This window comes from Castanea sativa, chromosome 6, assembly GCF_040712315.1.
Source record: "Castanea sativa cultivar Marrone di Chiusa Pesio chromosome 6, ASM4071231v1".
In the NCBI taxonomy this organism is placed as follows: domain Eukaryota; kingdom Viridiplantae; phylum Streptophyta; class Magnoliopsida; order Fagales; family Fagaceae; genus Castanea; species Castanea sativa.
Window position 1 is genome coordinate 20,471,725 of NC_134018.1, and position 60,948 is coordinate 20,532,672.

Sequence of the window (60,948 nt, forward strand, 5' to 3'; positions counted from 1 at the left end):
TTGGTTCGTCTAGCTGGTCCTGTAACGGCCGAGGCTTTATTGGCAGCATTTAGTGACATTAACTCTTCCTCCGATGACGCCGATGACTGGTTATGTTCGTCTGTAAGGTCGCCTCGTCTATGTATAATTTCGTCAGTCCCATCAGATGCCCCCCCCAGGTTTCACGGTCGTCAGTGACGATCGTGGAAACCGAACAGTTTTTTTTTTTTTTTTGGATTTCGTGCCGCATTGAATGCGTGGTGGTGGCGTTACGTGGGTCGTGGCCACGTGGCATGATGTGGTTGGCGGAGAATTATGTCCCTTGGGTTTCCCGCCGATTTTCAGTTTCACCTTCATTTGGTTTTTAAACTTCTTCTCCCTTACTTTATCTTGCATTTTTTTTTTCTACTTCTCAGTTTGTCCTTCCTAGCTTTTTCTCTCTCACCTATTTCTCCATTTTCCTCTGAGCTGGTGCGTGTTGGACTTCTTGTTTCTTCTCCTCGAGGTATGTTTCCCATTCCATTTTTCTTTCTTCCCTCTTTTTTTTCTTTTGCAAACGTTTGATTTTCTCTTCGTTTTCTGCTTTTTTGTTTGTTTGTTTTTCAGTACTTTCCTATTTACCTGTGTTTTATCTGGGTGTCCATGGTCGGTAGTTTAGAAGTTAGAGAAACTTGCCCTTCGATTTCCTTTCTTTTTGCTCGTTTAGGAGGGTCCTTAGGCGTTTTTCCCAATTTGGAGGGTTTCGTTTTTGCGGGTAATAGCTTAGGCATTGTTTTGGGCGATTTGTTTCCCCTGCTTCGCCGGTCAGTTGATTGGTTTGAGGGTTTAGTGAGGGAACAACGGCAGATGTCTGAGGTTAGGTCTAGTGATCTAGAGATGGGGTTATCGTCTAGTGGTGACCATATGGAGGGGGATACTGCCGCGTCGTCCTTTAGGGAAATTAAGGCTTTCCATGCCCTCGTGGAGGCGTGTGGCCTAGATTCCGAGGCTGTGGGTAGGTTTAGAGATAGGTTTCAGTTTCCGGAGCGAGTTCGGGTTCGTCGGCCTACTGACGAGGAGAGGGCTTGTCAGTTTTTTCCAGGTGAAGTGTGCTTCTATGAGGCCGCTTTCACTTGTGGGTTAACGCTTCCCATCCACCCTTTTGTAATGGAGCTTTTAGCATATTTGGGCATTGCTCCTGGGCAGCTCATGCCCAATTCGTGGAGGATTGTAGTCAACTGTATGGAGATATGGTTGGCTGCTAATGGGGATATGATCAAGGTAAACGAGCTTGTTTATTTGTACCGTTTGAAAGAGTCGAAGGAGTATGGGTATTATGAGCTAGTACCTTGGGAGAGAAGAACCAGAATCGTCAAGGGCTTACCCTCGTCCTTCAGATACTGGAAGTCCAGATTTGTGTTTGTGTCAGGGGACGACTTTGAGACCCCCTCTAACCAGGATTGGGGAGATATCCCCCGATTGCTTCGTCGGTGGGGAACCTCGACTTTAGGTGCGTCAGTATCCTTTCCTTTCCTTTCCTTGTTGAGTCCGGTGTTATCGTTGCTAAATTCTCCCTTTTTTTTATTTTTTTTTTATTTTTACAGTCAAAAGGAGACCGAAGCTAAAAAGCAGGTACAAGGAGCGTGTCGAGGCAGCCATTGTGTATGCTCAGTCTATCGAAAACTGGGACGACTTGGTAGATCCTCGGACTCTTGCTTTTTACAATTTAGGCCCCGATCCATCTCCCTTCGTCCTCCGGAGTCTCGATATTGAAGGGAAGAAGAGTAAGTGTTTGGGTTCGTCAGATCTACATTCGTATTTACTTGCTCTGGTTTTGTTTTTTGTTTTTTGTTTTTTGTTTTTTTTGTTTTTTTTTTTTTTTTTTAACGCTTTCTTCTCTTGCAGAGATGACGACTAAATTCAATAAGGGTATGTACGAGAGGATGCGATCCAAGAAGGACGAACCTCTGTCCGCCATCGGGAAGAAAGTGGTTCGGGTGAAGGGGAAAGTTTCCTCCGTCACACCGATTACTTCGTCTGCTCTTGTGATTTCTGGAGCCGATACTACGAGGACGGCCTCGCCGGCTACGTCGATAGAGGAGATCCCGACCCCCGCTTCGAAGAGGCCACGTACCGCGGAGAGGGGGAAGGAAGCTACTTCTTCGTCGACAATTTGGGATGACGAAAAGCTGGCGATGGACCGGGCTCGTGGAGTCGTGACTGCAGAAGACCTAAAGGTGTTCTCGGGCATGCCCACAAGTGAACTGATGGGTCGTCATCTCCAGAAGCTCGTCCAGGTAACATACATGTCTTTTACGCTGGTTCGATTTGAGTTAAATGTCGCCGTGTATAAACTAACATGTACATTTTTAGGTGCTGGGGGAGACTGTTCACCTCTCGTCTGAGTATCTTGCTCAGGAGGTTAAGGTTGAGTCTTCGCTAGCCCGGATCAAGGTCTTGGAGATGGAGAATTCAAAGCTGAAGAGGGAACTAATTGCTTCAATGGAGAGCGCCCAACAAGCCAGGGAGGAAGCTAGGAAGCTAGATGACGAACTGAAGGTAGAGCAGCAGCTCGTGCTTGAGAAAGACGGGGAGCTGGTAGCTGCGAAGGAAAAGATCAAGGTCGTCTCCTCCAGAGCGATTGAAGGTTTCCAGCAGACGGAGGAGTACAACTCTGTACTCTTCAGCTGGTACTTCAAAGGTTTCGAGCTTCTAAGGAGGTACTGCCTCAAGCATCCTTCTGGGATCGACCTGGAGACATTGGATATGGAGGAGGTAGACAGGGAAATCTCAACTGACGAGGCTGCTCAAGCCGCGGCTGCTGACGCTCCTGAAGACCTTCCTACTGTTGAGGTTCCAGTCGTTGAAGCTACTGCTCCTGAAGTCCCCGCTGAAGATGATGTTGACCCGGACACTTGAACTTGTTTTTTGTCTCGCAAAAAATTATCTTCCTCTCTTTTTTTTTTCTTTTTTTTTTTTTTTGTGCCCTGTGTTGTAAGGCTTGCTTTCCAGAACATTTTAAAGGTATATTTTTAGCCCAGTGTTTATGGGTTTCTCTTTTGTTTTTCGTACAAACAATGGCCTTTGGTTTTTAGGCTTTTATAATATCATATCTACTTTCACATGTTCTGCTATATAAAAAATTTTTCTTTATATCCATCAGTAACGTTCGTCCACTTGATGGGAACATTATTACTGTACTTAGGCGTTTTTTTTTTTTTTTTGCTTTGGTCTTCGTCAGTAATGTACATCCGTCTACGCAGAATCTCATTACTTAGACAAAAGTTCTTTGCTTTTGTATTCGTCAGTAATATACTTCCGTCTACGCGGAATCTTATTACTTAGACAAAAGTTCTTTGCTTTTGTCTTCGTCAGTAATGTACATCCGTCTAAGCGGAATCTTATTACTTAGACAAAAGTTCTTTGCTTTTGTCTTCGTCAGTAATGTACATCCGTCTATGCGGAATCTTATTACTTAGACAAAAGTTCTTTGCTTTTGTCTTCGTCAGTAATGTACATCCGTCTACGCGAAATCTTATTACTTAGGAAAATATTTTTTATTGCCTTCGTCAGTAATGTACATCCGTCGATGCGGAATCTTATTACTTAGGCATTTTTTATTTCTAATTCTCCGATACTTGGTACCTGTATGAGCACATCATTTGAACCATCATTTCATTAATTTTGAGGAATTGGTACATTCTTGATCTATATCTATTGGTGGTACTTCTTCAAATGTTCTATGTTCCAGGGTCGTGGGAGTCTTTGTCCGTCTAGGGTCTCCAAATGATAGCTACCTTGTCGGGAGTAGTGCACGACCCTATAAGGTCCTTCCCACGTGGGACCGAGCTTCCCGTGGACGGAGTTTTTAGTTGCAGTAGTCACCTTGCGTAGGACGAGGTCGCCAATTTCTAGTCTTCTGAGCTTGACCCATTTGTTATAGTATTCATTCATCTTCTGTTGGTACTTCTTCGTCACGTCCGAGGCCTTATCCCTAACTTCATCTAAGCAATCCAGATTGATTCGAAGTTGGTCGTCGTTGTCCTCCTCATGGAACACATCTCGCCTAATGCTGGCCATCCCTACCTCGACGGGAATTACAGCTTCGGTGCCATAGGTGAGCCTGAAAGGTGTCTCTCCCGTTGGGGTTCTTGCCGTCGTTCTGTAGGCCCACAAGACATTGGGCAATTCTTCCGGCCATGCGCCTTTAGCTTCGTCTAGCCGGGCTTTGAGGATCCTGAGCAGGGTTCGATTAGTTACTTCTGTTTGTCCGTTTGATTGCGGGTGTCCAGGTGACGAGAATTTGTTCTTGATGCCTAGCCCCGAGCAGAAGTCCCTAAATCCCTGGCTGTCGAATTGTCAGCCATTATCCGAAATAATTGTTCTTGGAATCCCGAACCTGCAGACTATATTTCTCCACACGAAGCTACGGATTCTTGCTTCTGTGATCGTTGCCATTGCCTCGGCTTCGACCCATTTAGTAAAGTAATCAATAGCGACGAGCAAGAACCTTACCTGTCCTCTTCCTTGGGGTAATGGGCCGACGATATCAATCTCCCATTGTGCGAATGGCCACGGGGAGGTAATCGTCGTCATCTTTTCTGCTGGCAGCCTCTGGACATTCCCGAACCTCTGGCACTTATCGCACCTCTTGACGAGCTCCATGGCGTCTTCCTGCATGGTTGGCCAGAAATATCCTGTTCTAACAACTTTGCTTACCAGGGATCTAGGCCAGGCGTGGTCTCCGCAAATCCCTTCGTGGATTTCGTGGAGGACGTACTTGGCTTCTTCCTCGTCGAGACACTTCAGATAAGGCAAGGAAAACCCTCTTTTGTATAAGGTATCATTCAAAATTGTAAACCTAGCCGCCCTTGCTTTAACCTTCCTGGCTTCCGCTGAGTCACGAGGGAGATGCCCGTCCTGGAGATACGAGACGATCGGTTCCATCCATCCACCTATGTTCTGGATGGAGAATACTGGGACTTCTTCGATGCTGGGGTGTTTCTGAATCTCCATGAGAATTTCACTGTTCGTTGGTTCTTCTTCGAACGAGGCCATTTTGGCGACCTCGTCTACCGCGGCATTCTGGCTTCTTGGGATCCTAACGAAATCCAACTTATTGAACCCACAGGCCAAATGTTTAATCAGCTTGAGGTACTTCTGCATCCTCTCTTCTTTCGCCTCATGCTCTTCCCGGATCTGCCCTATTGCCAGCTTCGAGTCACTCTGAATAAGCAGGTTCTTAATCCCGAGGGCTTTGCCAAGTCTCAGTCCCGTCAGTATGCCTTCGTACTCAGCCTCGTTGTTGGTTGCCGGGAATTTTAATTGGACTCCATATTGGAGTTTTTCTCCATCGGGGGTGTTTATAATGATCCTTACTCCTCCCCTCTTTTGGGTTGACGATCCGTCAGTTTGGATCGTCCACCGTTCCACCTCTTTTTGGTCGTCGTCATCTTCTGGAAGGGTGAATTCGGCTATGAAGTCTGCCAGAGCTTGCGCCTTGATTGCTGTTCTGGGATGGTATTCGATGTCGAACTGGCTGAGTTCAATTGCCCATTGGACCATTCTCCCCGCTGCTTCAGGCTTGTTCATGGATTTTCGGATAGGTTGGTCCGTCATTACAAGGATAGGATGTGCTTCGAAGTATGGTCGCAGCTTTCGTGAAGCCACTATTAGGGCGAAGACGATCCTGGGGTATCTGGCCTCTGCCCCTTGGAAGGCTTGACTGACATAGTATACTGGGAGCTGCTTCTTATCTTCCTCTCTAATTAAGGCTGCACTGACGGCCGTGGCTGATGCTGCCAGGTATAAATAAAGGTTTTCCCCTGCTTTTGAGGGACTCAAGATGGGCGGGCTGCCTAGGTAGCGCTTGAGTTCTTGAAAAGCTGCCTCACACTCGTCAGTCCAGGCGAACGCTTGCTTCAATGTTTTAAAAAATGGGAGACATTTGTCCGTCGCTTTAGAGACGAACCTATTCAGTGCAGCTATCCTTCCCGTGAGCTTTTGGACTTCTTTGATGGTTTTGGGTGATGCCATGTCGAGTATTGCTTGCACCTTCTCTGGGTTTGCTTCTATTCCTCTTTGGGACACCATGAACCCTAAGAACTTTCCTGAAGCTACCCCAAACACACACTTACTAGGATTGAGCTTCATCTGATACCTCCGGAGGGTGTTAAATGTCTCTCCCAGGTCGTCCAGGTGAGTCAACTCTTCTTTGCTCTTGACGAGCATATCGTCCACATATACCTCCATATTCCTCCCAATTTGCTTGCTGAACATCTTGTTTACCAGTCTTTGGTACGTTGCTCCTGCTTTTTTTAGTCCGAAGGGCATTACTTTATAGCAGTAGAGTCCTTGGCTTGTGATGAAAACAGTTTTTTCCTGATCTTCCTCAGCCATCTTTATCTGGTTGTAGCCTGAGAATGCATCCATGAATGTTAGTAATTTATGTCCAGCCGTAGAGTCTACCAATTGATCTATCCTTGGCAGAGGAAAGCTATCTTTCGGGCAGGCCTTGTTCAGGTCCGTGAAGTCTACACACATTCTCCACTTTCCATTTGCTTTCTTCACTAGCACGACATTGGCCAACCATTCGGGATAGTAAACTTCTCGGATGAAATCTGCCTGCAGCAATCTATTAACTTCTTCCTTGATTGCGTGGTTTCGTTCGGGGGCAAAGACCCGTCGTTTCTGCTGGACGGGTTTCTTCTCGGGATCTATCTTCAACTCGTGCTGGATTACCTGGCATGGTATGCCCGGCATATCTTCGTGACTCCATGCAAATACGTCCAAATTTCCTTTAAGGAAACGGACGAGCTCATTCCTCATCTCGGGACTTATGGTTGTACCTATCCTCGTCACCTTTGAGCTTTCCCCCTCAACGAGTTCCACCGTTTCCAGGGCTTCCATTCTGTCTTCTTTTTCTCTCTCGATCGTCCATGTGTGGTTTTCTCCTGCAGCCAACACGGCCTGGTAGCATTCTCTGGCCAAGACTTGGTCTCCTTTTACCTCACCGACTCCGTCTTCAGTTGGGAATTTTATCTTTAGGCAGTAGGTGGACGTTGCTGCCTTCCACCGGTTGAGCGTGGGCCTACCAATGATCACATTGTACGAAGAAAGGCAGTCCACAACCAGGAAGTCCAGATGACGGGTCTGCTGCTTCGGGTAGGCGCCTATCGTGACTTTTAGTGTCACAATGCCCTTGGGGTATACCCTGTCACCGCTAAAGCTGACGAGGGGGGACTCAAACGGACGCAGTCTACCAGGACCTAGCTTCAATTGTTGGAAGGCCGATAGGTACATAATGTCTGCAGAGCTACCGTTGTCGACGAGGATCCTTTTAGTATTGAATCCTTCAATCGTGAGTGTTATCACCAGAGGGTCGTTATGGGGCTGCCTGACCCCCCTTGCGTCCTCTTCGCTGAAGAATATATCTTGGTTCGTCCGTCTTTGTTTCAATGGGGGTTCCGTATGGACATTGTTTAATTGTCTCTGGTATGCTTTCTTGAGGGACTTGCACGATCCCCCCACGAAAGGTCCTCCTGCTATCGTGCTTATCTCTCCGATCACTTCTTGTGGTTGAGATTGGCGACTCTCGTTTTTGGACGAGGGCTCTCGTTGGCTCGTGTCGCCCTCTCTGAACCTGTTGGAGTCCCCCTTCCTTACGTACTTCTGAAATTTTCCTTTCTGTATCAATTCTTCTATCTGTCCCTTCAGATCTCGGCAATCTTCTGTGAAATGGTCGAGATCCTTGTGGAATCGGCAGTATTTGCTTTTGTCCCGCACACTTGGTGACGAGTGCAGGGGCCTCGGCCACTTTAGGTGGTGTTGATCCTAGATCTGTGTCAAAATTTTGTCAACAGGCATAATTAGAGGCGTGAATTTTACCGGTCGTGGAGCTTTCTCGTCTTTTTGTCTGTCGATGTCACCTCCCCGGCGGCTCGGACGCTCCCTCTTTTGGCCCCTGCGTTCGTCTTCCTTTCTTCCTTCCGTCTTTAGCTTCCCCTCGTCTACGATGGCCGCCAGTGCGTCCTCAGCATTCATGTACTTTTGAGCTTTCAACAACATCTCTGCCATCGTCCGGGGCGGATTCTTTGCTAACGAGACGACGAATTCTCTGGACTTAAGCCCTGCCTTAAATGTCGTCAGCTGGACCTTATTGTCTGCATCGTCCACCTCTAGAGTCTCCCGAGTAAAGCGTTTTACATACGATCGCAAGGTCTCCCTCTCTCCTTGCTTAATAGTGAGTAGGTGATCCGCTGGTCTTTTGGGACGTTGCCCCCCGACGAAATGGCTCAAGAAAGCGCTACTTAACTGCTCAAAGTTGTCGATGGACGAAGTGGGCAATCTTGTGAACCATTCTCGTCCAGCTCCCTTCAGCGTAGTGGGGAATGAACGACACGTGATCTCGTCAGGGGGCTGTTGAAGGCCTAAGGTCGTCTTGAAGGTGTTAAGGTGATCTTGGGGGTCTTTGAGCCCGTCAAAAGGCTCAAGCTGAGGTAGCCGAAATTTCGCTGGTACTGGTCGTTCCAGGACTGCCATGGTAAAAGGGGAGTCCGTCGCTCTGACCATTTTATCCAGGCTTCGATCGGTCTTTTCTTTGATAGCGTTTCTTAATTCATCCATCTCCTTCCTCATCTCTTGGAGGATGTCAGAATGCTGTTCCTCTGGGGTTACCGTTCTCCGTCGGTCACTCCTTCCATGGCTATCCCCCTCGTCCTCTTGGACAGCTCTTGACCGGTTCTCCTCTTGCTGTAACCTCTGTCACATCTCTTGATTCTGCCTGGTGAGTTCTTCGACGGTGGCTGCGAGGTTTCGCACTTGCTGCGCCAAGGCCGCTGAGTCCTGGTTAGATTCCATCTGGAGCTGGTAGGAACCACGTTATGGTTGTATAAGAAAGTCGTTCCCACAGACGGCGCCAAACTGATGAAGCAGTATCTCGTCGGTTTGCTGGGATTCGTCCAGATGGCTCCTTGTAGTGCTCTGACGACCCTACGGGAGCAAGAACTTGTTCAAGTGGTCACCAGTGTGGTGCCTACCACAACGCCTCCGATGATAAAGTCAGTACCAAAGAAGATAATAATTGAAATATCAAGAATATATTCAGGTTGTGATGCTGTTTTCTGTACCTTGTTTTGGTGTTTGTGAGGGCTTTTATATACCCTTGGGGATTATACCCGTTGGGGTATTAATGATTCTTCTTGTAACGTCTTTAGGGGAGTAATGGGTGTTAATGCCTTCCCGTTGGTTCGTCTAGCTGGTCCTGTAACGGCCGAGGCTTTATTGGCAGCATTTAGTGACATTAACTCTTCCTCCGATGACGCCGATGACTGGTCATGTTCGTCTGTAAGGTCGCCTCGTCTATGTATAACTTCGTCAGTCCCATCAAATTGCATATTCCAAATTCAACTCTCGAATCAGGTATCAACTCTCGAATTAGGCAAGAGAATCTCTTATTTTGATATTTGGAGTGCAAGACATTATTTAGTTTGGAGTGTAAAACACGCTCACAAAACACACATTCAATTAATATCCAACCAACTTAGAGCATCACACATGGTCTAACAAAAAATGGGGAAGGCAGAACATTAAGGAAATAAATATAGGGCCGTAGCTAATGTGGAACCTTGTTTAGTAAAGCTCTTGTCAAACACCTCCCTGTTATAGCCTCTAGACCATGCGGGGATAAGGTTAAAATCGTCAAAACATTTTTCTCTTTTTATCAAAACAATAACATCTTTCAAATTCTTAAATGCAAAATCATGTAAAAAAAATAAAGGCAAAAGCCTCTGAACATGCACTTTTCTCGTGTAAGAGAATTCCAACATCTATCCTCATCTTGCAAGAGAATTCCACCATCTATCAATATTGTGTCTCGCTCTCCTCTCTGACTTTTGAAAAAATAACCAAAAATATTAAAGTTCTATGATTTCAACTACATGGTTCTTAAAATAGTTAGGCATCAAATCATTTGTAACATTAAGAAATGATGAGAAACCTTTAAGGTTCTCTAAAATCTATTTTCCAAGAGACCAGATTCTGGATTGATTGGGTAGAGATCAGCAGCTGATGAAGAAGTAGCAGTCCACGGGCCGTCCGTTGACATTGTTCGCCTCGAGCTCTCACTCATATTGATTTCCTCATTGATTTGATAATACTTTTGCAGTTCCTTCGCTTTCATTTCATCATGTAATAAACTCATATCTGAAACCAAATCCGGAACAATAATGTTGCCTTCGAGCATGCTCACAACTGAAGACATGGTGGGTCTAGCCGCTGAAGAAACATTAGTGCAAAGGAGAGCCACATGGATCACGACCATCACCTCTTCTTTGTTATAGTCTGAGCCCAACCTTGGATCAACTAGCTTAATTAAATTCCCTTCCTCTTTCAAAAGGTGTGCCTAGATATTTATGTTGGAAACGCAAAGAGATATTAATTGAGTTATAAGCCTCTTGGTAGAGGCACATCTAAACTTGCTACTAGTCAATAATCTTTGCCCATATTGAGAATAAAGACATATTAACATATGCTTAGCCAGTATATAAATAAGAAAGAAGAATTTAGGAGTAAGGGAATAAAATAAAGAGTTAAATTTCTTAATGTTGATTATAAAACTTTTTATCAATATGGAATTAGCCTTAAATGAAAATGTGACCATCAAAATTTTAGATTGTAAATTGAGCCCTTAGAGTATGGGATCATTTAGATTTTGCCCCCTAATATTTAAAAATTTAGATTTGAACCTCTAATGTTATTTAGTATTTTGACATAAGCCCTTTCATCCATGCTCGTTGATAATGTGGCTGTTAAATACCACTCATGCTTGTCACGTGCTAATTAGTCCAAAAAAATATGATATGTCATTTTAATTATTTCACATAAATTAAATAGTCTAACAAAAAAGTTTTAAATTAAAAAAAAAAATACATAAAAACTAAATGATTCAAAAATAAAATAAAAGAATTCAAATCCTAACGTTTCTAGGCATCTAAATAGAGTGAAATTCAAATAGCTAAAGGCTATTGTGTTTTTTGAATTTGACTTCAAGGCTCTTAGTTTAGGGAGTGCAAAGAGATTTGGGTCGATCATGTAGAGACTTGGGGATTTTGAGATTTGGTGGTTTGATTGGCTAAGTGGTAATTGTGGTCATCATGATCAGTGATGTCACTTTGACTCAGTTAACCCAAATTGAGAGCTAGAGGGGATTTGAACTAAATAATAAATTTAAAAACTAGAACAAAGAAAGAACTAAAAAGGGGACTAGTTCCTGATTCTCTAGTCCAACAAAGGTTGAACTGATGGTTGAACCGGTAATATCATAAATAATTATTAAATTAAACAAATAAATTATACATTTATAATAACTAATAATATTAACTAGAAAATATTTTAGATAATTAAAATAATTTGTGAGTGACTTTTTCCATCTTATTATACTAAAAAAATGGAAGCAATAATATGTTCTAAACGTTTTAACAAAGAAAATCTAAAAATAAAAGACCTTTTAGGAGTATTTGAACCAAAAGAAAATAAAAAACAATAAAATTATTGGCACAATTATGGGATAATAATATATCAGATGGGAGAAGAACCAAATAGTTTATATTTTCTTTTTCTTTTTTATTATTATATTTTAGGGGTAAATTCTAATAACATACTCTCAAGTTTGGGCTAATGCCAAACAGGTCAAAACATTTCAAAACTGACCAATTTGGTCCCTAATCCAATTTGTTCCGTAAGAGAGAATAGAAAAAATTACTAACAAGCCTAACGGTGTTTTGGGACTAAGTTAAGTTTAGAGACCAAATTAATCAATTTTGAAATATTTTGGTCCTAGTTAATATTATTATTATTATTATTAGTATTATTATTATAACTTGTATTGTGTGTTGTAACTTGTAACTTGTAAGTTGAAAGAGAACAGTACAAATGATGAAAAAAATAATAATAAAAGAGCCACACAATAATAATATTTTATAGAGCCATCTAAAGTTTGAAGTCTAGAATCTAACAAATAAGTTGCAAAGAATAATACTAGCAAGTGTACCATCTGCATTGCAAACTTCAAATCCAAGTTTTGAGATTCCTTTCTAGTGAAATTGTTTACAGTTTTTGTTCGTTTAGATCCAAGATCGAGCTTCTCCTATTCTTTGCGTTTTCCTTAACCACTTCAACCATTCAAATCGTCGACCAAATATCTAATTAGATCTGAAAAATCTCTCTTCACTCAAAACCAGTTCAATCATCCCGATTGCCAATTCAGGACAATTAAATCACCGGTTTTCTAGTTTTGAGCAGACTTTTTATGCATTACTAGTTTTTGTGAATATCTTGACTGGTATTAGCATCGGTTCACTATCGAATTGGTTGAACCAACTAGTCTAGTCTTTTTTTAAAATCATGCTAGAAGTGTCTTGGTTAAAAACACTTAAGAACTGCTTTTAGAGCTACAAGCCTCTTAGCAAGAAAAAAAGATTTTAATTGGGTATGGACTTTTTTCTTGACCTAGACAAAATGACATAGTTTTGATGCATTAAAATTTTGTCTTTTTGAGCTTGAGTAACATTTAACGGCCGTCTCAAAAATGAATATAGGCAGACGGGCTTGAATTTAACCAATATCTAATAGTAGGGTTTCAAATCCAAAATTTTAAACAGATTTGGCATAAATCAAAATTGACCTTAACTTGCGTGTATATATACCTAACTTGTGTTTTCCCAAAAACTTAAAGAGCCCAAATAAAAATTAAACAAGAACAATAAAAAGCAATAAAATGAAAAGTGTAAAAGATCAAACTTACCCAATCAAGAAGGTTAAAAGGTTCCTCCTTTGGTCGGTGACTAGTGTTGCTCCTCCCACTAACAATTTCCAAGGTAACAACCCCAAAACTATAAACATCTGCTTTGTCAGTCAAATAACCCCGCATTGCGTACTCAGGTGCCATATATCCACTGCAATAACACAAAATTATGCACAACTTTTCCACCAAGCATATTTCAATGTTTTACCCTTTTTTTTTAATAGGTAGAAGAATGCTTATTATAGCAATATTCAACAAAGATGAATTGAAGGATACTCAAAACATTTTCCTTGCATTAAGCTCAATATTAAAATTTTCCTATAAACATTTGTTTTTTCCCCCCTTTTGTTTCCTCACCCATTTCCTTCAAACCAAATTGAGTGTAAAAATTCCCTTGATTTTTCTCTCGTTTTCTTGCCTAATTAATAAATAGTTTCCCCGAATGTCTTCTATTCTAGATGTGTTTCCTTAGTACTTTCCTTCAAAAAATCAAAATTCTTGTGAGTTTGATGTCATTTAATGAAGCATTTACGAATTCATCAATGAAGTTCCTAAATGAAAACCTATGTAAAAGTAAGATGAAAATGGTCTCAACAGGTTGAAGATCAAGAAGAAATGCTTTTAAAAGCCAACAAAACCTTCATGGACCAAACTCATGGTGCCATAAGCCATAGTCCAGCCACCTCTAGAGTTGCAACCTTTACAAATATTAAATTAAGATTTCCTAGATAAAGATTATAATGAGATGTTGACACTTGACATCGATAGCAGCATGCTGTTGGTTTTGTTGATGTAGTAGCAAACTAGCAATGGAACAAATTCTTATATAAGTCTTGAGATTATGCGAAAAGATATGAAGGATTTTCTTCTAGATTGTTTTTAGCTATAATGATACATGACAATGTGGGATTTATTAGACTGGCTTGAGTGCTTACTTGTTGACCAAAACATACAACATAAATTCAACCTTATCCATATTCATGTAAATGGCATTGTCCGTATCATTTTGGTATAAAGATAAGTTAAGCTGATAAGTAACCCAAAATTGTGACCTATATGATCTTTAGAAGTTTAATTGTTACTCTCTAGCACGCTAAGAAAACAATCTAAAGGGAATTTTTTCATATATATAAGGCAATCTAAAGGTAATTTGTAAAAAACAACTAGAACAAAATTAAATAGCATGAGGCAGATTGAAAGACAACTTGCATTCATGATGTAGGATTTTTTGGAATTCAACACTAAATTGGATTTCTTGATAAGATTTTGAAAGGTTCTTGAATTAGGATTGATGTTGATGGATGTTTGGCATTAAAATTGTCAATAAAACAAGATTTAAAGAAAGGTAAACCCTAAGCCAATCACACTTAAGTAGGGGAAAGGCAATCACACTCTCAAAGGTTAAAATAAGTTGCAGGAAATATATTAGAATCAATTTCATTATGAATATTATTGACTACAATAAAACCTTAATATAAGCTATTGTTAAAACCTTTTCTAGAAGGAATAGGACTCCTAAATAACCTAATTCTATAAAGACTAGGATTATTAATAACAAAGAATGCTTAAGAACTTCTAAACCTAATAGGAAAAGGACTCAAAACACAAAATAAGACTCATGGGCCTTTCCAACAGCCAATGACAACACGTTCTAGGAAATCTAGAAATTACCATGTTGCCCTTATCCAACCATACTTTTAATTAAAATTGAACCAACTAATTTCTAACCAAAAAACTTCAAAGACTCGGTAATAATTAAAGTAACCAATGAAATGTGGCAAGAAGGCCCTGCATCAAAACTAGACCAACTCTTATTGTCTGTCTGCATCAATGGACCATTTTTAATGCAAGAAAATGAATACTTGCATTTTCTAGGGAGAGAGGGGCAAGTTGAGAAAGATACCATGTGTATGGGTGCGCCATCATTGCCATCATTTGGGTTCAATATTTACAAATTCTGGTGCGAGAATTTAAAATTTCCAATTGGATTTTAAGTTAGGATTTGAGGATGACAAATCTCAGCTCTAAATCCTCACAAAACCGATGGATTTATCCAGTTCCATAATTACTACCGATGCACAATTTCTTCTCTTTGTGTGCTAATAACCCAAACTTCAGACCCAACAAAGAACTCAAATGAGGTCAGTTTCAAGTAAACCACCACCACCTTCCTTAATTTTAGAGGGCAGCTCTCAACGGTGAAACCTTGCTTCCAGCTGACCAGATATCGGCTCGGGAGACCTAGGTCATGAACATCCCACTCACCCTCTTGGCAGACCACATGCTTTCCATATCCAATATACCAAAAGGATTAAGCTAGTAGGTGGAGAAGTCTAATGAATACATAAATCCATAAGCAAACTTAAACTAAACTAATATGGGATCCCTAAACACCTCCTTACAACAAGTCAACATGTTATATAATTCAAGGCACACCACCATAGCATTATAAACTATGACACTTAGAACTCTTTGACTCTCTCTATGTGTCTTCTATTCCAAACGTGACCACGGTGTTTGATCACAGATCCCCTATGCTTATTACTTTGGGTTTTTGGCAAACACACAGTACTTTGATGGTTGATAACTATAATCAACTATACCAAAATGATTAATATGTGATAATGCAGACATTTATGAGAACATGTTTATAAACTTCAAATGTTGTGTTTGTTGTGTGTAGGACATAGAACAATCAAGGAAAAACTTAGATACAATATCTTATGTATAAACTTCAAATGTTGTGTTTGTTGTGTGTAGAAATTGGGGTTCTAAGATTTCTCTTGTTTTTGTGTATATGGTGTTAACACATACAGGGGAAAACAAAAAAGAAGGAAGAAATGGATGGTGTTAATGCCATATAGTGTTTTGGTTAAGTAGACAGATGACTAAATATTAGGAAAGTTACTTAAGGAACCATATCTAAGATACTGTATCTAAGTTTAGCTTGAACAATTATATACCCATTCTCCTGCTACATTTAGAGTTTCTGTGGGTATAATTGATGATAAAAAAAAGGTATGAATTTATGATACAAGGCACATATAGAGGTGAAAATTCCATTTTGGTCTCTACATTTGGGGGTTATTGTTAATTTGGTCCCTATAGTTTGGTAGAAGTCAATTTAGTCTCTGTTATTTTCAACATACAGTCAATTTATTCCCTATAGTCAAATCATCACTTTTCATGCATTTTCTTGAACTCTCTTGGCAACCAAATACAAAAACACAAATCAAATTTACCAATCTCCAACTCTAGTAGACACACATATCAACTCAACAACTAAAACAAACCCAAATTTGGACCCATAATGACTATAAATTGAAAATAACGTGGATTAAATTGACTACAAGTTGAAAATAACAATGACTAAATTGACTGCTACCAAAATATATGGACCAAATTAATAGTGAGTCAAAAATGTAGGGACCAAAATGATATTTTCACCCATATAATTTGATCATTGTGTATCTCATTTTGATTATTACAATGAACATGATACATGAAATCAGTAGTCTATGCTCTAACCACATAAATGGTGCACCTATTATATAATCAGATTTACAAAAGTGATTATTATATGGTCATGGTAGCATAAATGAGACCATGTCAATAAACTTGGAAGACTATGCTTGTTGTATGTAGAACGTAGAATCAACATATCCATGCTTTAGCCACATGTACAGTTTATGTGGGTTTAGTTGATATTGAAGAAGGTATGAATTTATTATACAAGAGACACAGAATATGATCATTGTGTATCTCATTCTTATTAAAGAATAGGTATGTCTTTAAAATTAGTTTCCAATAATTTCATAAAGATGAAAAGAATGAAGAGAATGCGAATGCATTGTGGATGAAGTAGAGAAGGGCATAAGGAGCATTTTGTAGTAGAATAGTTAAAGGAAAATTTTTGTAAGATTAGTTATGCTCTATGGTGCTGAATGTTGATTTTTTTTTTTTTAGGTAAAAATTTTGAGTTTTGAGAAGCAACATGTTTGTAAAATTAGCATAACTAAAATGAGGGTGTTAATATAAATAAGTGCAAATATAAGGAAAGATAGGATTTTTCCTATTAATGAAAAGATGAGGAAGAAAAGCTTAAAAAATTTTGATCATGTAGAAAGGAAAGTGATTAATGCACCAATGACAAAGAGAGAATTGATTCAAGTCGAGAGAATGGGAAAATGTAGAGGAAGATCTAAAACAAAATTAGTAGAATTAGTAAAAATAGACATGTCAATTAAGGACGTAACAATGATTATGATAGTAAAAAAGAATGCATCGGGCCAACTCTAACTACTCTATTGAGGATCTATAGCCAACCCTAATATTTTGAGATTAAAAATTGGTTGTTCTTGTTGTTGCTGTTGTTGTCCTCCTAATGTCACATTACCATTATCCTTATGATATTTTCTTACAAGAAAAAACACCTATTTTTCCCTTATATAGATAAAATTTTATTATCGGCACTTTTTTATAATATTCATAAAAGAGAAATTAACAAAGGCAGTAACTCACTAAGTTCCAGCGATGCGGGTGCTTATGTGTGTATTATCTTCTTCATCAAGCTTGGCCAAACCGAAGTCAGATATCTTAGGATTAAGATATTTATCAAGCAGAACATTAGTAGCCTTGATGTCTCTATGAACAATCTTCAATCTTGACTCTTCATGAAGATAAGCCAAACCTCTTGCTATCCCAACACAGATCTTATGTCTTGTTGTCCAATCCAACTTCAACTGGCATTCTTCTGAGCCTTTAATTTATCAAATTTAATAGAAAATCAATTATACATATATACATTATTTTACTTACAGCATGTTACAAATACCAAAAACATCAAGTGTACGAAGTAAATTTTTACCAAACAAAGCTCGAGCAAGGCTATTGTTTTCCATGTACTCATATACTAGCAATAGTTGATTTCCTTCAATGCAACATCCATAGAGCTTAACAAGATGAGGGTGTTGAAGAGCAGAAATCATGCCTATCTCATTCACGAACTCGCGATTTCCTTGTTTTGATTTGGAAGAAAGCTGCTTTACTGCAATTGTTGTACCATCTGACAAGAGGCCCTGTGAGAATATAATTTCCAACATCTTAACATAAGAAGGAAGAAACTGCAACAAGGATAGGGTTTTTTTTTTTTTTTTTTTTTTGTGTGTGTGTGTGTGTTTGTGGAGTCAAAACTCAATAATGAAAGTTCAAATAGAAAATATCAATGTTAAATTTAGTGTTAAATACCTTATAAACAGAACCAAAACCACCTTCTCCAACTTTATTGGAAATATCAAAGTTGTTAGTTGCAGCTCTGATTTGCCTCAAGGTAAACAAACCAGTTTGCAAGTCTAAACCCCTTAGATCTGTAGAAGAATCAAATTCACATATGAATTATATCTAGGAAAATTGAAAATTTTTACAATTTTTTAAGGTTTTGTCAAAACATTTGAGCAGATGTAATAAATCATAAGTTTTAAAACACCCATATGCAGTCAATTCCTACAACAGGCATTCAGGCATTCTACAAGCATGCGTATCAGGGGCATATATACACATGCAAAAAGCTCCAATGCAAAATCCAATTCACTGAACATATAAGTTTTCCTTAGGAACAGATCAATATGCATTTACAATACTAAATACCTTGTCCCATTCTGCTCTTCTGTCCTAGACAGCCTTTCCACCAGAGGATACCCAGAACCAGAAATAGAACAAATGCTCCTACAGCCACTATTCCAACTACTTCTCTTACTGATACACTGCTGCCATTTTCTGATGGGGGTTTAAAGTCTAATTGAAGAAATAGTTCAAAAGATATAATATTAGTGCCTCAGAAAGGGGGTAAAATCATGATCCAGCCAACCATGTAATGCATAAAGAACACAAAATATTCCATCAAAACCATTACAACCACTTCAATGAAGAAATAATCAAGATTATTTCTCTCTTCTCAAGTTCTAAATTTAAATGAACACGACTGTTTTTCAAAACACTAGGACAATTATCAGCTTAAATTTTCCTGAATCCAGTAGAGATTTTAAGAAAAATAAAATAAAAATGAAAATAAAATCCACTCCATCCGAATTCTGTGGGATTTGTACCCACATACTGATGAATGAATGCATTAATCATCACAATAATGGTATAAGAGTTTAGACACATTCTGGGGTCCTATATATCAAACTAATAAAATTAGACCCAAAAAAAAAAAAATCCTGATTGAAAAGCCAAAACCCAAAATACTTTTGTCACATAGTTAAATAAATGGGTAGATTGTAGATCCTAGGGCATTACCCTAAAAGAATTTCTTGACAATGTTGAATTTATAGAATGAAGATAAACATGGATTTGCAAGTTAATACATGGTCTATTTCTAAGAGTCCAAAATTGATTACAAGTAGCTAATGCAAGGTCTAAACCTACCAGGATGAACAGAAATTGCCGAAATAAGAGGACCATAGACTCCTCTTTTAGGGATGCCAGTTGTACCCTTCCCAGCCCAATAAAAACGGATCTCTAAGGTGTTATTATTCACAACTGCGAGATAAGGTTTTATGACTTCAATGCCAACTCCACCAGCTTCATCTGCAATATTGAAATCCTTCTCCACTAGCTCTCCCTTCAATATTCTAAACATGTTAGTGACCAGCTAGTAACAACCTATAAACATAACAACTTTGGTTGATGAAGGTCAGAGCATAATGTCATTAAATACCTGAATATAAATATCAAATACACGCCTTCCCAAGCTGCTATATGTATTATCATTGGTGAACTTTATCTCCGCAAAATGGAGGTTTATTTTGTAAGGCCCATTTCCCAAACAAAAGGCATAATAAGTAAAAGACAGAGGAGAAAGGCGTGCAGTCATGTATAGTTCAGGATTAGCCATAGTGAGTTTGGAGGAATTTCCTAAAATATAAATGCCTGTAATATCGCCATCATCCGTGAAGTCACCAGTGCTGCTAAATGCCCAATTTCCTCTCTGAAGGAACTTTGAAGCTCCACCTGGCTCCATATCGTCATCATACATAGTATCTCCATTTATAGGTACTTGTGGTCCGCCACAATTTATCTGGAGGGAGTAGACAACTGGGGAAATAGGAAAAATGGATTAGTAACACCTGAACATTTTAAACATATTTAAATTAATATTAATGCAAATTATATAAGGAAAATATTTTTTTCACTTTTTTTTTGGCGGAGGAGGGGGGGGGGGTTGTGGGCGGCGGTTGGGGGAGGAGTGTGTGATGAGACAGAGTTTCATTTGGTGCAGAATCAAGCCAAATGAGACGGTCATTCAAGGACACTGCTCATTCTTGTGTTTAGTACTATTTGGAGGGTGGCCTCATGTGTTACTATATCCAATGAGACTTATGCCACTATTAGATAAGATAGCCAGATAACTACATAAAGGCTAGAAATGGATCCTACCAACAAAAGTTCAATCCCAGTGCACTAGCATTATTCTGCAGACTTCAGAAAGACAAAATTTGGAAGATGTATTAAAAATTAAAATGTTTAGTAAGACATAAATTAGATGTGAAAGATTCATAAACTTGGAAGCATTTACAATTAATTTCCAATCTTGGAGGCCACAAGCAAGGGAGGGGCCCTCAATTCCGAACACAAAAAATTAAAACATGGTTAGTGCTTAGTCACATTAAAGACTGCAAGTCAGTAAGAAAGACTTGAAACTGTAAAATGATTTAGCAACCGCAAAATTGTGTAGCATAGAAGAATTTTAAAACTTAGATGTAATGTAGGATCTCTTAAAACATATTCATTATTCAGTATGGTTACAAGCGTGAGAAAAAACCCTCCAGGATATATTTGAGGAAGTGGTACAGATCTGAACCAAAGCAATCATGAGCATAACAATCTTGAAGATTTTTTTTTTTTTTTTTTGATAGGTAAATCTTGAAGAATTTTATACTAAATCAATTTTATAATAGCCCAAACAAGAACTTACTTTTTGGACAAGAAGAGCTTCTCAGACACGAAATATTTCCACTGATAAGGCAATCCACCAAAGCAAGTCAGCAATATTACATTGTGATTAAATATATGTTACATGACTCAAGACAATATTACATTGAAGATTATAAATAAATAAATAAAATGTATCAAGACAATATACCAGAAAGTTAATATAAAAAAACCTTTGTAATGCATGCTTTGAAAGGTGAACTTAAAAAACTTACGTGTCACTCCCCTTTGAAGAGGTTTTAAACAAGTTCCTACATAAAATATCACCAAGTCCACAGCTTAGCTAGTAAATAAAAGATCACACTTACACACGGACAAAAGCATTCTTACAAGCTTTGGTGTTCACAAATTAAGCTTCCATTGGGAAAGTTGTTATATGAAAGATCACTGCACATAAAAATTATGATGTAATTCATTACCTAACAGAATGAAGCATGAATAATAAACTTTTATTTTACGCAGGATAGTTGATAACACATATGGAAGGGGTAATAATATTTCATTTTTCATTCAGTGAAACTCAATCCTACATATTTTAGGAGATAAAGATTTCATCCAAACTCCCACATATAAGCTAAACCACTCTTATATGGGAAAGATGCTTACCATTACATTACCTAAGCCCAATATACCTTTGTGTTTTTGATAATGTAAATAATCAATCCCATATCCAAATATCAAGATCATAAGAGCTAACCTAAAATAAGGAGACTCCTTCCTTCATGTTAAACTATGAACTATACAAAGATACTAAAATTTAAAGTTTGAAGTTAAAAAGGAGATATAATACGATAGCTGGAGCTTAGTGATACGACTCATCACTGTTCAATTCTTGGATGATGCATGGGTGGATTGCAAAGGGTAGGATAATTGATGTGTGCATGGGTGAGGGATTGCAAGGGATAGGACAATTTGTGTGCATCAGTGCAAAGGATAAGACTACGTAGAAGTAGAAGATTAGGCTTTTGAAGTGATAGGCTCCTGAAGCGATTAAGTGATTAAAATTTTATCAAATAAATGATTCTTTTTTTTTTTTTTGAATGAATATACAATAACTGAAGACTATGGAGAGTAGGAAACCTTTAGAAACTTTTGGAATCCCCACAATACTTTTATGAGTTTTGCAAAATGCTAGGGAAGTGTATAGGCAACATGTTTGAATTTTTTTTCCATTTGGCCTTAAATTTTTAACAATTTCATTAGTGGTGATTTTGCAAAACAATGTGGAAAAATAGCATCTCAAGTTTTTAAAACTCGAGTTTCATGATAGAACTCGAGTCTTAAATGCTTGAGTTCCAGAGCTGGCAAACAAAAATTATTCACGTGGAATCCACGTGGAACTCGAGTTCCTTCATTAGCAAATACCATTCAACTTCATTTCTTCGTTCTGGGTTTCTTCTTCATCTTTGTTTTGTTCTTCTTCTACTGGGATTCATCTTCATTCTATTCTTAAGAAAAGGGAAATTAGAATTTACCGAGAGTAGAATAGCAAGCAGTGGTGGATTCGAGAACCAAAAACGCAATTCTAATGAAGAGAAATGGCAGCACGATCCCGAGCACTAGCGCCACTGGAAGCAAAGTCTGGCTCGGAATCCGACACCTCAACGCCATCGTCGCCTTTGCCGTCTCCGGCAATCCCTTCCTGGCGTCGGAGCTCGATATAGTCAGTCACTTTATCCCCTTTGTCGATATGTATAACTTCATCTTCTAGAACCTTCCTTCACTTCCCTTAACAACAATGATAAGATCTCCTCTAATTCCATGAATATGAGACTAATTTCCACAGAACTTCATTGTTAAGGTTGGGTTTTTTTTTTTTGGAGATGCTTTTCTTGTTCTGCTGGTTTTCTTCTACTGGTTTTCTCTTCTTTTTGTTCTGCTGGGTTTCTTCTCCTTCTTCGTTGTTCTTGTTGTGCTCTCTGTGGAACTCAAGTCTTACAGACTCGATTTCCAGGTTTTTCACTAAGAAAATCAAGTCTTAGAGACTCGATTTTGATTTGGCGAGATCTATGTGGCATTTTCCTGTCCAAGTCATCAAGTATAAAGCAAGTTTCGGAGACTCGAGTTTTGTATACAACTTGAGTTTCTAAAACTCGAGATGCTAGTTTGCTAAAACCTTTCAAACGTGTATTAACTTACTATTTTATCCTCCCTTACTATGCTAGTCCCCAAATATCCCCCAACATGTTTCCTATGACTCCAGTATTTAATATATTTTGATGCACTCGTTTATGCTGCAATTGATTAACTATCTAAGATGGTTTTGTAAATTAACCTTGAAAGAAACAATATTCATTGCAAAAAAGGTTCCTTTATACATAACCATCCACAACAAATCAGATGGAAGAAATTATATCCAATGCAAATAACTACTTAATACCAGTGGTTATCAACAGATGTTGAGAACACAATTAAACCTAGATTGCCTACATTATACAATACATTCTCCACAGGAGTTGGCAAATTAAAGGGGAACAAATAATGCATGAATTTTAATGATTTACCCTTTAATGAATTAATGCATATGATACATACTCCTTCACATTAATTTGGAATAGAAGCTTACATGCTGCCGCTTCTTTTTAGCATCCAAGGAGGCACTGGTCCACTTAGCAAGTTTCCAGTTAGAAACCTAAACAAATTCAATCTACAAGATTCAGAACAACTTATGTAGTTACACAGCACATTGATATGACTTGCCAGTGACACAAATTTTGAGCTCAGTGAAATGGCTAACTTGAAATATAAACACACACATGTACACATTCTCATGATTTTGGAATACATATGTTAACAGCGGTGAATTGGAGGAAAAAAAAAAAGGGTCCCCCACCTCTAGCCAATAGAAGTAGGACTGTTAATTGCGTCCACCATATGACAGAGGAACTCTGACTCAGAAGACAATAAAGAAGGGTCTACATTTTTTTATTTTATACATATATAGGTAGATGATAGTGGGAAAGGGGGAGGGAGGTTTGAACCATAGGCATGAGGCTCCATAAAGGATGCCATCACTACTGGACTATCACTTGAATCCCAAGAATGGTCTACATTTAACTTCAGTAATCATTTTATGGATGGCTAGATTTTACTCTATAGGCTTTTTGATAACTCTATCCTTAAAGCATATTGTTGGATTAGGCACACACTAGCCAACTTTAAGCCTAAAATTCATCTTGCATTTTACTTTAATGCAAAAAAGGTTATCATTACTTGATTCGTTTATCTTACTCGAGATGTTTTAAGGCCAAAATTTTGGATTTGTGCAATTAATCAAATTGATATAGTGGCTACTTGGTATGTTCAGAATGGAACAAAATCAAACATTTTCACACAATTTCTTAGACAGCTTCCTTTACTTCAGTGTAAGGAAATCTACATCTAAAGTCAAAATGCTTACATGAAATCCATCTTTTTTAGAAGACCATCATAGCTGCTTGGAACTCCTCCAGTTAGTTTGTTAAAACTGAGGTCTCTGCAAGAGAACTTATATAATCAAATTTCAGAGAAACTGAAAACTCTCACAAAAAGGGGAAAAAAATTCAAATCATTTACTTGAAAAATTGTATTATGCAAATAACATATTGAAGTTTGCAATAGAAAGAAACATAAGAAAAAATATAAATAAATAAAATAAAAAAGTATAAAAACTAAAAGACTATTTATTTAACATAACTATCTCCTAAACAAGTATTTATTGGAGACTTGTACTTGATTTGGTTATTATATAAATATATATAAAAAATTCTCTCTTTAAAATTTTTTTTTTCAAGCAAGCGAGGGGGGGGGGGGGGGGAATCCTACTGCAGACTTGAGCATGATTTGGATTTTAAATAAATGAGAACAAAAAATTCTTCTTCTTTTTTCTTTCAATGAAGCTGAAAATAAAAATGAACTTGATTTATGTGCAGTGGTAACTTTGAGCCAAAATGGCTATTCAAATTTCTCATTTTCCTGCTCATGCATATCACTTCACAAAATATGTACCAACAATAACTATTGAGTAAACATACTTGTATCAAGCATCTAATTCATTTGAGATGGAATGAGACACAACACATGCACATGACTTAGATAAACACACACAGAAAACCGTGAACTTGTGTTCCACATGGGCATTTAGATATCATTTGCTTACATGGTAATGCTCCAGGGGTACAATAAACTCAAAAGTTTTAAGATACAACTCTTTTTCTTTTTCCTTTTTCACTAAGTTAAAGAAAAATTTTATTTCCATTCTCAAGGATGTCACTTCTTTTGGGTTCCTGATATGATTTTACCATAGAAGCCTTTCTCTTCATTTTCATAACCTCTGACTGGTCAATCACAAGATTCACTTTTTCCTTATTCTCCTAAAACATTAGTACTCTTTTCTGAGAAGGAATAAAAAGGAAAAAGACATTTGGATTTATAGTCCATCAGCATATATATAGATGTCTTGTACTTATGCTAGCATATATTCATGCATATCCATGGTTGGTAGTTAAAACTTAAAACTGTCTGCAAGCATGCGTGCACACATGCCCACACGCATGTAAACTGCCTTTTGGATAATTGCTACCATCAGACAGCCAAAATGCAGAGTCAATAATTTGATTTGGCCTATCCTACATGACCCTTAAAATAGTAGGAAAAAAATGTACAGCAAACAAGAAAGTAAAAAAGAATTATATACTGACAAGGTTTTCAGGTTAGTCATATTCCCAAGGTATTCAGGTAGTTGCCCAGTAATATTGCAACTCCTTAGTATCCTGAAACAGAACCAAATATTTTATATTAAGTTGCAAAATAATAACAATAGTAAAATCATACTTTTAATTGAAGTATCTAACTCACAGAGTTTTCATCTTTTTCATATTATGAAGTGGCGGGAAATTTGCTTCAGGTCCTCTTAAGTCACTAATTCTCCTAGATATCGAAATTCGAATAGGAGTAAGAAGTATATTAAAAAAAAATACAGTTGCCTATAAAAAAAAATTAATAACTACAGAATTATAAAGCCACACTGACAAGTCACTTAAGTTTTTCAAAACAGAAATTTGGAAAGGAATCGGCCCGTTCAAACCACTTGCTTGAATCACCCTGTTGTTAAGAAATTTTGATTTAATAAGTAAATAATACATCATGTTCAATTCTTTTCTTAAAAAAAAAAAAAAAAAAAAACAGTCAAATTCTCACAGTTTATTGAGATTTGTCCAATTCTGAATAAAATCGGGTATCTTTCCAGAAAAATTATTGTCACCAATCCGACTGCATTATTGGGGGAGGAGCAATATGTGAATTTAGAAGGTAAAATAGACACATAAAATCTTCAAGATAGTTTAAAAAAAAATAAAAATAAAAAAGATCTTGAAACTTACAAGTCTTTCATTGTCGTTAGCCCTGCAAACGTTTCAGGTATCTCCCCAGTAAAATAGTTTGAAGTAAAGTGTCTATGACAATAACAATACCAATTTAGAAAAGCCAATAAGCTAAAAAAGATATGCATCAATACACTTATACAAGTAAAAAAAAAAATTTAATGTAAATCAATTTTGCTTGATCATAATGAAATTGTTACACCTTACTACAGGGAGGCAGGCCAACCAAAAGAAAAAAAAAAGAAGTATAATGCAATATTTTTTAAAAAGTAATAATGAAAATGAAGGGTCTTACAGCCTTTCTATGTTGATTAGTTTCCCAAGCTGTATAGGAAGACTTCCAGAAAGCATATTGAACTCAAGGACCCTGTTGATAACAAATTGGAATTCCTTTATAACAAAACATTGTGAAACGATGCAAGGAAAAATGCTAGCCACATTTGCACTACACCTTAAAATGACTAGTTTAGTATATACCTGAAATGGGGAGAAATTTTGTAAAACAATACTTTTTAAATATTATTTATTTACATTGGTACCATTTTGGAGTTACTTGAGAATCTAGCCTCTAATATAAAATCAACCTTTAGAGATACAATTTCAACTCTTAAAATCGTGTTTTGAAAACACGATTTCAGCTGACTTGACTGAATTTTAAGCGATTGTGTTTTTCCACACTTCAAAATTGGGTTTTGCTACATACCCAAATGATTTCAAAACGGTACCAATTTAAATCATTATTATCAAAATAATATTATTCGGAAAAATTTGCCCCGACATGGTATTTATCACACATCCACACTACCCTCACTCAACTAATTCAATATCAATAAGGGGGCATCATACATTGTATAGAAACAGAGTGAAATGGTGGGGGTGCGCAGTAAGAGTAAGAACTCACAAACTTTTGAGAGTGGAGATATTTCCAAGCTCTTTGGGAATGGAACCGGTCAACCGGTTTCCAAGAAGAGAACTGCAATACAGGAGAAGCCATGAGTAACAATATGAAAGTCACAAACAAAAATACACACACACACACACAGAGGGATAGAGAGAGAGAGAGAGAGAGAGAGAGAGTACATGTTGAGAAGCCTTGTGAAGGAGCCCCATTTTGGAGGGATTGTGCCGTTAAGGTAGTTACGGGTCAGGTCACTGTATAAGGAGACGCCATAAATTATAAATAAGAGATGAAAACCACAAAATCATAGACAGGTTAAGTATTTGCTATTGACTAGCACTTACATTTTTTCAAGATACGGCAAGTTCACCAGTTCTGGTGGCAGAGTGCCCGGGAGATTTTGTTCTTTCAGAAATCTGTATTTCCAGCAGTAGAAAAATGTGTTTTTCCTTTTAATTTTTATTTTTTCCTTAAAAAAATTTAATTTAAAATTCATACCAATTAAAGAAGACGCGGATAAATATGGTTAGTTTTAGGGCATGTTTTGTACACTATAATGATTATTACATGAGAATAAGAATATGTATTATAAGGAATATATTAAGTTGGAATGTAACAAGTATTACTATCTATTAGTTTGGTGACCATTTAAGAATAGAATCCTGAATATGCATCTACAATTTAGTAAAGTATAAAAAGAAGGTATAATTAAATCATTTTTAATTCAAATTCCTAAAATGTACTTATTTTAGGGTGTTCAAAATAGAGCTAATAATTAACAACAAGGAAAATTTATTTTCTTTCCTTTTAAAGATGTGGCAACTAATGGCTTTTTAAGAAATTTTAAAAAAAGTTATTGCATAAGGTGAAGGAATAGATATTCAGTACTTTTGATAAGGAATAGTTATTCCTCATTTTGAAGAATAGTTATTCATAAGTAATAACTAATTATTGTAATAAAAATATAACCAAACAACCGAATAGTTATGTCATAGGAATATCTATTACATTACAGTGTCTATTACAGTTTACCAAACATGCCCTTAGTCATACCGATACTCTTCTTTTTGGATAGGAAGTCATACCGATACATTGGTTCCTTTCTTTTTATTTGTTTTTTTTTTCTTTTTTTCTTTTTTTAAGTTAAAAAAAAAAGAAAAAGAAAAAAAAAAGGGTCATGTCAATATTACATATTTTAATTATGATACGGTCCATATAGGACCACTACCAATTTTTCCCTTTTCCTCTACTAACCAAACACTACTGTATACTTTAGTTATATTTTAAAAATAAATAAATAAATTTAAGTGGGCCATGTATAGTCTTTTCTCATCCATCATTTAATGAAAAGTTATCAAACATATTAGTCATTTATCATTCACAATAGTTATAAACAAGTCTTTTTTTATGAACTTAGCGCATAGTCTAACTAGATACTCGATAAATGTTTCTGACTATGCAGCATGGATGGAGGAGGTTCCCTATCCTTTACTTTCTGTAGCTCAAAATGATTTGACCAATTTGGCAAATCAGGTTCAATAAAATTTCAACGTGCTTTCTCAAAAAAAATAAAAAGTCTTTTTTAGTTCTTCACTATCTAACATAGATGTAAAAATGCTATTTTGAACAATTGTAGTTATAGACAAATAAGGATGAATGGATGGCTTTAATAATGTAAAGTTATAATTTGAACAATGGCTAATCATAGGTGGGACCAAAATGACCGAAAATCCCCAACCTAAAATCTCCAAAATGACCGAAACACCCCCAAAATTACAAATTGATCAAAATAACCTTGAACACCTCAAAATGACTAAATATCTTTAAAATCTTGAATGTGGCATAAATGCTCCTAAAATGACAAAAAATGACACCTTAGAAATGACCAAGATACCCCAGGAAAACTTCAAAGCAATCACAATATGACTTAAAACTTTGGGAATTGCTTCCAAATTTTTTTAAGTCATGCAAAAACATTTTCAAGTGTTCCTTTGAAGGTTTCAAGTGTTTTGTAATTATGCAACCAAAAGTGTAATTCGATGAATGAGTAGTTTGGATCTCACCTAAAATTAAAAGTTGATAGGAGTTTGTAGGCTAAAATGCAAATTGCACCGTCTAAGTTTGGTTGCAATTCATTTTAGTTTTCTAACTTTACTTCGCTCAATTGAATCCTCTAAATTTTAAATTTATTTAATTCAAGCCTTCTGTCAATTTTTTTTTTAAAAAATTGCCCTTAAAAAAAAAATTATTTTCACATGAAAAAATATATAAAATTAATATAAAGTTTTTATGTAAGAATTTATTTTCTATTTTTTTTTTCATCAGTTAATTGCATACTTAATGGCAATTTTGTTAAACTAAATTGGATAAAAGGCCTAAATTAAATATCTTTGAAACTTAGAGGACTCAATTGAACAAAAGTAAAGTTTGAGGACTGAAATAAATTTCAATAAAATTTAGAGGGTGCACTTTGTATTTTAGCCATATATAAAGAAGTTTAGTTGATAGTTTTTATTTTTATTTTTTTGTTATTGCACTCTTATTTTGGTTGTATGTACTTGTTAGTGTAATTTTAAATAATTTCATTTTGATTTTTGTACTTTTTAGGATGATTTTATATGTTAGGTATTAATATTTTAAAGTGGTGAATCAAAGTTGTAATTTAATATCATATGAAATATATATATATATATATATATATATATATATATATATATATAGAAAGTTTTTTGGTTTTTCATACAAGCCAATTGCCGGATTTGCGTTCCAGAACATTCTTATGAACATAGCCAAACACTAGAAAATAAACAGTTTTTCCCAAAAATGTTTTCTACTAAAAATCATTTTGAGTACTTGAAAATTTTTTGAGCTAGGATTTTTTCTCCTAGTGGGAGATCATACAAAAGAAGGTATGTTGGAATATGGTCAAATCCACTAAACTGTTGTGTGATTTGCCAATCAAGACAACCCACTTTTCAAGAATTGATGGAGTTTTTGCAATTGGTGACGATAAAAATATGAAGGTATAGGATGGAAGTGGGCAGCCTTACTGGTGGCTGTGATTGGTTGAGATTGTGGACCATATTTGCTAATTTCAAATATGACCAAGAAAACCATAAATAGTTTCGTGTCATTTTCCCTCGTCTCTATCTAAAACAAAATTGTATCTCATACCCATTTTCCCAAGTAAAGTGGTGTGTGTATGATTACAAAAAGAAGAGGGTTCAAACGATAGTCCGGTAGTAATAACATCCTTTGCCACCACCCATATCTATGATTCGATCTCCAGCTCCCCCACCCCCCCCCCCCCTAAAAAAAAGAGGAAGAAGAAGAAGAAGACATACCTTTTTTATTCTATTTCTCTCTCTAACTTAAAAGAGTATTTCCATTATTTAAAAAAACAATCTTCACATAGTTCGATCATACATCTCTCTCTCTCTCTCTCTCCAACCAGTCACCAACAAAACCATCACTCTTTTACTGTCTTACATGCCACATTTAAGGTAAATAAGTTTATTTTCTTTCTATGATTAATTAATAAGAATAATTCTATATTAATTTGATTTGAAATGAAAATTTGATACTATTAAATGATTCTATTAAGTAAAGTTATGATAGGCCAAGAGTTTTGTAACACAACTTGTTGGTACTACCAATGGCGATTGATGAATATGAAGTGGAAAGTAAAAATAATTAAATGATTCTATTCTTAAGTAAAGTTATCATTGGCTAAACCTTATAACTCAACTAGCTATCTTACCAACACTAATCAATGGTTGACCCAAGTGGTGAAATTGTGAGTTTTTTCATATACAAAGTTGCAAATTATGTCTCCACCCATAGTTGTTAGTATCGTATAATACTCACTCTGTGGTGTACACAAGATTTTGTATTGTAATGGAAGTGCTCATGGATCATATGATACATAGGTACATATCGTATGAATTGTATCGTATCAATAATTGTATCTATCGTACAATACATTGACATGTGAGTTTAAAATGAGTTTTTTTGTTAATTCCCCCTCTTCTCTTTCTCTTACAAAATTTGAGCTATATACTTGACACTTTATTTTCATATTTACAAATTTCTTTTTCTATGCTATGAATAATGTATTAAATTAAAAGTTTTATTATTATTGTAAGTGTAAGAAGCAAGAATGCCATGAAGAAATATAAAGAAAAAAAATTAGAATAAAAGAGCAAGAAAAGAGATAGTAAATGTTGATGATGATGATGAAGAAAATGTTAATGAATAAATAGTTTTGCAAGATGATGAGCATGATGATAACATTGAATTAGATGAAGTTGATTAGGCAAGATGATGAAAAGTAATTATTATTTTTACTCATATATAACATGCATTATTACTTTTGAGTTTAATCCATTTGAATATATATGTTATAAACATATGCTAATTTGATTAATTTAGTTAGTTTTCTTAAATATTATTACATAAGTGAATATTAAATTGGTTATTAGTTGGATATATTTCAATTTATAATAAACATAGATTTTATATGTAATATTATGTATATCTATAATTTTTTTTAGTAAGTGTTTGTGTATTTTACTATACATGATATGATGTAATATACTATACAAAAAATTAAAAATCGATTCAAAATATTAATTCAATTTTAACAAATATATACACATATTTTTGACAACTAGGTAGGCACATATATATATATATATATATATATATATATATATATTTTTTTTTTTTTTGTTGAGAAAAAGGCATATATAATTAAGTAGCACTATTCTATTTGTTTTGCCTTATAATAACTAGCTAAAAGCATTAGCATCTAGGAATGTAAAAAAAAAAATGTCTATTATGCATCCTCAAAACTTACTTTATATATTTTACCATCCTATTTTACAGTTCACCCAACATCATAGTTTCTATTTTTACCTACAATTCATTAAAATAATATAAACTATACCAACAAATAATATAAACAAATCAATTCTCTCCCATCTCTCTCTTCCCTCAATTCCTCTCTTCCTCTCTCACTCTATTAAAATATGTGTTTTTATTTTTACAATCCATTAATAGTAGGATTGTATATATACAACCTTAGAGCACTAGCATTGAGGGAATCCCCCCAGTTACTATTTTAGCAACCAACAAGGCAAAAAGAAGCTACATCTAGGGATAGGTTTTAAATTTTTTTTACCATTTGTGAATGGTTAGTTCTCATATATGAGAACCAATTGTAGCTTTGGATGTAAAATAAAATTATTTTATTCACAAATATCTCATCTTTCTCTCTCTTCATCATGTTTTATGCCTCTCCTCATCACTCACACTCTCTCTCTTCCTCTCACTTTTTGACTACTTTCTCTTCTTTCTTTTCTCCTCTCTTCCTCTCACAATGACACTTGCCTCTCTCTCTCTCTCTCTCTCTCTCAAGATTTTGGTTGGTTATTTTGGGTGGCTTCAGATCCGTTTGGGTGGGTGGGCTTTGAATCGGCCTTGGATGGGTAGTTGTAGATCGGCATTGGCAGTGGAGGGTTTTGAGTTGTGGGTTGCTGGTGACCGTGGGGTCGGTGTGGGCATGGGCTGTGGTGGGGGTGGGTTGTGGATGTATGGTTTTGGTTTTGGTGGGTCATGAGGTGGTGGAGTTCGATTTGTGTGGTGGTAGATTGCAGTGGTGGGTTTGGCGGTGGTGGTTATTGTGTTTTTTGTGGTTGGTGGTTGTGCATTGTGGTTTTGATTTGGTTTTTGTTTTTGTTTTTTTCTTATTATTTGGGTTTGGGGGTATGGATTTGACAGTGGTTATTGTTGATGTTGGTGGTGGTGGTGTTGTTGGATTTTAGGTGGTGGTGGGCTATGTCAGTGGTGGTTGTTGTATTGTGGTTTGGTTTAGTTTAGTTTAGTTTATTTTTATTATTTTTATTATTTTTTCTATGGGATTGATTTTTGGATGGATATTAATTGTGGATACTAATTGATTTTTGGTTGTGGTGGAGGCAGCTAATTTTGATCGTGGGTGTGGTGGTTGGTTATATTTGTGGTTGGGGTGTGGTGTTTGTGATTGTGGATGAAGAGAAAAAGAGACTATGAGGAAAGAGAGAGAGTACTTTTTCTTATTTTATTATATAGTTTATCTCTATATGTTAAGAGGATTCAAAAAGTTAGTTATTTTGTTATCAACTTACAAAAATATCCCTAATATAATTAACTTATTCTTATTCCTAAAAAATAAAAAATAAGGTTAAAACCGTAAATCAACAAAAATTAATAACAAAAAAGTGAAAAAATAAAAATTGTCCACAATCCCCACTTTCTCCTTAAAAAACCATCCCACCTTCTAAAAAAAACTACCCTGCGGTTTTCTATTAAAAAACACCTATCCCAAGTTCTGTAAAAAAATAAAACTACCCCACCTTCTTTTAAAAAAAAACCCCACCCACGGTTTCCTTAAAAAAAAAAAAAAAAAAACTGCCGCATATCACATAAAAATAATAATAAATAAATAAAAACTAAACATATTTCATTGTTATTTTGGTGTTATTTTTTAGAGTTAGTCTTATCTTTTGGCCATATTAGTAATTCTAAACTTGCAATTTTTGTGGAAAATTAAGTGTAAATCTCAAATTAAAATAAGTGAAAAATTACAATACTAATCCAACAATAAAAAAGCCTCATCGCACACGTGGAGCGTATGTGATGAGGCTAGTATTATTTTATTGGGTTGTATGTAAAAATAAAAAAACTGGGATGTATGGTAAGTTGTGAAATATGTTAGTAAACCAAATAAAATAGTGTTTAAAGATGTAAAATACACACACACACACACACACACACACACACACACACATATATATATATATATTTTTTTTTTTTTTGCATCCCTGGATGCTAGTGTTTTTAGGGCACATTTGGTAGATTGTAACAGTAATTACATAGGAATAAGAATAGGTATTACAATGAATAGAAGATGTTGTACTGCAATACTTATTACTATTCATTTGTTTGGTGACAACACAATAATATAACCTTGAAGACAATAGAATGAAAACATTTTAAATCAAACTTAAGATATATTTTAGGAAATATCTTACTCATATAATTATATATATATTTTTTAAAATTTGAAAGAGAGATTAGTTATTTTTTTATGATTTTTTATTTTCATAATTGTTATGTGTATATAGAAAGTTTGTTTATTTGAAAATATATTAATTTTAGAAATTAATACATTTACTAAGGAATATCTATTACAATATTTTTAGAGATAAATAATTTTTTTTAATTTTAAAAAATAACTATTCACAAAAAATAATTTTTTTTTTGATAAAAATATAATTAAATTACTAAATAATTAAATAATAAAAAAAATAATTATTACATTACACCACCATCGCATCGCATGTACCCTTATTGTTTACATATGCTTAAAAAAACTTACACCCTAATGCTGATGGTCAAAGACTCAAAGATACATTGCAAGGAGTAATTCTTAGATACTCTCGGGTACAAAGAATGGTATTTCTTTCTCTCACATTTATGGTAGGGTCCATTCATTAAATTCATGGTAAGATCCACTATGAATGTGAGAGGAAGAAATACCATTTCTCCATATTCCGAGAGCACCTAAGAATTTTACAGTTAATAGAGACACCAAACAACACGGTCGTACACCTTTAATTTATGAGAAATGAAGTCTTTGTCAAATGATGAATGACTTTCAGGGAGCAAAAGCACGACGCGTTAGAAAAAGAGAAATGGGACAGTGTGGTCCTTAATATTAATAGTGTGGTCCTTAATATTACTCCTCATATTTGAGGACAGGACAATCTTTTGTACAACTTTTAACTTGTGACTCAATTGACAATGGTCAATACCGACAGCGTCATCGTCATACTTTTCAATTATTGCGGAATAATAATTGCAGAAACGAAGACTAGTCTACCAATTCAATATCAGTTTTTTGACCTTTTTACCTCCGGAAGTAAAATTTTTAGGAGTGTTTGTTTTATGTATTTAAAAACTCATAATATGTATTTAAAAATGTGTGTAAAAATATGTGTGGATAAAAAAAAAAGTGTAAAATTACATATAATATTATTTAAAAATTAAAAATATGTGTTTGAGTGGTGTACTAAGCGGGACCTTAATGTTTCTTTCCTTTTGCTAAGCAATCTTTGCATAAATTGTGAAAGGATATAAAGTTTGTCCACATCGGTAAAAAAGATATTCAATATTGTTAAGTCGTCTAATATCGATAAGGTGTAATATTAAGAAGAGATTTATTACTTGTTCTGCGATATTAACTGCCACATACAATTTTGATGTTAGCGTGTGAATGTATTCATTTATCTCATTCTCTTTCCTTATATATATATATATATATATATATATATATATATATATATATATATATATATATATATATATATATATATATATGAGTGTATTCCTCAAATAAAAAATAATAATAAAGTTTGTCCACAGACCCCTCTTTTTTTAAGAAGACTTGATTGAAACTAATTACCATAACTCAATTCAATATATATATATATAATTTTTTTTTTCTGTTGGATGTAAATTTGACGAAGTCCAAACTCCTAATTGGAGTGGTGAAAAAGTATGTTACTCATGAATATCAGACTATTTTGTTGAATAAATCTTAGTGCAACAAAATCATTCGCAATTTATTTTACATCGGTTAAGATGGTACAAGGGTGGGCTCAATTGGAAGGGTGGAGGGTCATGGTCTCTCAAACTTTTCGAATTTTATTAAATTACTCCTAAAGTTTCTTAAATTTTTCAAAAAATATATGGTTGCCCCCCCAAACTTCTTAAATATTAAATTTTTAGCCCTAAATTTACCTAAAATTTTCAAAAGAAATATGATTAGTCCCCCAATTCTTCATATTTCTTGTATGATACTAATAAATTAGTTCAATTTTATATTTATTATTATTTTGCCCCCCATTTATACACACAGAAAAAAAAAGAGTAGAGTAGTAATAGTAACTATATAAAAATAAGGTTGGTACCCATCACATTGTCATTTCAACAAGTTTTTATTTTATTTTATATAAATTATGTTCTTAAAATTGTTGTATATTATTTTAGCTTTGCAACCTCTCTCTCTTCTTCTTCTCTTTTTTTTTTTTTTTTTTTTTTTTTTAGATATGAAGAACTTTGCAACTTATTAAGACAATAAGTTATAACTCATGTAACATCATTTTTACATGGTATTATTAATAACACTATTTTTATCTAATGTTATGAATTTTGTTCCGTTTCGGGTGGAATGGATGGAAAATTCCGTACTAATAAACAAACTAGAATGGTAAACCCCCCAACCCCCCTCCATTTCACCTTGGAGAAAATTCCAAGTCATCTTGGATCGTTTTGGGTGTTTTGGTAAATATCGGCCAAAATGCAAGATTTGATTGGCATAAAGTTTGGACTTAAAAAAAAAAAATTTCTTAAAACCCAAATAAATCTATACACAAAAAAAAGCTGACGATGAGACCATATTGCATGGCAAGTTGCTAATGAGGAAACTGAGAGTGAAAAATGAGGTACAAGTGTTGCCTGGTACAAGTACTGGCCTGGGCTGGGGATGAACATAAAGAAAAACAAAATATAAAATGAAAGAAATGATATAGATGAGAAGATATTTAACAATGTGAAGTGGATAAGTGGAAGGGTAAGGGACTTGGAAGATGTGTGTGGAGGAAAAAAAAAAAGATAAAATAGTGAAACAGGTAGGTGGGGAAAAAAATGTGTTAGAGATGGAGTTGGCTTGGGTAGCTTGCTAGCTGAAATATTAAAACCACCGCCGAGTCTTATTTCAGTTGTTTCATTGTTGCATAAGCTTAATTAGTACTTTAATTAAAATAATAATAATTTGAATGAATTGATTAGGCCAATTTTAAAATAATAATTTTTATAAATGTATTAAAAATAATAACTTTTATGATTTTTTTTTCTATAGTAATAAGATATGAAATATTATATATATATATATATATATATATATTTATATTGCTCAAAACGATATGTCAAAATAGATTATTACCGAAATAAAATGCTTAATTGTTAAAATCACATTTATTTATTTATTTTGGATGAGGTTAAAAATCACATTTTTATATGCACAGTTCTATTTTTTGACAAAATAAATTCATCCGACCACGCGTGCAACTCTAATGATTTGGCAGTAACACAGTACTTCAATGGTTTGGCAGATAAATGTTTGGTGCAAGTACGTATGAGAGAGAGAGAGAGAGAGCATACATGGTGACAACATGGCAGCCGGTGGTATTGGGGATACTGCAATTGCAGTTAACAGCATCAGTTGTCGTATTTCTGACCCATCCAGATTGTGGAGCGCATGGATCTACATTGAAATTCCAGTCCGTCTTCCCCAAAGTCTTTGCTATGACATGTAAAGCATGTTCTGTGAAGCGTTATCACCACCAAAAAAGAAAAAGAAAACATATAAGTAAGGTTAAAAAGAAAATCAACTAAATCAATATTTTCCACCAAATTTTAGTTCCATTACATCCACATGGAAACAAAGATTTTAAAGAAAATAAAAGTAAAGGAAAAAAAAAAGAAAAAAGAACTTAAGCTTCATATACACAGCTGTGTGAGAGAGAGAGAGTGAGAACATACTTTCATCATCTACCAATACAGTGGCTCCAAAAACAAAACTTGTGAAGCAAAAGGTGACAGCTGAAGCAAGGAGAAGTCGAATGAAAGACATCTTGAATTCTTTGGATAAACAAACCTAACTTTTGAAGGCAAAAATATACGGTGTCCAAAATGGTGTAAAATTGTTATATATGCTAGAGAGAGATCATGGGAGATAAAAGTAGTAAGACAATAAAGATGAGATTCATGAGAATATATATATATAAAATTATTTTTTTCTTCTTCAAAAGAGGGTGTGCAACGGGAGACCTTTAAGACACTTGGAGGTCAACTATTAAGTCAAGCTATTCCCACCTGATTGAGAGGACGTTCGGATTGCGCGTTGTGCGTCAACATCCACGCCTGGTTTTTTTTTTTTTTTTTTAAGCGCGTCTGTCACTGTTCATTAACCATGAACAGTAATTTTAGACCAATGAACAGTGATTTTAGGCATGAACAGTATTTTTTACCCATGTAAAAATTATTTTGCTACAATATTTTCAGTTTTCAGCAATAAGTTCTATCCAAACAGACCCTGATTCAATAATTGCAATATTGCAAATTATGATGAAAATAATAAATTCTATTGAAAAATTTGAAATTGTAAAGTAACAAATTCGCATTTAACCTAAAATATTTCTTGTTTAATTTTTCAAATTCATCTAACGGTATTCATGGCTACTCAAAGCTATTTCATGCTAACTTTTAAGTTCAACCTTGTCTCCCTTTGTAAATTAGTGACTGAAAGACATTTTGTTTATAAGTGCCGAAGTTTGAAAAATTGTGTAATAAATTATAAGTAATAAAGTATAAGGGTCTTATCTTATATATAGGTAGATAATGTGTGATGTACAAATAACCTGTAACTATAGATCTAAGTCCATTGGAATTATATTCTAATAATATTTAAACAATAGGCGTTGGGAACAAGCTTTAAAGCCTCCGCCTCTTTCCAAATAAGCCAACATCAAACACAGCGGTGTAATTTGCTAGCCTAAGAATAATTTAGATTTTGCACTTGCCAACCAAACTGAGACAACAATTGCGGGTTATCCAATGATCCCTCCAACAAAGATTCTCTCTTTAGCTTGCTTTAGGGCTTCATTGGACCTACACTTGATATTAGCTAAAAGGCTGAGAAAAGGTGTGGCTTCCCTAGACCCAATATCCCCCAATTAAATGTGTAGATAATAACATAAATGCACAGACTCACACTGCCACTCATAAAGGGGTCTTCAATAATAATACAAAGAAACATAAGCCAATATTGTCCAAATTATATAATCACATACGGGAACAAAACTGTAAGATAGACATTCGAATAACAAGTATTATATCGGTAGTACATGTTCTAAGTATAACCGAAGTCTGAACTTACAGCTGCATCTGATAACTACACAGGAGGAATTAATATGACTTTATTATGGGAGCAATGTATCCAAACTTGGGACATCACAAGCTAAAAGAAAAGGAACAAGCACTAGAAACAGCTTATTTATTCCAGTAAAGGCGTTTTTTATTCTTCAGTCATTACTTACATCCTCTAAAAGAATTTCTCTACGCTGGTAGTCTAAGGTAAATTTGAGAACAACACCTATAATTTTATTTATTTATTTGTTTTGTTTTTTGTCTTTTTTTTTTCCTCACCATTCTTGAAGATTATGATAGTCGGGATGCTTCCAAGTTTAGAAGTTCTAATCCCATAACTTGTTGCAATTGAAGGGCTCTCATCTGCATTAACTTTGGATTAAAATCTTCTATAGTTTCTGGGATATTCTACCATGTAAATTTTTTTAAATACTCACCATCCATTTAAAATAAAAGGCTAAGATTATGCCATGTCATGAATCCACTGGCAAAAACATTAAAAATAATTGTAATATTTCTCATAAAAAGTTCAAATCATTTATGGTAAAACCCAAATATTCCCCCTTCTTCCTCTTTCACTTTCAATCTTCAACGATAGGATCCATTATCAATGGCCAACTCCAAACACCGGTCGTCAAGTCAAATGCGTCTCCACCTCTACCATTTTCTTTCTAAAAGAAAATGAAAGCAGATTTGCACTAATTTGTAACTCTTCACATATTTTTTTATTTCAATTTTTCCTTCATTATTACCAATAAGAAGCGAATTAGAGATTCAACTCAAATCTCTACCTACTGTACCTTTGCTATTGCGCAGTGGCATTAACACGTGCCAAGTGACTCACCAAGTGGTCCTCGTTTGAATAACATGTGGAGGACCATTTTAATAAGTTTTTAAATGAAATGCCCACTGAAACAAGTTTATTCAAATTTTTTTTTTCAATATCGTCTTGTAAGTTAACATTGGATATTCATATATTAGATAATGGCAGTTTCAGTTTTGATGGTCAAGTTGTCCGTGTGATTAATTATGGTAAATTTAGATTTTGTTTTGGAGTTAGCTTGATTGGAGTTGATGGTGTTTGGGCTAGCGTTTGATTAGAGATGGCAACCAGCAATGGATTTGTTTTGGTGGCCTGAGTTTTCCATTGATTCTCACGGGAGATTGATAGGAAGGGAGAAGGAGAGGGGCAAATTTGGCCCTTTGGCGTTAATGGGTAAAGGCCCATTCTACTACACTCAAGCCTGTGGATTGATGGGTTAGGGAGTTAGGACTAGCCTATTATCCCAATGGGATTATACCACAGGCTAGCTTGTGCATAAGCCAGACATTCGCAATGCTCAAACGAGACAAAAAGTGCTACAGTAGACTAGGTGTCTTAGTGGATACAACAGATAATACCACGATAGAATAACTGATACAACAGATATAATAAGTAAAATACTACAGCAGAACAAAGTTTACAACAATAATAGAAGATACTACAGTGGAACAATTGACACAGCAAAAGTAATAAAAGTTGCTACAGTAGAACAACTGATATAGCTAGCAAATATAATAAAAGATGCTACAGTAGAACAACTGATATAGTTAGCAAATATAATAAAAGATGCTACAACAGAACAACTGATACAACAAATATGGTAAAAGGTACCAAGGTAGAATAGCCAACAACGTAAGAGACTACAACAAAACAAATATCAATAAAAATGCTAAATAAGTTAAATGAAACCACGGCAGGAAAATGGCAATGACTCTAGGAAAATGAGATGACATGAGTTCACTGTCCCAGTCCTGGGTCAAGTCTACCAACAAGGAAGTCCAAGAAGGGATCTGAACCCTAACACGGACAACCTTGTTATAGGCTTCTGCCATCAAAGTAGTTCATTATGGAGAAAGGGCCTAAATGGTTATGGGTTATGACTTATAGAGTTCAAATGAATGTGCTTGTCAAGAGGAGGGAAAAGATGATCTATTGATGCATGCCCCTATTTTTGTTGTGTTTTCTCTCTTCCTTTTTTTCTTGCCCGACCACTATCTCTGCTCATAGTGTGCTTGCTGCACCACTCCCAATTCTAGGATAAAACTCTACTTTGTTTTATTTCTCCCCTCACCTTTCCTGCCTTACTTGAATGGATAAGGGCTTGAGCTCGTCTTCTACCTACCTTGATGACATGCATAAGGTGGTTCCAGCCCTTTGCTTACCTCTTTTCAATGAAATGCCTTCCCAGCTAGACATTTTCCCTAAAAGAAGTCTTGGCAAGAACCCTAAACTAGACCACTTTTCCCCCACTACCAAACCATGATAGGCCAAAAATGTATTGACCCCTTGTGATGAATTAACCAAGTGAATTAATTAGGTTCAATTACATGCAATGAGCATGCTAGCACAAACAAATCACCAAATAACTAAATATGCAACGAAAATTAAATGACATGGTGATTTGTTTACGAATGGGGAAAACCTACATGTCAAAAATCCCACCGGGTGATTTTAAGATTACCACTCCCAAGAATCCACTATTATCAAAACAAGCGGTTACAAGTAAAGAAATTCTAGTACCTTATACCAACCTACAGTTGAACTCTTACCTCAACACCCAATTGGACTTGTTCTGTAGTGACAATCTCTCCTTGTATTGCACAGCTTCCAGTACGTGACTAACCAAAAGATGAGCGGATCTCAGTACACGACTTTATCACCAACTTTAAGAAGGATGTTGGCTACAAAGTTCTTCTGTTCATCAACCGATGAAGATCACGAAATTGCTTGGTCACAAAACCCTACGATATACAAACATAGCAACTTCTTCAAGAACTAGGGCAAACTAGGTTTCCAGTCACACTTGTGGAATTATGTTCTTATGTAATTGTGCTCTTGATTGTGCTACCTGATATGACCCTTAAAATAATCCTTATATATGTTTAGGGTTGTGAGAAAAGAAAGCCCAAACACATACTCACGAATTGGATGAAAAACAGCTTTGAAAAACTGAGTTTCATTAAACCTCGACAGATAGCCATCTATCGAGCTAGCTGTTGAGCCACGGGCTTAAGCAGCTTTTAAACCTTGATAGATATTACCTGTCGAGTTTTAAAATCCAGCACTTTCTTACTTGATTCTTGGACAAACTCACATGGCTTTAACACTTGAACTTGAAACCTTGTTTCTTGAAGTATTAAACACATCCTAGATCTACCCAATTACAAGTAAAATGCATTTTGTCAAAGGATTAGCCAATACATAAAGTGTTGACATATATTCCTAACATCCAATCACATATATCCTAACAAACCACACCCTCTGAGTCCCTTAACCGAGGGCTTGCCTTTCCTGTATTGGCTGGGTACAAGAGGGTGGTGTTGTGGCCCTTGTGTGTGCGTTCCACTACCCTCTTCATTTGTCTTCTTTCACTCCCATGCCATTTCTGCTGTTCTTTCCATGTCTCATTCTGCTGTTCTTGCCATGTCTCATTCTGCTGTTCTTGCCATGTCTCATTCTGCTGTGTGTCTCTTGTATTCGTGCTTATCCTCCACAGCATGGAGGATGTGGACTCTTCGACTTGTACTATTTCCTCTTTCCCCATGGGCTTGGACATTGGCTTGGCAGAAGTCCCTGCCCATGTAGTCTGTTGGGCTTTTGCTCTTGTTACTTCTCCTCTTGCTATGCCCATGGGCCTACTAGTTGTCATTCCTACCATGTTGGCCCATTAGACTTTTTACCTCTTTTCTTGGGCTTCCAATGCTCATCTACTTTACCTTTACCTCTTGTTGTGCCTATGGCTCTACTAGCTGCCATTCATACCATGTTGTCCTATTAAGCTTTTTACCTCTTTTCTTGGGTTTCCATAGCCCATTTACTTTACTTTTACCTCTTGTTGTGCCCATGGGCCTGCTAGCTATCATTCTTGCCATGTTGGCCCATTGAGCTTTTTACCTTTTTTCTTGAGCTTCTAGGGCCGATTTACTTTACTTTTACCTTGTAAATACCGTATTTTGTCCGCGTTCGATTTGCATGTTGGACCCCAACAATTTCAAAAATATTAACTTTCCTTCATGGGGCCACAGAAACACCTAGATTGATGTGGCATAATCTGTTTGGGCGTTAGAGCACTCAAAGTGCCATTTTAGGTCAAATTGACCAAAATGCCCTAGTCAACCTTGGGTTGACCGAAAGTCAAAACTGGTCAAAATCATCCCAAAAACACATTTTTGATGTTTCTACATCAAACCCGAGCTACTCAGTAATTTTCGTTAACTTTGACCAAGTTTGATTCGAGGTTAACTCTCGGGAGCCCTAGAAACCCTAATTTTGATCTGACAGTCAAAATGGGTTAAGACTAGCGTCACTATAAAGATTATTGAATTCCTTTTCTGATGACTATTCATGGATCAAAATTAGAGTTAAAACAGTTGAGATATCCTGAAAACTGTGCAAAGCATATCAGCTCACTTCCCGAGGTCATAACTTTTGATCTGATTATCAAAATTTCATTTTCTTTAGTGTTCTAGAAACTAGGCATATAGATCTTTCCAGGGACACCAAGATCAGCTTAATCGAAGTTTGGAAAGGCCTTCAAATATGCATCCAAAACTAAACTAGGGAAGAAGCCAGGATTGTTGATGTTAGTGTTGGACCCAACGACCACTAAAGGTGCGCCGAAAGCCGAAGGGTCACTTTTTTGCTGTAAATACCCCCAAACCCCCCTCAAATGAAAAAAAAAAAAAACAATTCTCGGCATGTTGGAGCACTTTTTTAGGCAAATCCTCTCTCTTTTCCTCTCTAAATTTTCTCCTAAACACATCAAAAAACCTTTGATTTCTCTCTTCTCTCAACAATCAAGAGGTAGTGTTCTTACACTATTTTTCCTCTCCTTAGTCTTAGGACCTTGGATTTGAGGTTTTAAGGGTGTAGATGTAGCTTTTTAGCTACAATCTACACCCTTTGCTTTATATGGCTTCATAACATGCTTTATTACTTTCTTTAGTATATCTCTTGCTTTATCTTGCTTCCTAGCATGTTTTATAGCTTTTTTAGCATGTCTCCTTGCTTTCTATCATTTTTTATGACTTTGATGATGTTGGCCCCGCCTTCTTAGGCTAGGATATGTCTAAATACTGTGTTTGTGCTTAGATCCATGTGCCTAGGTGCTTTTTGCCCATGCTTATGCTTAGATCTACATGTTTATGTGCTCCTTACCAAGTTTATGTTTCTAGATCTACATGTTGGTTGCTATGCAATGTACTTTTATAGCCTTTTTGTCTCTTGATATATCTCTTTCTTGCGTTTTGGCCCTTTAGGTAGGGTGTAGATCTAGATCTGGTGGTCTAGGCCTACATCTACACACCTAGGCCCATATCAAAGGGTTTGGATCAGTTCATTTATGCATGTGTATGCTTGCTTCCTTCTATACTTTATATCCATGTTTGCTTGTCTAGATCTAGGCTTTGCCATGCTTTTTTCCCTCCGTGGGCTTGCGCTTGTCGGTTTTTGGGGCCACTTGCTTGTGTGGTTGCATTCGTCTTTCTTATGGCTTGTTTGGACGTGACGGCTTGTGAGAAACATCTCTGTGATGTTGATGTGCTTGATACATACCTTTCTACGCCTCGTGCGATGATGTTATGATTGCCTTGCTTGCTTTGTGCCACCCATTTGGCTTTCTTTGCTTCTTTGCTTCTTTGCATGCTTGCCTACATGTTCATGCATGGGTCCTTGCTTGCTTGTGTCATCAAGCCTAATTCCTACTATCTCGTGCGGGTTCACACTCGTTTTTAATACACGAGTCCCCAAGTCCCTTATAGGAATTGTGTTTGATGACACGTGTGTCATCCATACTCTAAACCAATGGAACTATGGACACCCAATCCAAACCTACATTTATCCTCCTAGGACACTTCCTTTGTTTGATAATGTGCTTGTTTACCTCCTGTGGGCGCAATGCACAGTGTTTAGAAAGTACGCCTCGGCCAAGTGATTTAGGGCAGAGAAACAAAGGAGTCATCATCTAGTTTTATGGTCTAGAAACTTTGAATATAGTGTCCTTACGTGGAATGACCGATCTTTCTTCTAGAGTATGGGTTCGAAGTTTAGGTATGGAGATGGGAAGGTGTTAAACACCCAACCCAACCCAACCCAACCCAACCCATGGGCTGGCTTCCAGTTATTTTGTCTTACGTCTTAATCTCATTAATGGAATGTTCAACATTGTATCCTACACACACACACACACACACACACACACTAATATGCATCTTACAATCAACATGGCATTAAACATCCCATAACCCTAACATACATCTATCATGCATCTCATATCATCACAAATCCTAACATACATCTATCACGGCATCTCATCATATCATATAACCCTAGCATACATCTATCATGGCATCATATCAAACCCAGCATACATCTGCCACACATATCATTAAATTACATCCAAGGCAGGAACATGTATATCTAAAGGCAGAAACATAGGCATTAAACAAAGCATATTATCATTCAAAGCATGGTATATAGACTTGCATATACATGTTCATCAAAGGAAGATAAAGCTCTTATAACAAACAAATGCATTTTCATGTGAATGCATGACTTACCTTACTGCATCTTAGCACCTATGCATCTATGAATGGACATGTGAATGCATGCTCATGGTATCAAAGCAAGAAATACAAGGAAAATCCTAATCTAGCATGTTAAAGGTAAACAAGTGGTTAAATAGAGGAAAAAATACTAAAAAACATACAAGAATGTCAAAATAGAGGCATATTATGTAAAAGAAAAGAAGAAACAAAAGCTGAAAACTCAGATTAGGGTTTTTGGGCACAAGTATGCATGTGCATACACAGGCCTGCGTACGTAGGCCAATTGTATGCGTACGCATACTTTGAGCCTACGTACGCATGCAGAAAGCATGCGCACACAGACACACCTTGAAGAACCCTAACCCACAAACCAAGAACACAAACAAAGCAAAACTTTAAAATGACAAATCTAGTAATCTAACATGCTTTTAAACACAAAAACTGCTAAACCCTAGACTAAACAAACATATCTAAACACTAGGGGTGTGCAAAAATCGATAAACCGAAAAAACAGGCCGAAACCGGCCGAACTGAGTTCAATTTTTCGGTTCGGTTTTGGTACGGTTCGATTTCGGTTTGAATTTCTTGAAATTGAAATATTTCGGTTTCGATGCTGGATTTTTTCACCCTAAAACCGATTGAATTGACCGAGATATATAAATATATAAATAAATAAATAAATAAATACATACATACATACATACATACATACATACATACATACATACATACATACATACATACATACATACATACATACATATATATATGTAAGTTTAAAACATATTAGAGTGAGTAGCTTAGTGGAATGTCGCGTGCGAGTCAGCCACTTGTTCACTAGTTCGAGCCTTCGCCTCTCCATTTTAAGATTTAAATTTTAAACCCTAGCATCTTATATATAAACTTATATCCAGCTGCCCCTCAAAAGTTATAACCTTAGCTACCCTTCACTCAATTTTCTCTCCCTCTCACAAACACACGCTCCTCAGTCCCTCACCCAAATTTCTCTCCCTTTCACAAACGCATACCCTACATCTTTTTCTTTTTTTATATCCACATACATCTTATTTTTCTGATTTCTTCCAGCATCGATTTAGTCTCTTTGTTTCTTGCTATGGTATGTCTTCTTCTTGATTTTGTTTCTCTCATCCCAAATCACCAATGCTTGTATTGGGATTCCATGGATTTTGTGTCATCCCGTGATGTTTGTTTTAAAGAAACTTTGCAGCTGCTATTCTTAGTTTGTGTTTTATGGTTTTTAATGTGTTGCTTTATATTTTGTGTTGAAAAGAGGGTTTGTTTTTATTGTGTTTGTCTTTCAATATCTTCGTTCGATGCAAAAAAGTCTTTTTTCTAATTGCTTTTGTTTCTCACATTCCAAACACCGAAACTTGACCGAATGGAATCAAAACCGAATGTAATCAGTCGGTTCAGCGTCCCTTCCTTACAAGTCGGTTTTAGTGCTCAAAAATTAAAACCGAAGTTTTCAGTTCGGTGCAAAAATTGTTTTCAATACTAACAGACCCGAACTGATTACACCCCTACTAAACATAAACAAAGCAAAGAAAAAAGATTGAAAACAAGATTAAAGCAGGAATGAAAGAAAAAAAGGTTAGAACATATACCTCAAAACAAAAAGCTCTTTAGCTTGATTTTGACCGTTCTCCTTAGTCAAATCTATTCACAACCAAACAAAAATGATTAGTAAACTTTAAAACTTAAGGATCAAGACCAGAAAAGATCCCAATCAAAATAAAATTGACTTGAGAATGTTTTGTGAAAAACTCCCTTTTTGATTCACTATTTCTAGTGAATCTTAGGTTTTCCCTTAGGATTTTCAGTGTCTTTGAAATATACCATGTAAGGCTTTATATAGTTGAAAAATTGGGGGTTTAAAACAGTTCACAGACAATGTGAGATTCATTCCAAACCTCAGTATTTAATATAGAAAACTTGCCTTTCATAGGTTTCTAAAACCCTAGCTATGTACACAAGTCAGTGCCTGAGTACGCATAAATCAGACCTACGTACGCAGGTCCTTGCCTGCATACGTAAGCTGAGGGTCTCCTTGGACTTTATTTTCCAAGAATAGATTTATTTTCTCACAAAGACTTATATTTTCCATTTTAACATGTCTTAAATCAATTTGTAATCTGATCAGGCCCTAAACTAACCTTGGGCCTTAGAATTTTAGCATCATTAGGGTATGGGGGCCTGAGTCGTAAGAGGTACAAAATGCGGTGTCTATACTCCCGTTTGGCTCTCCTTGATAGTTCATCCCTCTGCATGCTTTCTTTCAAGTTGTTTCTTTGCGTGCTTGCTAGCTTGTTTCCTTTGTCATTGCATGTACATGCATGGAGCAAGGACACTTGCAGTAAGGACATGACATCTTAAGCACAGGCAATAAGGGCAAGGACGCAAGTAAGAAGACGCATGCCCAAAAAGGGAAATGTTCAGTAGATTAGAAGGCCTAGCCTACCTGAGTGGTTACATCTTTCCCTCTCTCTCTTGGCCTCTTTTCTAGGGCATTGTATTAGGGTTTCCTCTCCATGTACCCTTTATCTTTCCTACACTTTGCTTGGGCTGCGTTCCTTGGGTATGATAATGTCTGTTTTACATTTCATGTACCTTGATAGGCCATACCCTTGGGATGTTGGCAATGTCTACTTTACTTTCCCATTTTGTGTGATAGCATTGTGTATAATGTATGTATGCATATATATACATGTGTGTGTGTGTGTGTGTGTGTGTGTGTGTGTGTGTGTGGGTGATTATGCACTTTGTATGATGGACTCTCATGGCTATGTGAGTGATCCTCTCTAGCCATGAGTGCTCTTGACCTTGTAGAGTGGGTATGTACCCAAGGCTATTGCTGTAGGTGCATATTCGTGTTATATTGTGTGCATGATCATCGCGGTGTGATCGTCCCGATCCATGTCACCAAGTGAAATTGGTTTGTCCGTGTATGCAACGCACATTAATATGTTTGATGCTTTTAGGTGCCTCGGCTTATCCTAGCACGAGCATGTTGGCACGTGCTGTATACACAGGCATGAAACCCTGTCGGTGCGCCGTAGAATTTTGTGTGCTATAACGCACCTGAGGTGAAGTGTTGCCGAATTTTCACTATGAAAAATTAGGCGAAATGCTATTAAATTTTCATCGTGGAATTTGGCATCGATTCCAAACACAATAGAGAAGCATTGATCGAGATCACACCCTTTCTAAAACCAAACCTCAAAGCCCAATTCGTTTAAAACCCCGAAAGCTAATGCTAATAGCTCATTTTTAGTTGCCAATATCCTTAAATTTAAGATTTTACAAAAATAAAGGACTATCCTTAGAAAGGCATTGTGAGGTGCATAACACCTTCCCCACACGTAACCATACTTCCAAACTCAAGAATCAAGATTTTTTATCCATCCATATTAGATTAGAAAAAACTCCATTTTTCTTAATCTAAGATTGGTAATAAAATCAAATAGAGTTAGGTGACCAATCACACCTTATAAATAAACCCAATGATTGGTGGCGACTTCACTTACCTTTGATAACTCGATTAAAATTGACTTATTTTCTGGTCACACACTAGAGGTATACCTCTCTTCACAGCACTCAAGCTCTGAGCTTGTACATTTCAAGCGCGTGAGCGTCACTGTGATAGGTGGTCAAACTGCTGCGAGGCATCGACTGACTGGCGACTCCACTGGGGACGCTTAGAGAGTTTAGCCTTTAGAGCTTTCGATAAGATCTTAATCTTTGGACATTGGCTTTCAAAATCATTGAAATTAGCATTAGCTTTCGGGGCTTTCTTTTTGAAAAATGCTTTTTCTATATCCTTAGTGAACTATTTTCAAAACTCAAAAATGTTTTTCATGAATGTTCTCAAATGGTTTTCCAAAACCAGCTTTGAGGTATTTTCGTATGTGTGAAGCTTTCCTACTTTCCTAAGCATGCTTTACAACTTTCCTTCGCATGTGCAAACCTAGGGTAGTAGACTTATTTTCTGCTACACCTTTATCTGTTCATATATTTGTTGTGCTGAAAGTCTTTCCCCTTTCATTTCAAAATGCATGACATCACCCCTCATATTGGGTCGAACTCAGACTTAGCGTTGAAGGCGAATGCTGGATGCGTATACCTTAGACAGTTATTGGGCACTGACTTGTAGGCACTTTTGGGTCCATGGATGGACAAGAGTAGCTGAAAAAGGCCCTTTTGATCTGCTCTATCCCACAACTTCCATGAAGGGAATTATTAGACGATCGAGGTTCCCCCTATGAATAGGACGAACTTACTAGTTAAGCTATGTCTCATTTAGTTGGCCTAAACTAAGTCAAAACCCATGAGGATTAGGAAGAGCCAAATCCGAGTGAACATCCAAGCCTAGGGTAGAATATCCTTTTTAGGATCGCTTTAAAAATGAGTCAAGGGGAAAGTGTCCGGTTTCTATTTGCAGGTTGCCCTTTTTACTTGCGTCAAAGAGTTGTGCTCTACTCCAGGTTCTATCCATCATGTTTACACAACATCTGTGATTAATCCCTAGGGAAAAGAAACCCATTGCTTGCACATTAGATCATACCCGATCCCTAAGGGTTTCCAATCCTATAAGGGCGTGCATACATACACTAATGGCTTTGTCATGTAAATGTTAACAGATAAATTTGTGACAAGTAGCCGAAACTCCGCGTCAAGGAGGACATTGCCAGGAGTTCAAGATATTCTCTGAGAAGGCAAGGCCATCAGGAATGAAGCCTTTTCATTGTAAATTTGAATTCCCTTGTATTGTAAATGGCCCACTGTTGGAGCCATTGTATATAGCCCATGTTTTGGGGGAATTGTAAAAAGTCAAAGTTTTGTAAAAGCATTGCTTTCTTTGTATCAAAAGAGAAGGGTCCATCGCAATTTCAAGCATTATATTAAAGTTCCAGCTACTTTCCAAGCTTGTGCATTAATTCTACATCACTATTGAAACTCACCATGATAAAAACCCTCTTAAGGGTCCAAGCCAATATTTTCGAAAATGATAGGTGCATTTTAAATAAGCAAGAACCTAAACTAACTTCGTGTTTGTTTTGTATTTCCACATTGTCAAACTTTCAAATGTACCCCATTTCTTCCCCATCCCATTCTTTTCATTTCTAGGATTATAAAGAGAAAAGATTGCTCAAAGGAAACAATCCAAGTTACCGTCACATTGTGATCCTATCATCACTAGGTCTCGTGCTAAAGAAATGTCTACTAGTGGTCCTTCCCCCGTCGAGGAAAACACTCATGAGATTGCTCTTCTTAAAGAGCAAATGGCCGAAATGATGCACATGATGCAACAACTAGTTGTAGGAGAAAATCGAGATTCGTCTGGTTGTAGGAGTAGTAATTGGGATTGTTGTTTGTTGTAATCGTAGATTGTAGATTGTAGATTGCAGAAGAAAGACGATAATATGTCTGCTATTGTGTGCGGAAGCAAGAGATAATTCTTCGAAGAGCTTCCAGGATCACTTACTGTATCCAAGAGGGTTATAAAATTTAAAGATCATCAAAGATATGAAGAATTTAAAGATGATCATCTCTAGAGATATACATTATTTTTGTATATTCTCCATACTTAAAATATTTAAAGATGATCAAAGATCAATAGTCATATCATCAATCAATTGTTTAAGTTCAAGTTTTTGCAGTTTACATTAATGTATAGAAGATGAGTTTATGAATCAAATAATAACTTACATTTGATTGGTATGAAAATTGGCATGCATATTTAGAACATTTAAAACATGTAATTTAACGTTTGGATTTTCAAAATATGAATTTAATAACAAGATATTGAGAAGTGTAATATTATTTAGAGTTACAGTAGGTGTAACTTGAACCTACCTCTATACATATATATGGGAAAAATGCTCAAACACCCCCTAAACTTTAGAGTAGTGGCTATTACACACCTTGAACTTTTGTTTCAGCCAATTTACTCCATAAACTTTGCATATGTGCTAAATTAATACTCTAGTTAGTTTGACATTAAACAACCAACAAACTAGTCACATGTATCACACGTAAACATAAAAAATTACTTGAATCCAATGGAGATAAGAGAGAGAAACCTGCATTTAGTTTAGAGAGAGAAAAAGACCTAGGAGAGAGAGAGAGAGAGAGAGAGAGAGAGAGAGAGAGAGAGAGGGGATGTCTCAATCCAACTGCACCATCCCTCAATCCTATCACTGATCTTGCATTTTTTGATTTCGTCGGAGCTGGATTTCTTTGTCCTGTTTCCATTTATGGGTTTAATTTTCTGCACAAAATTGTTGTTCATGGGTTAAATTTTCTACAAGAAATCGTCATTCATTGGTTCATGGTCATTCTATTAGCAACTTGGAGATGTTAAGCCTATTTAAAATGTTTTATTGAAGAAGTGTTCGGAGGAAGGTTTTGTATTAGAGGTTGAGACATGACTTGGATGACTCAGCGCCAAAAACCAGGAAACCAAAAACTGAGAGATGGCAATGTGTAATCTAAAATCTAATCTAACGAGAAATGAAATATTATATTCTTTTGTTTAGTGGTATGAATGTTGTTAGGGCTTCTATTTCATTAAATAATTAGGAGTCCATTGTACTAGGGATAACCATGGGTAAGGTATGGGTATACTTGATCCATACCCTCCCGAAAAGTTTACCCATGGATACCCGAATATCAGTACCTATTAGTATCCATACCCGAATCTTACCCGGATTTATTATCTATGAATATCCATACCCTACCCGAAACCCGAAACCTTTTTTTTTTTTTTTTTTTTAATCCAAATCATTTTAACTTAAAAACTAACCAATAGCTTTATCTTAAAAAAGAAAAAACTAATCAATAAAAAATTAAAAAAAAAAATTATTGATTAGTTTGTATCTACTTCTTTTTTTTTTCTTCTTCTGCCTCTTCAGTTGTTTGTCAAGCAAATGCCAACTCCAAAGGCAACAACAACAACAACGCGCCTAAAAAAAAAAACCAAGCGAAAACCAAAACAACAATCAACCTCAAATTCGTTTAAATAGACTTATTATAAACACAACACATCTTCCTTGTTTCTTAGCTTCGTGTTACTCTCTCTCTTACACACACTGAAAATGAAGAACTGGAACTCTGGTTCTGGTAGAATCTCAGCCAAATGGATACCCATTATTTGCATCACTTCCTTCATTCTTGGCGTTCTCATCACAAGCAGGTTCATATATATATATATTGTGACTAATATTTAGTATTTACATGTTTCATGCTTTGAAAAAAAAAAGAGTCAGTTTGGTTTTGATTTTTTTGAGGTTTATTTGGGTTGTAGACTTGTAGTTGTAGTTTGTTATTGTTGTTTTTGAAAGCCAACGACCGAGGTGGGGCAGAGAGAGTGTGTGAGTGTGAGTGACGGTGAGGTTTAGGGTTTTTTTTTTTTTTTTTTTTTAATTTTTTATAATATGGGTCAGGTTTGGATAATATCCATATCCTACCCGAATAATTCGAGTAATATCCATACCCTACCCGGTTAAGTTCTACCCATGAAGAACCGGGTATTACCCAGAATATTTGGATCGGGTAGGGTTGGATATCCATTACCCAATGGGTATGGCCATCCCTACATTGTACTGCTGAAGAACCTCACCGTCTTGGTTACTCTCAAACCCTAACCCACTAAATAATCAGGTTGACATCACCAAACCGCTTGTACATGACTTTATGAGGACAAAGATTCCAAGGGCGTGAATTAAACTTCCTCGAACTTCTAGTGATTGCTGTTGAGTGGCAGGACAAAACCACGAAAGGCGTTGTCAAGACAAAGAACTCTAGCTCCGGTAGAATCACAATGGCAAGATCAGCGGTAGTGTTGAGGGATGTCACAGTTGGATTTAGGAGATCCTATCTCTAAACTAAATGAAGGTTTCTCTCTCTTCTATTTTTACCTTCACATGAGAAGTCTGTTAGTTTTCTTAACAGAACTACTAATTTGGCACATTGGTAAAGTTCATGGAGTAAATTGGTCAAAACAAAAGTTTAGGAGGTGTAATAGCGACTACTTTAAAATTCAGGTAGTGTGTGAGCATTTATATATATAAGACATGCAAACTCCTTTAGTAGGTTTGACCTTTTGTGTTGCATATAAGACATGCAAAAATAATACCCCATCTGTTGTTAACATTAACAATCTTGGCTTTGCATGTCACCAATTAATTTGATCTATTTGTGATAAAATTGTATATATGTTAAGATTATGCTATTCCTTTTTTTTATTTAACAGATTAATAGTTGTCCTAATACTTGAACAACTTGGACTTCAAATAAGGGAAAAAGTAAGAGACCAAGCACAATAGATTAATAGGTTTCTTGATATTTAGTTTTCCAAAAGTTGGCGATCTCCTGTAATGGTTTGTAATTTGATTTTCTCAACTCCAAATATTTGCCTTGTTCATGGCCTTCAGTTGTTATTTGTATAATATAAACCTAAAAGGTCAACAATCAAGCTCAGTACTTAAATTAGGACTCAAATTCATTACTTGAAATTAGAAGCTTTTTAATTTAGCACCTATAAAAATGCATACCCATAGTTTTTCAATTTTCATCAATCTTGTATTCCCAAAATAAGACTGCACTGAACAGTGCAACAATCTAACAGAGAAAAATGAATTACAATCTACAATTATAACTGAATTCAAAATTAGAATCACGTATATTACAAAACTTAAATTCACGTTGATATAAGAGTCTTAGGATGCTCAGGTTACAAAACCATAGCCTAAATACAAAAAATTAAATCTCTTATAATCTGAAATAAAACAGAAGATTAAGGGTCCGTTTGGATAGAGCTTATTGCTGAAAACTGAAAACACTATAGCAAAATAATTTTTAGGCCAAATCGGCCCAATACCATCATTTTAAAAAAAATTTAGGCAGAAAACACTGTTTCAGAAGTAATTGGGGAAATACCACTTTTTCCAGTACTCAAATTCACCAAACTCGAGTACTAGATTTTACACTTCCACCGTGGCATGCCAGCATGGAATTTCTATTTTAAAAAATTCACCTAGTACTCGAGTTCACCAAACTCGAGTACTGTATGATCTGGTACCCGAGTCCACTAAACTCGGGTACCAATCTAGTGGACTCGGGTACCAATCTAGATTGTCCACCAACATGTGATGGGAATCCAGATTTATACTTGAGTTTCATCTACTCGAGTACTTTGAATGGTACCCGAGTTCTTGAAACTCGAGTACTAATCTGGATTGCAATTTTGTACCAATTTGGATTGTCCGCCAACATGTGATGGGAATCCAGATTTATACTCGAGTTTCGTCTACTCGAGTTCTTTGAGTGGTACCCGAGTTCTTGAAACTCGAGTACTAATCTGGATTGCAATTTTGTGTATATGCCCATTATACTCGAGTTTCATGTACTCGGGTACCATTCAAAGTACTCAAGTAGATGATACTCGAATATTGCTCACTAAAACCGGTCATTTCTAATCTCTCCTCTCTCATTTCTTAGTCACTCGTACACTCTCACTCTCCAAACCCCAAACCCATTTCATCGCTGGCAAACTCGGACTCCCAAACCCGTTTCATCACCGGCGCCGCCGTACAAACCCCAAACCCCTTTCATCACCGGCAACCTCGGACTCCCAAACCCGTTTCATCGCCGGTGCCGCCGTACAAACCCCAAACCCATTTCATCGCTGGCGACCTCACCCTCTTAAACCCATTTCATCGCCGGCGACCTCGCACTCAAAGGTTAGCAATTTTGGTAATTTTTTTTGTTCTTTCCATGAGTTTTTAAGTAATTGTGGTAATTTTGATTATTAATTGTGTTAATTTTTATAATTGTGTTGGATCTAAAATGTTGTTAATTGTTGTGTAAAATGCAGAGGAAACAATGAAAATTGTTGTGAAAGTTTAACAAGAAATGAAATATTGTTGGCTAGTTTTTTGTTTTGTTTATATGTTTTTTGAAAACATTGTGAAACGAAAATGAGAGTAGAGGAGGGTGCATGTTGCATTGTTGTAATTAAAAGGAGTCAAGAAATTGAAGTGAAGCTAATTCTATTAAACTATGATAAGTGTGTCTTAACATAAATAAATAAATAAATAAAGGGTAGCTCTGTAGATCTCAATTATTTGATCTTTTTTGATTTGGATGTGTCTCTTTGTTCCTTGTTATGAAGTTTTAGAGGGGAATTACTGTGTTGTTTATGTTACGTGGTTCTTTTTATTTTAGTTTTATTCTGAAACTGTTTGATTCATTCTGTTGTTGATATGTAGGAATTTTTTTTATTGCAATGAGCTGTGTTGTGTTACGTTTATTGGGAAATTCAAATTGTCATTGCTTGATAGTCTAGAATAATCCAAAATGCAATTTGTTTTGGATCAATGTTGCTAATAGGAAGTGATGATATATATATATATATATATATATATATATATATATATATATATATATATATATATATATATATATAGGAGGATGCGAGTTTGTATTTGTTGGGTCATGAATGGATTTGACATTCTTTTCCTCTTTTTGATTTGGTAGTTGTGGAAATATTCCCTATAGAATTATATTAGTTTGTGACTGTGCTATGTTGAATCATGGATATTGTGAATTTAAAAAACATGAATTGAAAGAATTCACTTATTAGAAAGAACTTATTAGTTTTAAAAATAGAAAGAACACATGAATTGAAAGGCTTAGATTAGAGCCCTTTAAAGAAAATCAATCAAGTGCTTAGGAGATTTTTTGAGGGAAAAAAAAGGGAACTTCCTTCGATGCCCTTTTAAAGTTCTAAAGTTTTTTTTTTTTTTTTTTTTTTTTTCGGGGTGGTCAAAAAATCTCTCCATGGTCGTTGATGTTTGAGTTTAAGGATTTCTAACATTGTTTGTACTCTCTTCTGTAGTATCATTCAGCCCAAAGACTGAAAGGACCATTTAATTTAAGCTTCAAGATCCTTGTCTACAGTAGAGGTAAATCTTCCTTTCTTTGTGTGTGTGTGTGTGTTTTTCTCATTTTTTATATCATATTTTTTGCCTTTTAATTTTACACGTTTAATTATTTTTGTTCTGATCTTCAATTAATTATAGCTTAGGAACATACTTAGAGTAGAAATTAGAATAGAGAAGGGTTTTTCCTCTTAAGTGTGTATGTACTATGTAGCACCACCCTAGAGACCTATGTACGCAGCCTTGGTCATGTGTACACATTGCAGAAACCTTAGAAATCTTTATCTTCTATTTTTATTTATTTAATGCATGTTTGGTTGATGTTAGCCTAAGCTAAAAACTTAGAAATAGGAAACTCACCCCTTATGTATGCTTGAATTGTGCTTGTGTTTATTTTGATCTATGTCTTCTTAAAGCAATTTGCATGTTTAGGACATGTCCCACTTAGAAAAACCCTTCCTAGAATATGGAAAGAAGGTCTGTAGTGGAGGCCAATCCATTGAATTGAGCATACTTGAGTGCCTAACACTTTCTGAAGAATTTATCCTAACTTTGGACCATAGTTTGGTAATGTAATTCTGCATAAGGGTCAAGAGCGGTTCCTACACCTAAACTAGATGAAGGGTCTGTTTATTTAATGCATGTTTTTGGTCATAATAATTATTGGTCATTATTTATTATATATATATATATATATAGCCTATTGTTTATATTTTGCAATTAATCAAACAATTGGTATATTCGTTGATATACAAATTCCAATACTAACTTTAAAATACAACTAAATATTAAATATAACTTAAAACTAAACAAAGGGATGAAGAAAGAGAACATGTATATATAGGTACTGACTTTAGCAATTTGGTTCAATAAAATTACACTTGAGCCACCCTCAACAATAGCATTTCCCCTCTTAAAGGCCATCAAAAAATTATTGATATAAAAACAAATAAAAAAATTAGTGAGATGCTATCAATGAGATGCTATCATTTTGATTTAGCTTATGGGTATTTGATGAATATGCTAATGGGCCATTAATCACCTTTAATTTATGCCAGGTATGGACCCACATCGAGTAGGACCCTCTATAGGGACTGTCTTGACGAGGCAACCTATGCATCGTTCAAGTTTGCTTTGGGATGCTCTTTTGGCAGGCGAGGTATGCACTTATGTCCAAAATCGTAATCAATATATGTAGTAGAAAGATTTTGGGCATTATGTTTGAAGTGTAATTATTACGTGGTTAGTGAATGCTATTATTAATACTAAGCTGCTTTGTTTGCAGGAAGTGCCAGGTGTTCTGACTTGTTGTCACCGAGATAAAGGTCTGTTTGATGGTGGGTTAGATCCACGGATTGCCACTTATATCACAGATGCGGGGTTAGATGGGCTACTTCGGGTCCCACATATGGACCTTGACCATGCACTGATCACGGCCTTAGTGGAGAGATGGCGGCCAGAGACGCACTCATTCCACTTGCCCCACGGTGAGATGACCATCACACTACAAGACATAGAGGTCATCATGGGGGTACCTGTACATGGCTTGCCGGTGGTAGGATTTACCCATATGGACAACTGGCGTGACTTTTGCATGGATTTGCTAGGTACCCCCCTCTCCACCGGACAGACCAGTTGGTACAAAAAAGAACACTGCAGTGTTGGAAGGGTCGAGGATAAAAGCCAAATGGCTGGAGGAGCAGTTTCGCAACCCTCTTCCCGCTGACGCCACTGAGGTGCGTGTGCAACAGTATGCTCAGTATTACATACTCCAAATGTTGGGTAGTATACTGTTTATGGACAAGTCTGGCGAACGGCTTTCAATCATGTATCTATAATTTTTCAATCCAATCAGCAATGGAAAGAATTATAGTTGGGGTAGTGCAACACTAAGTTGGCTATATAGACACCTCTGTAAGGCATCAGAGAAGACAGCTAAGCAAATTGGTGGTGCACTGCTATTAGTGCAGTTGTGGGCGTGGGCGAGGTTTCCACAAATATGTCCTGTGATGAGGCATCCACACCAGGCACTGCCCCCAGGTCCATTTGCTGTCAGGTATGTAGGATCTTCAACTTAGTTATCGTTTTACATTTTCGCATTAATTTTTTTCGCATGGGAATTATGTAAGTAACTAATATGAAGGTTATGCCTGTGTTGTTTGGTAGATGGAAAGGGGCTAATATAACAACTGACCATCCAATGCATGTCCTACGCGCCTATCGTGTGTCGCTTGCTTCGCTCTGGCCAAATCAGGTATCGTGCCTTACAAATGGGAACCAACCACTTTATGGTTGTTTGTAAGATATCGTTACACATATATTGTTAATATGGTTGTCTGCATTTGTTGGATCATTGTAGATTGTCTAGGAGCCATATAGAGATTATTTGGGTTCTCTGCCCGCATATTGTACGGCAGGCCAGCACATATGGAGGTCTATCGTGCCGTTCATACATTTTTGGGTGGTTGAAGGCCATCACCCTGAACGTGTTCTTCGACAGTTTGGGATGAAGCAAGGCGTACCGGACAATGTCGATACTTCAATTGAACTTCACAAGATAACACTCCAAGGCAAGCACGAAAAAAATTGGGTTCAAGAACATGCCACTCATATTGCTAGATGGGTTGTGCATGCCACAATTGCTGAAGCACCGCCCTTTCATGGGGTAATGAGCTACAATGACGAGTATATGGTGTGGTATCGTCCCATCACTGTTCGGCATATTACAAAAGAGACCTCATACTGGGACACTTTGTAAGTTTACAAAGATTGTTCTATTATAAATGTACCTCGCTTCGCATACTTTAGTTCCAAATCCTAACACTACTCTTGTATACTTGTGACAGGTTGAATAACAGTTGAGAATTATGGCGAAGTTCGAACCAGGGTCTGAGATCTACACCGACTGTATGAATGCCTTGCAATCTGTTAAAAAGATCAGTCGATTGACCTTGGACGGTGCACGCACTGTGGGCAACGCAAGTGAACCGGCTGTAGGGCGTGGTCGGCAAGCAGGTGGGCGTTGAGGGCATGGAGGTCGTCAATCTAGTCAGTGCCATGCATCTAGTCGGCGTCCCACAACTGCGAGCCGTCACACATCGGGTGGGCGTCACACACCCGTGCATGACCACACGATGGAGGAGGCAAGTCAGATATTAGATGAGATGTGTTTGGACACTGGTTATGACATGGGCTCCATGGCACATGATGATGCGGGTCCATCCCATACGTTTGCCCCGACATGTCGGTCCCCATCCATGGTTCCCGATGATACCTGCCCACCCACATCCTCTCCCTCACCAACTACCAGCACTATCCCCGCAGATGTATGTGGTAGAGATGAGATGAGATTCATGCCCACCCCTGGGCTACCCACCCTTGGTGCCATCCAGACAAGGATACCCACCCCCCCACCTGAGGCTTCACACAGTGAGGATCGGCCGCGAAGGCCGCAACGGACACAGACACATCCTCCTGACTGTGGGACTGGACATGGTACTCCCCCTCTTATACCGATTACATATGCATCTCTTTATAGTTAAATGATTTGAATATGAGTATTTGCTTGTGTTCTTTTCAGGCAAGGTGAGACCAGTCAAGGAACCAGTGAGGAGAAGAAAACGGGGATGATTTTCGATGGTCAATCGCATTGGTGGAACCAAAGGGTGAGACCAGTCAAAGGTCTTAGAATCCAACCTTGAATATTGTACATATTATTTTCTGCTTGAATCTTCTATTTCCTAACTCAAATGTCTTAGATGCCAATGACTTATTAAATTTCCTAACTCAAATGCCACCATTAAAGATTATAAAATTTATTAATCCATACTAACATTTTCAAAAGCTTGTAGAGCTATTGATTAAAACAGAAAAGCATAATAAGCAGTTATAGGCTTATAGCCCTTATTCACATTATCCTTTTAATGAATCATTGATGTATTTTCATTTTTCGTTTTAATGTAGTAGTAGTAGTAGTTAATCTAAATATTGTCAATCTCCTGTTCCCTTCCATCTCTTTCTTCCAACAAAAAGAACCTACTAAGATTCCTTCCTTTGTACTTCAGCGTGTTAGCTATCCTTCAGTTCCCAATTATAGATATACTTAAGCATCATGTGCAATACTATCCACATCCTTTTGATAATGCATATAGCATTGCGTTCCCTTCTCGGTTGGCATCAACAGGTGTCACAGAGGGCCAGTTTGATCCTTTTGCTTTACAAAAAGAGTCAAACGTTGCTCCTTATATGAGTGACCAGAAACTTCAGCATACAGCAAATGTTAGTCTGAGCATAATGAGTCCAAGAAACATGGGAGCAACTAATAGTGGCTATTTACGAAGTCCTAACTTGGGTATC

The 60,948-nt window shown here is 36.3% G+C and overlaps 2 protein-coding genes across 3 annotated transcripts; one reads left to right on the forward strand and one right to left on the reverse strand.

The window, feature by feature from the left end:
• Nucleotides 1-9,725: 9,725 nt before the first annotated feature.
• On the reverse strand, nt 9,726-37,852 carry LOC142640776 (putative leucine-rich repeat receptor-like serine/threonine-protein kinase At3g14840). 2 transcript variants are annotated; one of them, XM_075815034.1, is made up of 24 exons: nt 37,658-37,852; nt 37,277-37,439; nt 27,355-27,426; nt 27,193-27,264; nt 27,014-27,085; nt 26,408-26,479; nt 26,113-26,184; nt 25,931-26,002; nt 25,763-25,834; nt 25,589-25,660; nt 25,432-25,503; nt 24,153-24,227; nt 23,319-23,384; nt 21,083-21,139; nt 20,968-21,003; nt 20,736-20,776; nt 19,479-19,855; nt 19,187-19,382; nt 18,407-18,553; nt 18,008-18,126; nt 17,628-17,838; nt 17,282-17,519; nt 12,761-12,911; nt 9,726-10,360 (listed from the first exon to the last, which is right to left on the reverse strand). In XM_075815034.1, exons 1-24 carry the CDS (start codon nt 37,746-37,748, stop codon nt 9,968-9,970), a joined length of 3,009 nt encoding a protein of 1,002 aa, XP_075671149.1. In that variant the 5' UTR covers nt 37,749-37,852; the 3' UTR covers nt 9,726-9,967. The 2 variants fall into 2 exon arrangements, with proteins under 2 accessions (XP_075671149.1, XP_075671148.1); XM_075815033.1 differs by having other exon boundaries at nt 23,319-23,399.
• Nucleotides 37,853-57,652: 19,800 nt separating this feature from the next.
• On the forward strand, nt 57,653-59,618 carry LOC142639616 (serine/threonine-protein phosphatase 7 long form homolog). Its single transcript, XM_075813767.1, has 7 exons — nt 57,653-57,751; nt 57,878-58,111; nt 58,200-58,342; nt 58,499-58,648; nt 58,759-58,846; nt 58,961-59,257; nt 59,451-59,618. The coding sequence occupies exons 1-7, from the start codon at nt 57,653-57,655 to the stop codon at nt 59,616-59,618; spliced, it is 1,179 nt and encodes a 392-aa protein (XP_075669882.1).
• The last annotated feature ends 1,330 nt before the right edge of the window (nt 59,619-60,948 follow it).

Bases quoted from the DNA above. Each gene is read 5' to 3' on its own strand.
- LOC142639616 (XM_075813767.1), top strand. From the start codon at position 57,653: ATGGACCCACATCGAGTAGGACCCTCTATAGGGACTGTCTTGACGAGG. The intron at 57,752-57,877 runs GTATGCACTTAT...CTTTGTTTGCAG, and splicing joins ATGCTCTTTTGGCAGGCGAG to GAAGTGCCAGGTGTTCTGAC. The intron at 58,112-58,199 runs GTCATCATGGGG...TGGATTTGCTAG, and splicing joins TCACACTACAAGACATAGAG to GTACCCCCCTCTCCACCGGA.
- LOC142640776 (XM_075815033.1), bottom strand. From the start codon at position 37,748: ATGTCTTTCATTCGACTTCTCCTTGCTTCAGCTGTCACCTTTTGCTTC. The intron at 25,661-25,762 runs GTCAGTGTGGCT...TTCGATATCTAG, and splicing joins TTGAAAAACTTAAGTGACTT to GAGAATTAGTGACTTAAGAG. The intron at 24,228-25,431 runs GTCAGTATATAA...GTTCTCTTGCAG, and splicing joins ATGACTAACCTGAAAACCTT to AGACCTCAGTTTTAACAAAC.